Source organism: Manihot esculenta, chromosome 9 (genome assembly GCF_001659605.2).
Source record: "Manihot esculenta cultivar AM560-2 chromosome 9, M.esculenta_v8, whole genome shotgun sequence".
Lineage (NCBI taxonomy): Eukaryota > Viridiplantae > Streptophyta > Magnoliopsida > Malpighiales > Euphorbiaceae > Manihot > Manihot esculenta.
Genome location: NC_035169.2, coordinates 6,565,726 through 6,636,559, shown reverse-complemented (window position 1 = coordinate 6,636,559; position 70,834 = coordinate 6,565,726). Strand labels below are relative to the sequence as shown.

At 35.4% G+C, this 70,834-nt stretch overlaps 7 protein-coding genes and 1 long non-coding RNA gene across 11 annotated transcripts in view; 6 read left to right on the top strand and 2 right to left on the bottom strand.

Moving 5' to 3' along the window:
• LOC110622338 (transcription termination factor MTEF18, mitochondrial) overlaps positions 1-220 on the top strand; it is a 2,511-nt gene extending 2,291 nt beyond the window's left edge. Inside the window, exon 1 of the mRNA XM_021766820.2 lies at positions 1-220. This exon is cut by the window's left edge and continues 2,291 nt beyond it. The gene's annotated coding sequence lies outside the window, so the exon portion shown is untranslated.
• Positions 221-3,272: 3,052 nt separating this feature from the next.
• Positions 3,273-7,546, top strand: LOC110622345 (transcription termination factor MTEF18, mitochondrial-like). Of its 2 annotated transcripts, none has more exons than XM_043960471.1 (2): positions 3,273-6,085; positions 6,910-7,546. In XM_043960471.1, exon 1 carries the CDS (start codon positions 3,500-3,502, stop codon positions 5,249-5,251), a length of 1,752 nt encoding a protein of 583 aa, XP_043816406.1. In that variant the 5' UTR covers positions 3,273-3,499; the 3' UTR covers positions 5,252-6,085; positions 6,910-7,546. The 2 variants fall into 2 exon arrangements, with proteins under 2 accessions (XP_043816406.1, XP_043816407.1); XM_043960472.1 differs by having other exon boundaries at positions 3,273-6,089.
• Positions 7,547-14,589: 7,043 nt separating this feature from the next.
• Positions 14,590-16,245, top strand: LOC110622344. Its single transcript, XM_021766828.2, has 3 exons — positions 14,590-14,948; positions 15,319-15,365; positions 15,706-16,245. Exon 3 carries the CDS (start codon positions 15,760-15,762, stop codon positions 16,174-16,176), a length of 417 nt encoding a protein of 138 aa, XP_021622520.1. The 5' UTR covers positions 14,590-14,948; positions 15,319-15,365; positions 15,706-15,759; the 3' UTR covers positions 16,177-16,245.
• A 10,153-nt stretch (positions 16,246-26,398) lies between these two features.
• On the top strand, positions 26,399-36,484 carry LOC110622340 (squamosa promoter-binding-like protein 9). Of its 2 annotated transcripts, XM_021766824.2 has the most exons (4): positions 26,399-26,840; positions 26,922-27,159; positions 35,196-35,335; positions 35,447-36,484. In XM_021766824.2, exons 1-4 carry the CDS (start codon positions 26,807-26,809, stop codon positions 36,076-36,078), a joined length of 1,044 nt encoding a protein of 347 aa, XP_021622516.1. In that variant the 5' UTR covers positions 26,399-26,806; the 3' UTR covers positions 36,079-36,484. The 2 variants fall into 2 exon arrangements, with proteins under 2 accessions (XP_021622516.1, XP_021622515.1); XM_021766823.2 differs by having other exon boundaries at positions 26,402-27,159.
• A 142-nt stretch (positions 36,485-36,626) lies between these two features.
• Positions 36,627-37,684, top strand: LOC110623812 (LOB domain-containing protein 24). Its single transcript, XM_021768845.2, has 2 exons — positions 36,627-37,004; positions 37,204-37,684. Exons 1-2 carry the CDS (start codon positions 36,852-36,854, stop codon positions 37,399-37,401), a joined length of 351 nt encoding a protein of 116 aa, XP_021624537.1. The 5' UTR covers positions 36,627-36,851; the 3' UTR covers positions 37,402-37,684.
• A 56-nt stretch (positions 37,685-37,740) lies between these two features.
• Positions 37,741-39,012, bottom strand: LOC122724703. Its single transcript, XR_006352155.1, has 2 exons — positions 38,878-39,012; positions 37,741-38,280 (listed from the first exon to the last, which is right to left on the bottom strand). It is a non-coding gene; the product is annotated as an uncharacterized LOC122724703 (long non-coding RNA).
• A 709-nt stretch (positions 39,013-39,721) lies between these two features.
• On the top strand, positions 39,722-46,384 carry LOC110623811 (protein STRUBBELIG-RECEPTOR FAMILY 2). Of its 2 annotated transcripts, none has more exons than XM_043960470.1 (17): positions 39,722-40,002; positions 40,312-40,445; positions 40,970-41,102; positions 41,187-41,258; positions 41,337-41,402; positions 41,510-41,581; positions 41,658-41,729; positions 42,212-42,283; positions 42,377-42,442; positions 42,523-42,588; positions 42,681-42,958; positions 43,456-43,730; positions 43,835-44,100; positions 44,430-44,577; positions 44,903-45,042; positions 45,150-45,306; positions 46,025-46,384. In XM_043960470.1, the coding sequence occupies exons 2-17, from the start codon at positions 40,352-40,354 to the stop codon at positions 46,088-46,090; spliced, it is 2,043 nt and encodes a 680-aa protein (XP_043816405.1). In that variant the 5' UTR covers positions 39,722-40,002; positions 40,312-40,351; the 3' UTR covers positions 46,091-46,384. The 2 variants fall into 2 exon arrangements, with proteins under 2 accessions (XP_043816405.1, XP_021624536.1); XM_021768844.2 differs by lacking the exon at positions 46,025-46,384 and adding an exon at positions 45,410-45,673.
• A 3,453-nt stretch (positions 46,385-49,837) lies between these two features.
• On the bottom strand, positions 49,838-52,304 carry LOC110622718 (F-box/LRR-repeat protein At3g58900). The gene is made up of 4 exons (XM_021767320.2): positions 52,166-52,304; positions 50,902-51,904; positions 50,461-50,631; positions 49,838-50,209 (listed from the first exon to the last, which is right to left on the bottom strand). The coding sequence occupies exons 2-4, from the start codon at positions 51,889-51,891 to the stop codon at positions 49,907-49,909; spliced, it is 1,464 nt and encodes a 487-aa protein (XP_021623012.1). The 5' UTR covers positions 51,892-51,904; positions 52,166-52,304; the 3' UTR covers positions 49,838-49,906.
• Positions 52,305-70,834: the final 18,530 nt, after the last annotated feature.

The following is a 70,834-nucleotide window of genomic DNA, read 5'->3' as shown; positions in this document are numbered from 1 at the left end:
GATGGGTTTTATCATGCTTCTAGCCTTGTATTATCTCATTTCTGCTTTTAATCTTCTTCATTATAGCAGTGACAGTGACACTATGTTTTGTGCCAAATGCAACTGTCGGATTCCCATAGATGGATTGAACTTGATTTTTGACAACATCCAACTTGAAACCTGTCTTCTGTTTGAGATTTATATCGTTCTCTCTTGTCATGCATGACATTTTAACTTGCTATGAAAATTCGTGCAGGACATTAAAGGGGAGTTAATGTGAAACTGTGTCCATTACTGATCATATATGTGGAATTTTATGAATCTTCTGTTAGTTTCAAGTTGAAATGCTTCCCAAAACTTAAGAGAGAGGGAAAGAGAGAATTTCTTTCCGGCTGACAACCAAATGAAAATGACTAGCGCACACAATGAAGGAGACCAATATAATGTATGAAAAATTAGCGGATACTGATCATATTATGTTTCATCCATCTCCTGGGTTGTTGGTGGTGGATACTAGACATGTTGATGTTCTGATATCCGCGGGCTTATATATACCTAGACAAGGGTTCGATCTCACGAGTAAATCAATGTGTTAGGATTGGTAGTTGAGGAGTTAATAGAACTTACTGTTGATTTGGGTAAGTTGAGGTTTTTCGGAGGTAATTTCAATGTGAGGTTCAGTTTTCAGTAAAGTGTTTAGCTAGAGTTAGTTTTGATCGTCCTGATACACTTTTTGTACTATGTCCCGTGAGATTGGACAGAATATTTTTTAGTAGGCGTGTCAGACAACTCATTAATGGTGGGCAATTGGCTAATAAATGCGGATCCGGCTAGCTTATATTTTATCTTTTCATATTCGTCACATCAGTCTGTTCCCTAGTATATGCATTTAAGACCTTGGTAAGAGTTAGTAAAGCCGATCACCTTTATCGAAGGTTTGTAGGTGTTTTTTGCTCGTACAAGATCTTGCCCGTTCTCTTTGGTTGTCAAGAATTGGTCGGACCGTAGACACGTGTTTTGATTGTAGGGAATCTTATATCTCATATATGTTAAATAACCAAACTCAATCCAGGAGCATGGCAAGTCATTGTGGAGTTTGTCCTTTAGGTTTTTGCAAAAAAAAAAAAAAAATGAGAGCATCTTTCTGAATGTATATATATGTATATATATATCATATCTTCCCTTAACAGTTCACTTTCCTCTGTCTCTTTCTTATGATAAACAGAGAAGAGACTTGAGGTTCAAACAAATTAAGTCACTAAAGGTAGTCACTGGCTTGTTTTGAGTTGGTGGAATTAGTAGTATGCTTGATTGAGCACTGTGATTATCCCTTTGTTTAGCGTTATTTATTTTAAGAATTTAAATGAATTATTTTCAAATTATACACGATTTTCATTTTTTTAAAATAAAAGTTATTAGAGTTAAAAAAAATTATATTTTTTTAATTTTAAATAAAAAATTGTTAGAAAAAATTAATTAAATTAAATTTTTATAAAATTTTTAATTTTAAATGGAAAATATAAAAATATGGAGAAATTAAATGCTCCATTAGTCCTTTTGACAAACAGATTCGGTGCATATGTGCATTCTATTTTTTCCTACAATTAGATATGCGCCGGGAGTAGAGCAAGCACGAACTTCTGAAGAATGAGAGTAGATCGATATCAAGTCGTATGAGTCAGCCATGAAATGCAAAGAAGAAAAAGAAAAAGCCTTCGACTACGGTGGAGAAAGGCCCCAAAGGTACCCGTCAATAAGGCCATATAAGAAACCTTGCAATTCTAAGATGAGGAGACCCAAAGCACTAAAGGATGACTTGGAAATCCGGTTATCAGTGTGAACAAATATCATTCAAGCCAAAAGTGATCAAACAGAAGAAACAAACAACGTTAGATCTAAAAGAAAGCCCTCCAGTGAATGTCGATCCATTGCAAAAAAAAATTAAAATTATTTATATACAAGTTCACCTAAGTGGAAAGTGTAAAGCCACTTTCAGGACAAGTGAAAGTAATCTCAACCTGTTTCGTCGGAGCAGAAGGAGCCCAAGGTTTCAAAGGAAAAAGAGTCTTAATAAAAATTACATTTAACTTTAGATTTGTTTTGCCTTTTCTGTTTACAAACCTTATTCACGATACAATGATTGAAGGATAAATCATTATTCGGTACATGTAGCTTGTAAAAATTACTTATTTAGTTTTTTTTTTTAATATATTAAAATTTTATATTTTATTAAATGAAACTCTATTTTATCAGAACAACTATATTTTATAATTTTCATAAGTTAATTAATTAATTTAATTTTTTTTATACCATATAGTCTATTTAATGAACTAAAGTTTGTTTTTAACTTTTACAAAATCTAATACTTCATTCGTTTTATATTTTTTATCTATTTTTTCTCATTGTTTTAAAATTATTATTCCCTTTATTTTTTAGATTATAATTATATATAAATTAATTATTATAATTTTATTTTATTTTCAATATAACCCCTCATTTATTATTATTTTTTTAGATTAGTGTTCAAAACATCTCTTAATATTTAATAAAATTTAATATCTTTTAATATGGATATAATTAAAATATTAAAAAAATTATTTTTTTTAATATATGTGATAAAATAAAATAATAAAAATTATAGATAATAAATAAAAAATTAATTTTATAAAATATAAAAATATTTCAAGTAAATTTAAAAATAATTAATTTTATATTAATTAATTAAAAAATACTCAATATTTATATTATTTTACATTTTAATTCAAATATATAAATTTCAAATAAATTGACTCAAATATAAATATTTGAGTGTAATTTAAATCAATTTTTAAAATAATTTAATTATTAAATATACAGTTAACAATAAATTTTATTTTATAGCACTTATTATGAATATTTTATAATAATATTATTTAATTTAAAATAGGAGTATATATAAAATAATATATTTATTATAAATTTTGTATAATTATTATAATAAAATTAAATTTATCTATTATTAAAAATATAAGCTACATATTTAATAATTAAATTATTATTGTAATTATAATTAATATTCAATTAATTATAATTAACTATGTATTAATACATATTTATACTTAGTATGTTTATTGAATTTTAAAATTTTAATTTTTAAAAATTAATTAAAGTTATACTTAAATGTAAAAATTAAATTAATTTATTTAAAATTTAAGTATTTGAATTAAAATATAAAATGGTGTAAAAGCTATGATTTTAAGAAATTATAAGTGCCTGATAATAATTTAAACATTATATAATTCCTCTAGGTTTTCCGGGAAAAAAAAAAAAAATTCTCTGGCAGAGACAGTCCCTTAGGTCTTCTAATGTCTCTGAGCAAAAGGGGAAGAGACCCTGCAACTGAGTCTCCAAACCTCCATGAGCGGACACTAAACTCAGTTAACCCATCAAAGAATACGAGGTGAGGAACTTTACCAGAGACCTTTTGTATTCATTTCTATCAAGTTTGTATCTTTTCTAGACATACAATATCAGGCTAACCATGAGCCATCTATATAAACTTAGAACAATTCCTATTCTCAAATGGGTTTCTTTGAATTCTACTGATAGCTACAAAATCCTATTTTGGCCTGGAGGGTCGTTATTCTGCAGTAACCCTAGGTTTTATAGGACGAAAAGAGTAGTTCTTTCTGAAAATGGAAATAATTTGGATGAAACTTTGACAGATGATCGCAAAATCTCTGATTACACTAGGAAAAATGCTCAGGCTGCACTGTTAGAATACTTGCATTCCACTAGAAGCTTACAGTTTATGGATGCAGAGCATATAAGTAAAAACTCACCAAATTTTCTTAAAAAGCTATTGCAGAAGGTTGATACTGAGGCAGATGTTGGGCGGTCTGTTACTCGTTTCTTGCGTTATCATCCTATTAATGAATTTGAGCCTTTCTTTGAAAGTTCAGGTTTAAGACCACATGAGTATACGCCTCTTCTTCAGCGTGATTTAATGTTTTTGAGTGATGATGATTTGCTGCTAGAGAATTATCATATTTTGTGTAACTATGGGATTCCTAGAAATAAGATGGGAAAGGTTTATAAGGAAGCAGGAGAAATTTTTCGGTATGATTATGGGGCCTTAGCAATGAAACTTAAAGCTTATGAAGAACTGGGCTTGGACCGGTCTTTTATGGCTAAAATGATTGTTTTTTTCCCGTCTCTTTTGATTGGGGATGTGAATGTAGACTTTATTGAGTCGTTGGAGATATTGAGGAAAGGGGGAATTAAATTACATTGGATTGAGGAGCATTTGTCTGAGAATAGTTCTTATAACTGGAGCCATTTGCATGCTACTCTATACTTATTTAGCAAGACAGGTTACAGTTACGAACAGATAGGTGTGCTGATAAGCCAACATCCGGGGATTATTTTTGAGGGTTCGGGGGATAGGACATTATCACTAGTTGGGTTTCTATTTAAATTTGGTTCCTCAATGCAACAGATAACTTCCTTGTTTCTACAGTTTCCAAAAATGCAAGTTGGGAAGTTTCTTATGAATTTAAGGCAATGCTTTCTGTTCCTGACTGAGGTTGAGATGGAGGTAATGGAGATTGGTAAGATTATGCAGACTCATTCGCTTTTTATGGGTTCATGTAAATTGAAGAAAACCAATAGCTTGCTTTCTGCTCTGAGCGTTGGAAAGAAGAGAATTTGCAATATCATCCTGCAGAACCCTCAAGAAATGAAGAACTGGGTAATGGGATCAAAAGTTGGACCTTTGCCAAAATCAGGGGAGAGGCAAAGATCAAAAATGCTGAAGACTAAGTTCCTGTCCGACTTGGGATTTGTGGAGAACTCGAAGGAAATGGAAAAAGCACTCAAGGTTTTCCGAGGCAGAGGAGCAGAGCTCCAGGAGAGATTTGATTGCATCATGCAAGCTGGTTTGGATAAGAAGGATGTTTGTGAAATGATTAGAATATACCCTCAAATTCTTAATCAGACAAAAGAGGTAATCAAGATGAAGATTGACTTTTTGGTAAATGATTTGGGTTATCCCATATCATCATTAGTCGCATTTCCTGCATTTCTGTGTTATACAATACCGACTCTAAGTCTTAGGTTAGAAATGTACGATTGGCTCAAAGATCAAGGAAAAGTTGACTCCATGCTTTCCTTGAGCACGGTAATTGGGATCTCAGAAAAATTATTTGTCAAGCGGTATGTAGAACTTCATCCTAGAGGCTCTGAAGTATGGCAGGAGTTGAAGAAAAAATTTGGTTCTGAAAATAAGCTCTGACGCCTGACTTGTCCTATTGTGATTTCTGCCTCCGGTGGAGAAGATGTGAAGAACTTTGATTCTGTATCCTCTGCTGGCTGGAAACCTGTTGATAACTTGTATGCTGAAGACAATTTTGCTCTGATTGGCCAACAGAAAATGGAACATTTAAAGCAAGGCAGATTTATAACCACGAAATCTTAGTTCGCTTGTTTTCTGCATTATGTCAGCTTCAGCGCTTACTGTGCAAAATTGTCCATTATACTTTAAGCACTTAGTAACTGCATCAATTAACTGTATTGAAAATATTTAACATAATAGCATATCCATTTAGAATTTACTAGATTCTCGTATCTCATCTTCAATATTTTTCCTTGTGGAGGAGTTTCCATTCTTTTTGGAAAATGTATGTTCTACATACTAAGTGTACAAATTAGTTCTGCTCCCTAGGAAGGCCATTGCTTCCTATTTATCATGGAAGATTTTGTTGATTGCTAAATCAGTGATTGAAGATATGGAATGGTATCGATCTTATTTGCAATTTTGCACTCTACTTTTGATAAATGTTCTTTAAAATTAGCTATTGTTTCCAGGTTGTTGTATATCAAACAATACAGCTGATACAAGAATGAGAAACATGATATGTATAAGATGAGAAGGCATGTTGAAGTAGACTTACTCCTCTTGTGTGGATAAATGATACTCTCTCTATTCCATAATTTTTGTCCATCTTTCTTTTCTTGGTGGTTCTAGAATGCTGCCCTTCTTCTTGGAGCCCAGAGAGGGGGCCTCAGCAGGGGAGAGTGGCCGAGTGGTCAAAAGCGACGGACAGTAAATCTGTTGAAGTTTTTCTACGTAGGTTCAAATCCTGCCTCTCCCACTTTTGTTATGTTGTTTCTCTAAGTGAATATTCAAAGTATCTCTTAATATTTAATAAAAGTTAATGTCTTAAAGATGAATATAATTGGAAGATCAATAAAAAAAAAATGTCTTTTTTAATGTGTAAAAAAGTAAAGTGGACAAAAATTATGGGACGGAGTGAGTATGTTTAATGATGAAACCAGCATGTCCATCGCTTTGAGTTCAGTTGTTTTTACACCTTGACAGGGACATGATCTTGAAGAAATAAATTACCACTGCATATGATTGATTTGAGCATCATTTGTTGATTTGGTTACTGAAGCTAGTTGCTGATCGATTATAAACTAGCTGGACATGATTTGCATCTATGCTTTAGCAAATTTTTTTTCAATTGAAATTGTTAGGATTTTTTTTTAAAATATTCATATGAATATCTAACATGTGAGCAGATAATCTGTTTAATGAGTTCTTTTTTTTTTGCCTCTTTTTGGAAGTGAGTTGTATGATAAGCTGAATATGCATTTATGAGCATAGATGGTTGATATTCATTTTCTCATTTTCAATGTCGAGGTTCAAATTTTGATAGTAATGAATCCTTTTTAAGCTAAATAAAAAAAGTATAAGCAAAATCAGAAACTCATATCCTTTTTAAGCAATGTTTGGATTGCGAGAATTAGAATATATAAAATTGATCTATTGAGATCCATTGCTGTGTTTTGAAAACAATTTGCAGGATGAGAAATACAAGTTTGCTAGAAAATTTAGAGTATTTGGAACTGGATGATCTATCTGTATACATGAATTGTATTCTTTCTCAGGTTCTGGATTCAAACATGACAAAGCCTTGAAAAATTCCTCAACAGAGATTATCTTTTAGTGTAGATTTTCATGAAGTACTATGTGAGAAATGGAAGATTTGTGTTTTCAGTCATCACTGTTGTTTCTGACATCAACTTGCCAACAAGCACACATAAGGTTGCTTCAAGGAGCATAACAGCAAGCTTGCCAACGGAACTCTTGAACTTTGCCTTTTTTCAGCTGCTCTGAAATTTCTCCAAGTACTCATGGACCAGAAGAAGGCTGCATTTTTTGGAGGAAGCCTTCAAGCCAGCAGCAGGTGGTCAATGACAGAGATGAATCATATCTGCCCTCAATTTGTGAGCACATTGCAAAAGAAAAAGACATGAAGAATTGAAAACTGCAAAGTCACTGCGGGTTAACAGGTCAGATTTTACTACAATTACTTGAAATGCGATTAGATAACATCCCTTCTTTCGATTGGGTATGGTTGTCAAGCGAGGAAGTTGAGCCTCTGTCTGATTATTTTGTTTTGAAGGTTTATCATCTATGTTTACAAGTGTTGTTTGATAACAGTTGTATTTTTTAGCCTATACTTATTGACAGTCGTGCTCCTCTTTTATGTATTTTTGCGGGTCAATTACCTTTTAGTCCCTATATTTTTTAAAAGCCAGCTACTTAGTTCATGCAATATTTAAAAAGACCAAAAAATTAATCTCCATGAGAAAAACAGCTATGTTTCCAAAAGAAAGTATTTTAAATTAAAAAAAATTCTTTTATTATTAAAAAAAATATCAATTGAATTGAATTCTTATAAAATCATTGATTCTAAACGGTTTAGTTTATTTATATCCCTTAATTTTATAGTGTTTGTAAGCTTATAAATTGATCAAACTAGCTTATCAACTCTAAAAATTATTGACTTGTACGTTGTAACATTTTAAGAGTTTCGAAGTTGAACTTATAAAATAAAAAATATAAGTGGGATGAAATAGGACTGTGTAGATTCCGTTAAGAGTTTTAATCAATATAATTTAATTAAGATAAAATTTAAAAAATGAAAGCGTAAAAATTTAAATTTCTTATTAAATTTTTAAAAATTAAAAAATATCTCAAACGATCAGAAAAATGGTCAATTATAATAATAAAAACTCTAATACGGAAATTTATAAAAAAAAATTTTAAAAATAATTAAAATATAAAAAAGACCTCCTAAATGATAGAATTTGAGTATTGAATTTCGTGACAAATCTACGACTCTTATCACACTTTTAAAAGTCATCCATCTCGAAATTTTCTTTTCGAAAAGTTATTATGGACCTCTAATAGACGTCGGCAGCAAAAGTTAAAACCGATCCAAGTCTTTATAAAATCTAAAACTAATTGTTTTGCATCATTCCCTTCCATTTGTAAAAAACTCGACATCGAGTTGTTATCAGTATGGTAGTACTGAAACAGATCTGTCATATTAAACGTTTTGGAAATTTTCATATAATCTGGGAGGACAATAACATAAGCATTGTTACTAATCTTCTGAATAATCCGAAATGGACCAATCTTCTTTAGACCAAGCTTTTTCTGTCCTCCACCATGTTGCTTGCGTAAATACACTATAATTTGATCACCAACATTGAAGGACTTGAAACACCTATATTTATCAGTTGCAGTTTTATACTTGTCATTGGCTTTCGTGAGACATTGTTATACTTGTTTGAAAATGTCCACATGCTCATTTGCCAAATTGTTTGCTGCAATATTGTTATGAAAACCTGTAGGAAGGGTAATAAGATCAATTATATGCGCTGAAATTTATCTGTACACAACTGCAAATAGTGACATCTTTGTAAAGCTGTGGACAGACCTGTTGTAAGTAAATTCTGCTTGGGTAAGAGCAATATTCCAAGCAGTTTTCTTATCACTGCAGATGCAACGCAAAAGATTGCTATGAGTGCGATTCGCCACTTTAGTTTAGCCATCAATTTAAGGATGAGCAGCATTACTGTATCGAAGTTTAGTTCCAAAACGCTTCCATAAAGTTACTCAAAAGTGAGCTAGAAACTTCACATCTCTATCAGAAGTAATGATCTTAGGAATGCCATGTAAACGAATAGTCTCCTGGAAAAACAGTTTTGCAATATGAGAAGCATCATTAGTTTTCTTGCAATGAATGAAATGCGTCATTTTGGAGAACCTGTCAACGACAACAAAAATAGAATTAGATCCATATTGAGTACGTGAAAGTCCAAGAATAAAATCCATAAACATGTCCTCCCAAGGATATTTTGGAATAGATAATGGAGTGTATAAGTCTATACTCTGCGAATAATCCTTTTGAGTTTGACAAATTAGACACTTTTGGACTATCCGACCTGTATCATTTTTCAATTGTAGCCAATAAAAATGCTCCTCTAAACCAGCAATAGTCTTATCACGGCCCAAATGACCACTCAAACCTCTTCCATGGACTTCTCAAATCAATTTTTTCCACAGAGAAGAACGAATAATGCATAACTTGTTCTTAAAAAGAAATCTATCATGTATCAAAAACCCTTCAGCAGCTGGTGAGCATGGACCTTCACCTATATATCAGCAAAATCATCATTTGCAGCATACAAATTCTTCAAAAATTCAAAACCCATGACCTCCTGACTAACTGTAATCAATAAAGCAGCCCTCCTACTCAAAGGTCTACTACCTTGTTACTATGGGCTGTCTTATATTTTATTATAAAAACTCCAAAATAAGCTGTCTATCAAACATATGTCTTATTCACATATTTTTTTAATCTTAAAATAAATAAAAAATTGATGATCTGTGTGAATAATGAACTCTCGCCCCATCAGATATTGTTCTCAAGTCTTAAAGGTTTGGAATACTACATATAATTTCTGCTCATAACTAGACTACTTCTTCCTAGTATCATTCAATTTCTCACTAAAGAAGGCAACAGGCCTACTAGATTGTGATAACACACTACCAATCCCAACTCCACAAGTATCACATTCAATCTCAAGCAATTTATCAAAATCAGGTAGAGCAATAATAGGGGCAGAAGTAAGCTTATCTTTAATCTGCTAAAAGCTTTTGTTGGCAGTTTCAGTTCAAGTAAATTTCTACACTCTCTCTTTCTTTAAACAATATGTGATAGGAGCAACGATGCTGCTAAAATTTCTGATAAACCGCCGATAGAAAGTAGCAAGTCCATGAAAGCTGTGAACTTTTGAAATATTTTTGGGAATGGGCCAGTTTCGTATTGCTTCTACCTTCTTCTCATCAACATGTATTCCTTCTATACTAACAAAAAATTCAAGAAACAGAACGCGCTCCGTCATATAAATGCATTTTTTTAAATTAATGACCAGCTCATTTTCTTACAAGGCTATCATGACTTGACAGAGGTGCTGTAAATGCTCTTCTTCACTGCGACTAAAACTTAAGATATCATCAAAATAAACAACCACGAATTTGCGTAAGAAAGAGCGCAAAACCTGGTTCATAAATCACATGAACATGCTAAGTGCATTCGTCAAAACAAATGGCATAACCAGCCACTCATACAAACTTTAGTTTTAAAATTTGTCTTCCATTCATCTCCCTCCTTAATTCAAACTTAGTGGTAGCCACTTTTAAGGTCGATCTTAAAGAAGACTTTATGACCTGATAACTGATCCAGCATGTCATCCAAGCAAGGAATAGGAAATCGATACTGAATCATAATCTTATTGATGGCTTTGCTATCCACGCACATTCTCTAAGTTCTATCTTTCTTTGAAACCAATAAGACAGGGACTCTGCAAGGGCTAATACTCTCCCAAATGTGCCCCTTCTTCAATAACTCTTCAATTTGTTCTTGAAAGATTTCGCTCTCTTTTGGGCTTATCTTGTAATGAGGCAGATTCGGTAATTTAGATCTAGGAATGAGATTAATCCGATGTTGAATATCTCGCAAAGGTGGAAGCTTTGAAGGCTCCTCCACTACCTTAGAAAACTCCTCCAACAGCTCTTTGATGGGTGATGGTAAATATGGTGCATCCTCCACTTCACCTTTTGCTCTCACCAATAAAGCCAATGTGTCTCCAGATTTCTCAACTACACCTGATAGCCTTTGCACTCCCGTAGAAACAGCAATAACAGTTGTTCCTTTCACTTTAGAATGTTTCACAGAACTAGAAAGCAAAATAGTAATCTTCTTCCGATTCCATGTAAACATATACGAAATTCTCTTCCTCCTTATACAAAGCATTAACATCAAACTGCCAAGGACAGCCTAACAAAACTCCATAGCAATCCATATCCACAATATCACAATTAATCGATTCAGTGTAAGATTTATCGATCAAAATAGGCACGCTGCAGATTTTGTTAACTTCAATGGTCGGACCTTTCTTAATCTACCCAACTTTATATGGCGAAAGGTGAGACTGTATAAGCAACTGCAGTTTCTCCACCAATTTCTTAGCTATCAGATTCTCATAACTGCAACTATCTATAATTAGCCTGTAAATCGCTTCTCCCCACCAATTTCTTAGCTATCAGATTCTCATAACTACAACTATCTATAATTAGCCTGTAAATCGCTTCTCCCATTCGACACTTCGCTTGGAAAATCTTCCTCCTTTGCGTCTCATCCTCCTATTTCGTCGAGCATAAAATTTTCTTCACCACATAGGTGATCCCCCCATCTTCAGAACCAATAATAGACCCATCATCTTCGTCTACTTCCTCCTCATATTCAACCACCTCCCTAACCACACTAACCTGTCAACGATCATTATTGACTCCTCTGTGTTCTGGACAATTATTCGATCGATGTCCAGGTTGCCTACAGCGATAACATATGTTTCCGGTTAGTTTCTGATAAGGATTGCTTTTGCCTCCTTTGTTTATTGTACTGATAACTGCCTTTCACTTACTGTCTTTCTTTTCTTCTGCAGTATTCTAATGATCGCTAGAATTTACAACTCTAGAAGGCTGTCCGTTGTAATTGCCTCACTACTGCTGAGTTCTTGTCAAACCAGAATTTCTGTAATTAAAATTTCAATTAGACTACTATCGAGGCTGCCATTCAACATGTTCTTCAGCTCTTTTCTCCATCTCAATACCATCTGCCAAAGTAAAAATCGCAACTACTCCCATCATACAGTGAATTTTGTGATTCAGTCCCATCTGATAATAAGCAACTTGTTGGGCTTCGTTCTCACAGTTTTCACACCTCACCTGCAACCTCAAAAACTATTCTGTATATTCATCCACTCTTTGACTTCCTTGAATATAGTCATGATACCGGTTATACAAAACTTGGGTATGATCGCTAAGGAAGAACCACTATTCAATCATTTGCTTTATCAACAGCCAGTTTCGTATAGGTTCAAGCCTCCTACGATAGCATTCATTTTGAGTTCAAAATTTCACTATGCTGCTGCATCACCCTTTAATTTATAAGTCACAATCGAAACCTTTCGATTCTCTTCCACATTCATAACTTTGAAAAATCGATCAACCTACACTAAGCAATTAAGGACAGATTCTACCTCCAACAAATCAAAAAAGTTTTGAAAGTCTATTTTTATCTTGTAACTTTCGTGATAATCTTGTTAGGGATTTACGACCATAGGATTTGCGACCACAAGATTTGGAACTGGATGTGGGCATTCGGCTGTGGCAGCTTGGTTGTTATCCCATTGTAAGGTTAGATGTCCAATCATCTCCCACAATTCTGCTAAGGATGCCTCAATTATAGCGAGTCGCGCCTTTTGTTTGTCGGCCATGGATGAAGTTCGCTCTGATACCAACTGAAATAGGACTGTTTAGACTCCGCAAAAAATTTTAAGCAATATTGTTTGATCAAGATAAAATTTAGAAAATAAAAGACTAAAAGACGATATTTTTTATTGACTTCTCGAAAATTAAAAAGTCTCTCAAATAGCAAAAAAAATGGCTATTTATAATAACAAAAATTTTAATGCAAAAATTTTTAAAAAAATTCAGAAAAATAATTAAAATACAAAATTGACTTTTTAAACTATAGAATTTGGATTTCAAATTTTTGTGACAAAACATATGGCCTTTGTCACATTTTTTTAAATCGTTTATCTCAAAATTTTCTTTTTGGAAAGCTATTTTTGGGTCTCCAACGAATGTTGTCTGTAAAAATAAAGTATAATCCAAATCTTCCATAAAATTAAAATATAAGACTAATCGCTCCATATCGACCAATTTTTTATTTTAATATTTATAAATTGGTTTGAAAAAATAAGTTACTATATTATTCTTATTTAATTTTAAAAGTTTACTAAATATTTTATTTAAAAAATTAATTTAAATAAAGCTTATTAATATTTTAATTAAATACATAATTACTTAAAATTTTAAAAGGCTTATAACTCTGCACCCCAAAATAATAACTATTACCTATAAGGTACATTTCAATATTTCCTTTAAAAAATATATTTCAAATTACGACATAAATTTTAATAAAAATTTCTTGCATATACCGTAATGTACGTATAAAGGCTAATTATTATCTATAGTTATTAAACTTTGAAATTTATTTTATTTTGATCATTAAACTTTAATTTATTTTAATAATATCATTCCACTTTAATTTTATTTAAAAAAAGTATTTTTAATCTACTATAATAAAATTTCATATTATCAAAATAAGAAATAATTATTTTATATTTTTTTCATATTTCTTTTTTTTAATCCACTCATTTTATATATAAAGATATTATAATTTAACTATTAATAAATTAATTATTTTATCTTAAATTTATTAATATTTTAGTTATTATTAATTTTATATTTCTTTTTATTCATTTTATTATTATTATTATCATTATTTAAATTTTATTAACTTAATTAATTCTTAAGTTAATTCTTATTGAACTTTAATAAAAACTAAATTTCAAGTTTTAATTTATTTTCTCTATATAATAAAAATTTGTTATAAATAAAAAATTTTAAATATCTCAAACATAAAATTACGAAACATTTATTTTACTCATAAAAAGGTTTAATAATGCTTATATTTAAAATATTTAATAATTAATGTTGAAAATATAATTATTTCATTATACTTGTGATAAAATTTTATTTTAAAAATAATACTATTTAATTAATATTGAAAAAAGAACTTGTATTTATATTAAATTATTTATGCAATTAAATAATTAGTTTTAAAAGATTTAACATTACTTATAAAATTCAATAGGCAGCAATGAGAATTTTTATTATTTTTATTTTTATTAAATATTTTAATAATTTATTTTAAAAATTAATTAAATTTTATATTTATATTTTTATATTTTACTATTATCTAATTAATAAATAATATAGTAAAAATATTCTTAATAAACAAATTAATAATTAACCTTAATTATACTTAACAATAAATTTTCTAAAATCTTATTTTGTATAGTAAGGAATTTTTTTTCTTTCAACTTTAAATTTAAATTCAAGTAATTATATTAAAATGCAAGCATATCATATAATATAATCTTAGAATTTAAGAATAAATTTTTATTAAATATAAAATAATTGTATTAATAAATAATTATGGAAATTTAATAATAAAAAATATGTTTTAAAATTGGGTGATATAGATAAAAATTACCCATTATTATTTATTAATTAGAGTTGTAAATTCCGAGTCCATTCTTCCAAGAATAAAACCCTATGAAGTAAAAACGGAAATTTATTTTTATATGCTGCTTTGCCATTTTCCTTCTCAATCACTTTTTCTTGAGTAGTTGTTGTGTCTAGTTCTCTCAGCCTCCACTCCATTTAACCTCCCAAACGTGATACATTCTTTAAAGTCTCAATCTTTTTGCTACTACTTCTCTTCAATCACACCGTTTCTGATCTGGGTTATGTTTAAATTCCCATTTAGATCATTATTTTCGCCATATTTGTTCCTCTTTGCTGCTTTCTTTGGAGAACCAACGAAAACCCATTTGTGTTCTGGAGGGTTTTTGGTCGTTTCTTGATTTGGAAAATTTAATTCTCATAAGTGGTTCCTTTTTCAACGAAGATGCAAGTAATGGATTTATGTTTTGAGGTCTCCTTCTTCTTCTTCTCCTTCTTCTTTCCTCTATATAATATGACGTTTGGTGGATATGCACATGCTTATTAATATTGTGGCTCAATTTTTCTATTTGATTGTGGAAATTAAAGTAGTAAAATGATTAAATATTATGTTTGAATCTTGGGTTTCTCTTTTGATTAGCATATGAGAAGAGAAAAGCTTTCATTTTCTGCAGATAGGATGGAAATATTTGGGGGTTTGTTCTCCTCCGGTTTTTGAAAAACCAAGCATATTTTTTTTTGTCCCTTAATTCTATCTTAAGTGAAGATAGCATGGATTATTTGTTGTCTGGTTCCTTCACACTACATCTCTCGAATATCTCATTGTTTTTTGCTATTTTCAGGAAGGATCTTTGGTGAAGCTTTGATTCTTTTCCTAAGGAAGAAGAAGGTAAGAAAAAGAATCAAATTTAGAATTTTAACAAGTCTGAGCCCTTAAGAATCAAATCCGCCTCTTCTGTAAAAGATTAGTCAAATGAGATTAGAACTAATTCAGTTTCTGCACCTTCTTTTTTGAGTGAGATTGAGGATTTTCCATGTTTATGAAAGGTGTTCATTTAGATTTGTCTCATATGGTGAATTGCTCTCATTATCTGTTGATGTCATTTTGAATTTCTTATCCTTTTTTATTGTGGGAAAGTGGTTTATATTTTGGTTTTATGAGCTTTATAATTTTCTGTCCATTTCTGTTTTGCTTGTTGATTTAGGACTCTGTCTGGTCATTTTTGCAGGAATATTTAGTTGTTTGAGTTTTTGTTTCAAGCAACTGTAGATAACTTCAGACAATGGGAAGGGGGAGAGGGAAAGGGAAGAAGCAGACTGTTATTGCTTCACATGAGGATCCTGCCAGCGGTGAAGAAGAAAAGGTTCCTGCTTATAGAAGAAGAGGAAGGCCAACAAAGCCTTTGAAAGATGATAATGAAGAAGAAGAAGAAATTGTTGAGATAAAAGAAGATGCTAAGGATTCAAAAGATTCCATTTCTTCTAAAGATGTGAAAAATCATGCTGTTGCAGAGAATGGACGCAAAAGGAAGAGGCCTGCACTTATCAAAGAAAATTCAGATTCAGTCAAAGAAACCAATGTTGTTGGAACAAAATTGAGTACTGATAATTCAATAGTGAATATTGGATTTCGACAAAATGGTAGCAGGCGAAAAAACAAGCCCAGAAGGGCTGCAGAAGCTGTTGTTGAGTGCAAGTGAAGTTCATGTTTGTTGTTTTAATGGATTTATATCTTCTTTTCTATGGAAGCAGAGTTTTTTATTGGCTTATATTTGGTTTCAGAAGTTTATTTTTTGTTATATGCTATTTGTTTTTGTAATGTTGATTCAATTTCCTAGGAATAGATAATTTTGATATGGAGGTTAGAACACTAATTTTACTTAATATGGTTCTGCATAAACCTCCCACCATCAGTATTACTTGCGAGTCTTCTGCTATTTGCATTTACTTATATTGATTATATGGCTTGAAATTTGAATATATTTTTTCATGGCTGAATTGTGATTGGACCCGAAAGTTATGAGGTGTGAATAACTGTATTTCTCCTATCTTGTGAAATCTGCAAGATTTTTGGAAATGGGTTTAGGATTTGAGTGCTTCAAGAGATTGTGTCGCACTTTCTTTCATTATAGTAGAACTTTATCTCTGACTTGTCCAAGAATGTGACTTTATAGTTGAATCATGTTAAGTTTCTATGTCTTTTTTTATATATATATATATTGTGATTGACAAGTGCGTGTGTATCTAGCATTGTGTGTTTCTTTTCAACAAGGTATGGCATATGAATAAGGAAAGAAAAGCTTTGTTTCTCTTTTGCTGGCAGTAGATGACTGACTAGTCTTAGCTGCTTGTTATTTTCCTGAAAAAAGTTTATATAACATGAACATATTCTCTTGGGATGATAACACAACCAGTTGAATCAGCTTTCATTATCTTTTTTCATTGTTTGAAATGCAGCTTGCTGCTCTGATGAATTATAGATTTGTTGACGAAAGGTAAAGTCAAGACTCTGAAGGCTTGGTGGTAGAGAAGTGTAAAGTTGCAGAGTAACAATGATGAGCAGAAGCTTGTAATGAAGTTAAGCTTATTGACTGTGGTGTGGTGGAAGGAACTTAAACATGTTCAATGTGTTCAGTTGTGGATGAAACTCTATGCATGGTTGATAGAAAAACTCTCAATCAGAACAATGCTAGAACTTTTAGACATATATGATAATCTAAATTAGGTTTAATTTTGGGAGGCGGATCACCCCACCCGATTAATATTATCGGGATTTATTTAAATCCGTTATAAATTTAATTAAAATTTATTTTAACTATTCAAACTCATTCTAAATTTCATTATGAATCTGTTTAATTTTATATATTTTAATAATTTTTATTTTAAAAAATATTTCAATTTTAATTTTTAAATAAATATATAAAAAATTATAAATATTACTAAAATATATATATATTTTTTTATATAACTGTTTAAAATATATATTATCCAAATTTATTCTATTAAAATTTAATCAAATTGAATGTTAAAAGGTATCCTATGCCCTACTCGTCGCGATCTCTAGGATCAATGGCACATGAATTTTTTCAAATGTTCTCCTTCTCTCTTTGTTTGTTTGTGTTAGGTAAGTCATCTTCTTCAAATAGTTAAATCACTGGCACTGGGGACCATTAAACCATTAATTATATGTTACAATGCTGCAAGGCCATGGAACTAGTTTGCCATGGCCAACCTGTACATGCTTCCTCAAGAGCTCAAACTAAAGCCTATTGATTTTGTCCCAATTAAGACAACATGGGCTCAATTATTCATGAACATATGTTTAATGGGTTACGGTGATAATTGTCAGTAGAGTCGGCTTAAAATTAAATTAAATTAAATAAATTAAAATTTTAAATTTTAATATTTATAAAAATTAAATTAAATTAATTTTAAATAATAATTAAATTGAATTGACATAATTTAATTTACTTCAGTTTTATCAGTACAATTTTTTAATAAATTTTTTTATATTTTATTTTTAATATTTTAAAATTTAATTAAAATATTTTAATTTTAATTATGATTTAATATTTCTATATTAATAAAAATAATATATTATTATCAGTTGAGTTTTATTTTTTATTTTTTTAATAAAATTGAGCTTTTATTTTTTTTAAATAATTAACAAAAACATTTAATGATTATGGAGTACGTGAAATCGAATTTAAATTAAAATTAAAATTTGAAAACAAATGGTTGAAAGCCTAATTTAATTTTTTTTTCTCAAACAAATTTTTAAATTTTATCTCAAACAAATTTTTAAATTTTATTTTAAGTAAGTTTTAATTTAATATAATAATATTTAATTTTAAATTTTTTTTATAAATATTGATTTTTCTTAAAAAAATTATTAGAATTTATACATCCTAGATTTCATTTCTCTATCACAAAAGATAAGGAAAGCGTCTAAATTATTTAATAATTATGATTAAGTCCAATTACTTTCCTTTTCCTTCATTTACAATTAATGATATATATTCTTCATTTCTTTCTTCCATTTATAAATAAACGTAAATTTTAACTAAAAATACAGAATAAATTTTAAATAAAAATATACAATTTCAGGCTACTTCAATATTAAAATTAAACTAAATATTATTAATTCCATCTCATATTGTCATTTAAAATCTATTTATTTAAATCAACAAGATTAATCGATAATCTTATTTGTAAAAAAAATTTATAATAATTTCTGTAAAACACCCTTTTAGATGGTTATATTTTTCTACATATTAGTATTAAATGATTTTTTAAAAAAAAAAATGAGAGAAATATCATTAACTCAAAACCATTAAATAAACTATATAAGGAGGAGGGACATGAACCCAAATTTCTTGACCTGACTTAGAATGAGCCGATGTTACTAGAATATGAGCGACACCATTCGCAGACCTGTGAATAAAACTACATCTTGTTTCTTCATAACTAAATAGAAGCAATTTACAATCTTGAATCAAAAGACCAAAATATTACTTTAAAATTAAATGATTTAAACAATATATGAAAAATGAAAATTAATATTACTTTAAAATTCTCAAATTAATAGATAATTTTAGATTTTTTTTTTAAATGATAGTTATTGTGGGAGAGATAACAACTTGTAATTGAATCAATAGTTGCCTTTCCTAATAATATTGTTTCTTATAAATTGAAACTAAGTTTTTCCCTCAAATAATTTGTACTCTTCGGTGTTATTAAGAATTTTTTTTAACTTTAAAGACAATAATAGCCGATTCTGATGAAAATGAGATCAATGACAGACTAGCTCATGGCTCTGTGGATGCTCCTAGGAAAGATTTGTGACCATGGGGCCTATAGTAAGCAATGTTCTAATAATGTTTGAAGCAATTTTCAAGGGACCCGTCCTTCTCCCCTCCATCCACATTTCTATTTTGATCTTGACAACAACATTGGGTCCTCATTTAGTGGTAGAAATCCTATAGAGATATTGGGTAGGGGCCCCTAAATTTATTTTTGATATGAGTGGGGAAGGTGGACTTGTATTTGTTGGTATGTATTTAAGATAGGTTGGTATATATTTAAGATAGGTAGAAGTAATTCGATTTTTTCGATTTAAATTAAATATTGTTATTTTTAATATTAATTATTTTACTAATTATTATTTATTTTAATAATTAATAATTTTGTATATTAATTAATTAAAAATTATAAAAAAATATCTTTTCATAATCAATTCTTTAAATATTTTTATTGACATAAAATACTGCACAGCAGTTTGAATGGAGACAATAAATACTTGGACCACTGTCAAACACTATCTTTTGTTTTTACCTCAAAAGTTACTTTTATTATTATGCTCTCTTTATCCAATTGATGGTTTTACATTTTTTTGTTTTTTCCTTTTTCTCTCTCTCAATTTCACATATCTTCTTTTGTTGTTGTTGATGATGATGTAATCATTGATGTAATTTATTTTTCCACCAAATTCAATTTTACTTTATTTCTTTTGATAAAGTGTGGAAATCTAGATACATGGTTTTAAAAAAATGGAAATCTACTTTATTAATTAGATAATATAAAATCAATACTATCTTAAAAATAACAATTAATAGTTTAATTTATTTTATTTTTAGAAATTTATTACCCTGTAAAGTGTATAGAAGAATTTTTTTTTTGGAAGATAATACTTTATGGAGTAGATAAATTTATATAAATTATAAAGTTAAGATTAAGAGATTAAGATATTATATAAAATAAAATAAATTTAGTTTAAAAGAAAATTTAATTTAAGGAAAGAACTTAAAGATAATCGATTGACTTGAATTCAAAATATCAAATTCTTAACACGTTGTTTTTCATGCAATCGATTGAACGGAGAAAATTTTAGATGAAGCAACACAAAAGCTAGTGATACCCATCTTCAAAGAGAAATAAATCATTAAAGCTCTCTAAACTCAAACAAAAGATTCTACTAAAGCCACTAATATCTCATATATAATAAAGAAGAAAAGCAAATAAGTTTAGGGTAAAGAAACCTCAAGTCTAATATTTTCAAAAAAAAGAAGAGGTCGGTGTGTTTTTCGTGACTCACTTGTATCTTCCAAATTACCTTTGATACCCAATGAACCATCACTAATATCTCATATTCATAATAAAGGAGAAAAGTAAATAAGTCTAGAGTAGGGAGACTACAAGTCCAATATTTTCAAAAAAGAAAAGAGATGGTGTGTTTTTCGTGACTCACTTGCATCTTCCAAAATACTTTTAATACCCAATGAACCGTCACTAGCTAAGGACATCCTTTGTGCCCTTCATCAGAGCTGGGCAAAGCAAAATCAAGACTTGTGTCTCCCAAAAATACTAGTGACCCCAACAGAAAATAAGTCCCCAAGAAATACGCCAATACTTAAAAATTTTTGCCTCAATTATCAAAAAGCATACTTAATAAATAATTCATTATGTGAAGTCTAGATTTATAATAAAAAAAAAATACATCCACTTGAATTGAGGGAAGGAAGAATCCATAAACTTTAAATGGAATATGAAGAACCATCCCACTCGAAAGGGATAGGGAACGATCGACAAGTAGTAATAATTAGATAATAGAGCCTCTAAATGAATATAAAACAACAATAATTAAAGAATAGAGCCTCTAAATGAATGTAAAACTGAGAGAGAAAAAAATTTTCTCTGTTCAATTGCTTCCAAGTTTTTTTTTTTAATCTCAAAACGATATGCTTTATAGATATGTCTCATTTTAACACATGTTTTTTAAATTTCTCTTTAATTGCTTACGGTCTATTAGATGAATTAGTAAGGCTTTAATGAACAAAGTTCAATTCTCTTATAAATGTATATTTTTAAATTAAAAAAATAATTAAATTTTTTTTTCATATTATAAATTAAATAATAATTTTTCTCAATGAATCTATGTAACACGTTGGAGAAAAGTGTCAGCAGCAAAATTAATGAGTCAAGTATAAATTTGGTCCACTATGAAAAAGAAAGCAGACAACTTTAGTAAGAAAGTGCGACAATGCTGAGTTAAGGCTAAAGCTACGAATAAGGTCACCACTATATAAAGATGAAATTGGTTGCTTTGGAGGTTGGTATTGTGGAAGTCTATTCATTTATTTTTGACGACCATCCTTGGTTTGAAAATATTGATTTCCGTGTGTTGACCTCAAAATAACTAATATTTTTTTATTAAATATTTTAATTTTAATTATATTTTTTATAAATTAAAAAAAAAATTATTTTGAACAGATGCACCACTATCTTTCATGGATTGGGTGCTTCCTAGGAGGGGGCAACCCTGGCTTCTAAGCAGTGTTCATAGGATTTTTACTGTTTACTTTTTAAAATTTCGGAAAGTATATATTTTGATTTAATATATAAATTTTAAAATTTTGGAATTGTATCCTTGAATTTTAATTTTATTGTAAAAAATTCTTTTATCAAAAATTTTCTTAACTATCCTAATTGGGTAATCCGAACCCGTCAAACAATTCATATTAATGAAATGGATCGTTATTTTTTAATAGGGAATGATTTGGAGTTCTTGCGCACGTGCCTCTCTCAATTAAATTAGGATTAAGTCCTCATTTATTTGAAAAAAAAAACAATTTATATTTAAAAAATATTTTTTATAATAAATCTTTTGAATGATTCAAATACTAAAAGATATTAAAAAGTTTTTTTTAAATTATATTAACTGATTTATTAGTTTATAATTTTTTACTATAAATTTAAATTTTATAAATTATTATATATTTTTATATAATATTAATATTAATATAATTTTAAATAAATTTATATTTATAAATATAATTTTAATGGTAAATATATTTAAATAAATTTAATTATAAAAATATAAGATACGGAGAAAAGGCGTACACAGTTAAGAGAAAGCGAGTAATAATGTGGGAACTCGTGTTGAAAAAGGTGTCAACTGTTTCGAGCTTAGATGTTTTAGGATCTTTTGTTATTAAATTTAAAAAAAATTACAATATGCAAATTCAAAATGTTGACCTTTTTAGTTTTAAAATGAGTTTTTTCGCCAGCCCAAATGCTAAAAATTTATAACTCATTTAATAATTTATTAAATATATTAATTAAAAATTAAATTAAATCAATTAAAGTGAATTTTTAAAAATTAAAATCGGATTAAATTAAAATTTTTAATAAATTAATCTAAAATTTTAATTCAGTCCGATTAATTGAAATCGAATTCCGTGCAGCCTTAGTGGGAGCAAATGCAAATATCGAGTGATGTAATAATTATGCGTCACATTTGCCAACACCACTACTCCCCATAACCCAAAAGCGTCACATCTTCTCATGACATTTTTCAAATCAATTTTCTTCTTCCACTTTCCTCGTGGAGTGCCCCTTCTATCAACTTTTTGCCTTTCTCCCTCTCTTTTTTTATTTTTTATTTTTAAGAGAAATTAATTATTTTATGGCATAGAATCAACTAATCAATTGGTATATTTTTTAAAAAATATATATTTTATATTTAATAATTTTTTATTTACTTTACTTTTTATAAATATTAAAAAATATTAATTTTTTAATTATATTCATTTTAAAAATATTAAATTTATTAAATATAATAGTCAACTCCATTAAATAAATACAAATAAATGGTGATATGATAGATTTTGATAACTTATTCTTAAAATTGAAATTAGCACACATTTTACTTGTAAGAGCTTCAGAACAATTATCTTCTATTTGTTTAATTGTTATTTTAATATTTTAAATAATAATTTTTCAACAACAGTATCTTGAATTCTCAATCTTTAAAAAGAACCTTTGAGAGAATTACAAAATGTACTATGCTTTACTATTTAAGTCTTTAATTAATGTAATTAAAATTATATTTATCAATATATGTAAAATTATGAATTTATCATTTAAATAATTAATTGCAACCTTTTTCTTCAATTCAATATACACATTTTTTTAACGCTTCCAATGGATTGAAATATTAACTCTTAATATTAATTATTTGAACTTTTAGTATTAATTTTTGAAAAAATATTAATGTTTTTATTTTATAATATGTTCACATTTTCATAAATTTTAATAAAATTACATTTCAGAAATTAAAATGTTATAAATATTAATTTTAATAAAATTTAAAAATTAAAATATATTATTAATAGAACTGAAACGAAATTATATTACGATCGATAATTATGAAAAAAAAAAGAAAAATAAGGTGGTTGGCATCTGCGTAATCACTCTGATACTTAAATCAGTGAGTTGAAACACTTCGATACTTAAGAAATACTCTGATATTTAAGTAAGTGAGTTGAAAAGAAGAGCGCGTATAATATAATGTTTTGAATTTAACAATAATTGTGTAAGAATTGTATATTTTAATTTTTAGATTTATATATTTTTATACTGTCAAAAGATGGAGTTGTATATTATATCTTCTAAAATTCGATTAGTATCGGCTAGTAGATATACATTCCGATCCGATACTTAAGTAAGTGAGTTGAAAAAAAGAGCACGTATAATGTAACAGCCCGGACGTGATCCTCGACACTGTTACCGCTCACGGCCCAGGGCTATCCCTCGCCTGGCCCTCTCGCCACCTCGGGCTTTCCACTGGCGTCGTGAGCAGCTCTTAACATCCCTTCACCCTCACGGGTTCCAGGCAGGATTTGTCCCCTTGGGTTCTCTTCCAGGCAGGATTTGTCCCCTTGGGTTCTCGTCAAACGCATCCTTCCCCAAGTGGATTTGGCCCAAATTTCCCTTAGAAATTAGGTCGCCTCCCCCACTGCTCGAACCCTTGACCTCCCACTTTAAGGGAATAGTCTGGTGAGAGTGAGTACCAATTGTTCCAACTCACTCTCTCCCCACTGCTCGAACCCTTGACCTCCCACTTTAAGGGAATAGTCTGGTGAGAGTAAGTACCAATTGTTCCAATGGCACAATTGGTACTCACTCTCACCAGACTATTCTCTTAAAGTGGGAGGTTAAGGGTTCGAGCAGTGGGGGAGGCGACCTAATTTCCTAAGGGAAATTTGGGCCAAATCCACTTGGGGAAGGATGCGTTTGACGAGAACCCAAGGGAACAAATCCTGCCTGGAATCCGTGAGGGTGAAGGGATGTTAAGAGCTGCTCACGACGCCAGTGGAAAGCCCGAGGTGGCAAGAGGCCAGGCGAGGGATAGCTCTGGGCCGTGAGCGGTAACAGTGTATTTATATATTTTTATACTATCAAAGAGTTGTATATTATATCTCCTAAAATTCGTTTAGTATCGGCTAGTAGATATACACTCTGATACTTAAGTAAGTGAATTGAAAAAAAGAGCGCGTATAATATAATGTTTTGAATTTAATAATAATTGTGTAAGAATCGTATATCTTAATTTTTATATTTATATATTTTTATACTGTCAAAAGATAGAATTGTATATTATATCTCCTAAAATTCGATTAGTATCGTCTAGTAGATATGTGATCTTATGACTATAAGTGTAATAGAGATTTCGTGAATTACGTTTTTTAACAATAATTTTTTATAGAATATCGCTCTTTAATCAAAAGCACAAGTTTTAATAAAAAAACTAAAATATGAGGCATTTGAATTTTTTTTCAGTGAAATCGAATATTACTTGATCACATGTCTTTATATTTGAATATCAGCATAAAATTTATTTTTAATGATTATTATGTTACATCAATTATATATTAATAAAAACAAAGGACAAATAAACTTTTAATTAAATAAAATTAAAATATACAGAATAAATTATTGAATTTTTAAAATCAAAAGATATATAAATTAATTTTTGACATATTTTAAAAATGTAAAAGTAATTTACTAATTAAAATTAATTTAATTTTCAGTTTATAAATTGCTGGTTATTGATTAAATAGACTTTCAGTTTATTTAATATGTTTTTCAGAATAAAAGTTGGAAAAAAGATAGGAATTGATAATGTGCCCAGCAAATACATAAAATAAACATAAGTTAATTTAATATAACATATGTTTTTCAAAATAAGTGTTAAAATTAAAGAAAATAAAAATTCGTATTTTACATATGACTTGAATTTAAATAAAATAAAATTTTATTTCATTCAAAATTTTCAATAAAATTAATTTTAATTAAAAATTAAGTACAAAATTTTATTGTTTAAATAATGAAATTAATATCATTAATCATTTAATTTAACTTTCTAAGTTAATTTAATATTTTTAGACCTAAACTCTATTAGTTATTTTATAGTCAAAAAGTCAAAATTGCTCTTCAAAATGATTTTATTTAATTATATTTTAGTACATTTAATATTTTAAAAATAATTTAAAGATATTTTTAAATTAAAAAATGAAATTTAATATTTTTATCGTTATTTTATTAAAATTTAAAAATATAACATTTTATTTATTTATTTATTTATTTTATGACATCTATTTGACTATTTATTCCCCGCATCAATTGCCTTTCATTTCCTCTGAAAAAAATTGCCTTTGTTTCCTGCAACTTCTAATTATAGTGAAAATTAAAAAAAAGAACTAGAAAAGGAGATGTTGAAGACATCAATCATCAAATTTCCGAATCAGGACATCTGCGCTTCAATGCTAACCTTCCGCAAATCGATGGCTCACCAACCAAGGAGAACGGAGGAGGAGGAAGAAGAAGAAGAGGGTCCCCAATGGCTCCCCAAATTAAAGAAAATAAAGGGTCTTTGAGACCTTTCACAGGCGCCATTGATATGGCCACCCAGTACAGTGTGAGAGTAGAAATGGGGGTGAAGACAATGAGCAAATGGTCGGCCAGTGTCGACTCAGTCGAGAAGCTAAAACTAAAACGATAAAGCCAAAGAGAATGAACAGAGAAAAGATCTATATAAAATGACATTCGAGTTTAGTTGCTTATGTAACCAGTACATGTAAATTAATTACAAGACAAACTACTTCCTTGAACTTCCCAAAGTAACTCTCTTTCTCTCCTCTTCACTTTCTCAGTCTCTGCTTTTCTCAATTTTCACTGTTATTTTTGATAGAAAGTGAGAGAAAGAGAGAGAAAAAGAGGGGTCTCTCTTGGTCAGTGTACTATACTTCAGCCCTCGCTGGCATGGGCCAGTGTCAGGAGTCTGCTTTTTACTACTTTTTCTTCTGCTCTCTCTTAAAGCTTTAAGACCCAGCTAAACTCATCCCCCTCTCTCTCTTCTCGCTCTTTTTCTAAGTATTTCTTTTTATTTACAATCAATAACACCAACTCCAGCAGAGCAGACCCCTTTCTAGTCTTCCTCAGACCTCAATGACCCATAAAAAGGCCATGAATGTTCTGTAAACACCACTTATGGAAACGGGTTCGGGTTGTTTGACTCAGTCAGGTAACTCCAACGCCTCCTCTCCACCAGCTGAGTCAATAAATGGGTTGAAATTTGGTCAAAAAATCTATTTTGAGAATGCAGGGGCTGGGACTCCGGCCAAGTCTGCACCTGGGTCTTCGTCTTCTGGGTCTGGGGCCCCGGCTAGGAAGGTTCACGGTGGACAGCAGCAGCCACCCAGGTGCCAAGTTGAGGGGTGCAAAGTGGATCTGAGTGATGCTAAGGCTTATTATTCAAGGCACAAAGTTTGTGGCATGCACTCCAAGTCTCCTAAGGTTACTGTTGCTGGTTTGGAGCAAAGGTTTTGCCAGCAGTGTAGTAGGTCAGTGAGTTGCAATATATTTTTCTTTCTTTCTAAATGCCTTGGATTTCTATTTTGTTAAACTTTAATTTTGCTGGACTCTTTAATTTATGCTTTGATGAAAAATGTTCTTCTGCTGCTCTTGTTGTTGGAAACTTTTGGATGTTTTTGGGGGTATTGCTCATTTTGTTTTTCTTGAAGGAAGTGTGCTTTCTGAAGAAAGCACAATAATTTTACTTGAGCTGGTTTGATAATAGGAGTTATATATGTTCAGTTTGTTGTAGTTTTAGATTAAAGTGGAAGTGAGATGTTCATGATTAACCAATAGCTTTCAATGTCTTTTTGGTGAGTTTTGTGGTAGCTTTCTTTGTCATAAATAGACTGTTGCTGTCAGTTTGGGTAGGCTTTTGGAACTTTCTTCTGCTCCCTCTCTATCTTTTTCTGTTTAATAATTGATGGACTTTTGGATTTATTAGGCTACCACATTAATTGAAATTAATATTTATTAGGGAACTAGAAATGGTAGTTTTTTTTTTTGTTGGGTTTGGTTTTGGGTTTTTGTTTGGATTTTATTCTGTGCTTTGTTGCTTTTAATCTCCAATGTGTGGGGTTCATCCTTGTCTCTCAATTTGATTTCACTGGTTCTTATGCGTGAGTTAGCTGATTTTAGACATTTGTGGCAATGAAAACTTCTTTCCTTTCCTTTTCATTTCTTTATTTTTTTGGGGTGATGAAGTTGGTCGAAAGCTACTCAGTTTTTCTTTTCCTGGTCAATTTTATGCTTTATCAGCTCATGCCTTGGAATTGATGTGGGAAACAAGTATTATTTTAGTCTCTTGTTTAGGTAGTTCAGTTTTAGTCATGCATGGTGTTGATGACATGTTTTCCTCCATAAATCAGCACATAGAGCAGGTCATATGGGCTAGCTGTCTCCCTTTAGTTTTCCCCACAAAATCCTAGTGGAAATTGAGACCTCCTAGTGAAAATCTTTTCCATTTGGGATTTGATAAGATTCCCCCTTGAGAGTTTTACCTAAAATTTACCTAATCTTTTTTGGAGATTTCCCATAAATTTACCGGATAAACTTTTCATCCCCATCTGAGTTTGAAAGCTGAACCATCTTAGTTGATAAATATACATGCATTAGAATGTAATATTCTCAACTTCTGTTTCCTCGTGGAGATTTTCGGTTGGAGTGGATAAGGTAACCCACCACTTGTTGTTTTAGGCTAGATATTCAGAATTGCTTTATGTTGAAATTTACCAAAAGGGCATGCTTCTGACACAATGTTCCAAATAAAAATTGATAGTTGTTGGACCTATTTGTTAAGTGTGGGACCTTGGATCTCCTGGTGGCTATAATTGTATCCTCTGGTGTCTATAATCTATGTTAGTTGATTGAGTTTTGAAAGCAAGAAGTTATTCTTCTATTCTGCCTTGTGCTTTGGCTTTTTCTTTGTAAGTTATCTTTTCTGATCTTGCTATGTCACATTTTTAATTGCAAAATATGATCTCTTTATGTTTTTGATCCTAGCCTGATCAGTGGCCTGGTGAAGGTAAAAGGTCAAGTGTTGAAGGTTCAACATGACTCAAAATATCAAATATATGTTATGCAATTAACAATCTTTTATAAATTAATGATAATGAATTAAATTATAGAAAAAACTTTATTAAATTTTATATGTAAATTACTAAGTAATATTAAAAAATTAATTAGATTATATAGTTTTCATGAATAATTTAAACATTTTATTCAAATTAAAATTATTAGTTTTCTTATACAATAAATAGGACTCAATTTTATATATCAAATAAATAGAATTTTAGGGTCCTTTTTTATATAATAATTCAATTTATGTAAAAGCATTCTAGAAGAAATTAGATAAGAATGTAATTATATATATATATATACCCTTTTGAACTGGACCAGGTTACTGGTTCGAGGGGGTCAACTTTATTTTTCTTCTATCATGGGTTTTAACAAAATTTCAAACTGCTAGTCTGCTACTGGCTTGCTTCCTAGTTAAAGTGGTCCAAGACTGACTGGCTGCCTGGCCAATTCTAATAACTAGGGCCCGTATAACTCATTTTCATGATAGTATTGGACTCAGAAGCCATGTTTAGATTTAATTTAGCGTTTCTAGTCCAAGTCTTAGACATATTCTAGTCTCTGTTTGGCATTGTGGTTGGAAGGCCAAAGAGTTGGTTTGGAACTGCATTTTGAAAGATCACCCTTTTGATGAGAAAAGCAGTTACAAAAACTGTTTTGTTGTTTTGAGGTTTGTGTGATTAAATATGTCAAATTTGAATATTCTTAACAAACACTTTCAAAAATTTGCTGTTTTGAACAGAATCTCAAATAGCAATGCCAAACATATCCTCAAGCCTTTTGGGATTTTGGTTTTAGTCAAATTAGTAAATTATAATTGGTCTCAATGTTAGGGTTAGGAAGTAACTCTGTTATCTATATTTGAAAGTTTATGGAGTGCTTGTTCAGATATGTGTACAACCTTCTATTCCACAAGGCATATGATTAGATGCCTCTTCTAGATATGGGCCACTTTTGAAATGGAACATGCTGATGAATGTGTCTGGCTGTGATTTTGCCTTTGCAGGGAAGAGAATCTCCCATTAGGGAATCCTTTTCTTTTTTTTTTTTTGGTTGGAAAAAAGGGGAGGGGGGTTGTAAGATAAGTTCTCTGAATATAGTTTCTTCTTTTCTTATGTGCCCATGCCCCAGAATCTATAAGATGCTGAATTTTTCCCCTTTAGTGTTTTGCCAAACAGTGAGGTAAAAATGGTTAAATACCATTAATTAAAGGAAAATTATAATTTTGTTTCATAAACTTAATTAATGTGTCAAGCATGACTAAGAAAAAAAGAGAGAGAAGTTTAGAGTTTAGACTGCAGTTTTGAGCAAGGGTGAGATACTTGTAGAAAATCAGAACTAACAGAAATTCGAAAATTACAAGTATTGTTGCCTCATTGGCATTGACATGTTCTCTAGGTGCTTCTTTCAAATATAAGGGCTAGGAGTAACAAGGTTTTGCAACCTTTTTTATTTTTGAAGCTTCATGAAATTATCGTTCATTTAGTGAACGAAAGCATGAATTTAAATTCTATATTTAGGCAATATATTTTTAACGGTAACACATCATGGGGTTATTCCTATTTGGAGACTGCCTGTGCTGGGTTTCAGTATGGTTGGATGATTTTATATGAGGTGGTAAGATAGTGCACGCCTCATTTATGGCATCTTCTTCTGTGTTCTAGGCACTGCTTTTTGTGCCAGAGTACTACCCTGTGCATTTGGCATAAAATGTAATTCATGTCTTTAGTAAAATATAAAGAACATCCCAAAGCTTGTGTGGGAACTTTTCATACCAGAATATTCGAATTTAAATTTAGATGAAATGAAATATTAGGTTGATTGTTTTGTTCCATTCATTTACATATTCAATATGGTTGATTTTTCATTTGTAGGTTAGATGTTTCATACCATTTAAATAGTGCATACCAAAATATTCAATCATGTTTATTTTTAGCATTGGTGTTTGTGTGGTCGCATACTTGGTCATGTTCGTCACTCCATTCCATGAGCAAGACATGCTCCAATTCTTGTCGTTTGTGTGGAGAAAGATTTTTAATATGAGGCTCATCTGTGAGTTCTACCAATTAAAATATTCTTTGATGTTAATCTTTGCGTTTAATGTATTAGGATTGTTGAATCCCACATCGGTTGTGGAAATGTGTAATGTGCCCCTTATATGGGTTATAGGCACTCCTCCCTCTTGAGCTAGCTTTTGGGGTGAGTTAGGCCTGACCCAAATTTAACATGGTATCAGAGCCTCCCCATCCGATGTTGGACGCCCTATAAATGTGCCACGCACCAGTAAAAATTCTGGGCGTGAGGGGTGTGTTGAATCCCACATTGGTTGTGGAAAGGGGTAATGTGCTCCTTATATGGGCTATAGACACTCCTCCCTCTTGAGCTAGCTTTTGGGATGAGTTAAGACTGGCCCAAATTTAACAAGGATGTATAGAATATGATATTTGGTAATAAAGATTAGGTGGCCTTTGAGATAAGATGTAAAATATATGATGAAAACTTGTCATTTGGTAGGGTTGGCCATGGTTCGGTTCTAGGGCCAAAGGGACTGAAATCAGATTGAAGGGTCTTCCTCTGTTTTCATCTTGGTTTCGATGCCAGTTTGGTTTAGTTTTTGATAAAAGTCAAATGTTCTTTCTTTTAAGGAAAAATTGATTCGGCTTTGGTCTTGAACTGAACTGGCCGAGTTAGGTTCAAGTCCGGTTTCAGCAAACCTTTTGGGTTTGACCAGTCTAGTTCCGGTTTCAATCCAGACAATGGCCTCCTCTATATTTGGTAAGGCATGCCAAAATGCAAGAGTTCAAGCACAAAAAGATTTTAATTTTTCTCTTTAGGGTCTCTTGTCAAATTAAAATCATTGGGTGCTTACAGGTCTAACTTGACATTCTTTAGGTACTTTCAGCAAGTATGAAATAGGTAAATTGTCATTTCAGTTAAATTTAAAATTAAATTTGTATGGTAGCAACCTGGTAGTGTTGATCAAATTATGTTCTCTTTGTTTATTCCAGTAAAGGACATGGCGACCACCTCAAATTTTTGTTTTCAGTGGCAAAGGAATTGAAAGGTGGATGTTTTCAAGTTCTTTTTTTTTTTTTTGTAAATTGTGTTTGCAAGAACTGTTGGATGGTAGAATTTCAGTCTCCCCTACTCCCACCCCCATATTGTAGTTTCTTTGAGTTATTGTATAGCAACCCAATGAAAGTTATTATAGGTGCTTTGACCGACGGTTTCTACAATAATGGTTTGCTTATTTTAACAAGTTTTTATATATTTGGAGCTTTATGAAACTAGCATAGTTTTGGTGAACCAAGCGTGAGTTTTGTTAAGATTTAGAATGATAGAAAGAGAAGGAGAAAATAACACGAGGAAATTTGCCTAGTTTGGCTACTAAGAGCCTACATCTACAGACATAAAGCCTCGAAAGGTTCCATTTTTTTTTATCCACTTGTGTCTTACATCTTACTTAATGCATGAGCTTCTATATTTATAATGCTTCAAAAGATACATATAGCACGATACCATAAAGGGATTTTCAAATTCAATACTCACCCTTGAATTATGGGATTCTCCTGTATGAGACATCCCATGAATTAAAGTGGAATCTCATCAATCTCAATACTCCTCCTTGATGCTATTTTTCTTGAAGCTAATAAGTTCTGCAATAGCTTACAAATAACATAATCAACAGCTCACAAGGCTACCACAAAGACAAATAGCATGAGCTTGATAATGGTATATTTCCAGCACAAAAAGACCCAAAACAACCCTCAAAACCTGGCAACAGATTCAGCAACTCTCAGGGTCAATATCACCCACACAAAGTCACCAAACAAAACTTGACACAAAATCTTTGGAACAAAAGTAAACACAAGCAGCAGCTTTTAGGCACAGGACTGGAAGAAACCATGTCCGAAAGCACCCATAAGATGCATGGTAGCCTCTTAAGTTCAAACAAAAAGTAACAATGTCGAACTAGATTCTGAAGCACCCATACAAAGGCATCAAATCACAAGCAACTTGCTTGTTCGCACTTCCCTCTCCAAGTGATGCGGTGAGGAAGAATGGAGATGATGTTGGAAGAATAAATTGAAATGCTAATGTCTCTTAGTTATGTATGTATTTATTTAGCAAGTTAAGTGAATCTTACCAAGTATGATGCATATATGTGAATATATGAGTGTATGTTCATTAGTATGGCTAATTAATAGGTTCATGTACTATAGGATTGAAGAGTTGAGTTATAGTATCTACTATTTATATTGGTTGGTGCAAGTTGAAATGTAAAAGAGCAGTAAGACGGTTAAATTTCATTGTTTAATGCTACAAGTGCTTTTGTGTTTACTCTCTCTTCTAAGTAGTTCCTTTTGAGAATTATAGGCTCAATTATTCTAATATTTAGGTATCAAAGCAAAGGTAACAGTCAAAATGTTAGGTGGATCTTCACACAGTAACTTACAGGGCTGTGACATAGTGGCTATTGAAACACGAGCACAAGGTTGCACAAACTAGAGGTCACAAAAACCTAGACAAATAGGGTCCCAACTCCCAAGGCCCAAACACAAAAACACCCACAATCGAAAAAACTAAGTGATCATGTCACAAAGAAGAATTGGTAGAGATAAACTAACATAGCATATTAGTGTCATAGGCTCGGCTTTGAGTCACCCAGAACATCCTTAAAAAAGTCCTTACAGTAGCTAAAAGTCATTCATTGTCACAAGAAGAGGTGCCAAAGCTCATAGTAGCTTCTAGGTATAATACCACCTATCAGGAAGCTCCAAAATACTAAGCATTTGACAAGTTTGCAATGTGTGATACAGCGGTAGAAGCTGGTCGTGTTGCATGCTACCTACTCACTAGTCCTGAAGCGACTGGACTTTGTGGAATACGCTGGTTGGTGGATTAGCTTACCTCCTGACATTGCCACCGAGGGAAAATAGTCAACCTAAATAGTTAACCTAATCATCAGATCAGAGTAGGTTGGACTTTAGGGAATAAGATCGAGAAAGTCAAACAATATGAATATTTCTTTCAGGAAACCAAAAGTCTATGATACCCAGTTAAGCTTTAGAATGATAGAAGGAGAAAATAGCAAGAGAAATTACGTGTTTGGTATGTTCATAGACACAACTTAAAAGTTACATTTTTTTATACATAAGCTTTCATATTTATAATGGCAGACACGTGTATGTGTCATGATACCATAAATTATGGGATAATCAAATTCCATTAATATCCCTTAAATCGTGGGATTCTCCTATGTGAGACATCCCATGAGAATCTTATCAGTTCTAACAAGTTCTAAATGTATCAACATCATGTAAAATGTTTTTCCTTAATGTTCAAACAGAAGGATGGTAACCTAGGTTATTGGTCTTTAGTACTGATGTTGGCTACGCAAAAGATTCTCTAAAAAGTTTCAAGTTTCCTATAGTTTTGTATTTGTTTATTCTTTTATAAAGATTAAGAGAATCCTCCTTTGCTGGGCCTTGTTAAAGAACATATTCTCTTGGGTAGGATCCTCCTTGATGGGCCTCGCAGAAGAACTCACTCGTGGGCTTGATATATCCAACCCAAAACCTTAAGGCAAGAGCTTTATGGGTTCTCGCTTTTATGTCTTTCACTCGTCCATTCTCTTTCCAATGTGGAAATTCTAACACTTATAAATTCCCAGCATTATGATTGCTGTCTTTTTGTCTGTATAGACAGCAGCATGTTTAACATCTTGTTACTTTTCTAGTGTCCTGAATCCTAAACTAAAATTGTTCAACAAAAACTTGTATTCTTTTTGTTTGGATTTCAGAGCTTTGTATTTTTTAATTCCATGTTTGGCAGATTCAAATTTATTTGTTTGACTTGTATGTGCTTGCAATTTGTGTCTACTAATATTTCCAAATGAAATGCTAATCTAGCCCTTCAAGGTTCAAAACTTTTTCGATTACGGAGTACTGAAGTGTATGGCAACTTTTTAATTTCTCAAACATTGTGCATGCATATGTGTTCACCCTTATTCTGTGGATTCTTTTTGTTGTTCGACCTGTTTCTTGTTCAATTATCAAGAGTTTGATCTTTTTCAACCATTGTTAGATAATAATAATCTGACGTGTACTAAAGAGTTTACGATTTGGAAGTGTTTTACCTTAGTTGTGCTGTAACCGCAACATCTTTGCTCCATTTTACTTGAGGCACCTTCCTGATCTTGCAATGGCTTTTCATCCTGATAATGTTGATGGCTTGTATTGTGTTTGTATAGTTCCTCTGTAGGATTGGGATGAAGTGAAGGATCTTGAACTTTCTCGGTCCCAGTTTCCCATGGACTGTAAAAGCCTTGTGTCCCAAATCTTCATCTTTTTGGGTTCATTATTTAGTTATACTCCATACAGAGATGAGTGGTGCTCATGTTCTCCATCACTGTCTACCTCTAACTTGTGTGTTAATCTGTGAATAGATTTCATCAACTTCCTGAATTTGACCAAGGAAAACGAAGCTGCCGCAGACGCCTAGCTGGTCATAATGAGCGGCGGAGGAAGCCACCACCTGGATCAGTGTTGTCATCTCGCCATAGCCGACTCTCTTCAACAATTTTTGGTAAGACTTTAGTAGTGTGAATTATCTAGGTCTCTTAATAGGGAACTTTTTGACTTTGTTTTATGCTTTGAGTTCCTAATATGATTACCTGCTTGGTTCATATGGTAACAGATAACAGCGGCAGAGGCGGAGGCTTTCTTGTGGATTTTAGTGCTTACTCAAGGCTCAATGGGAGGGATGCATGGCCTGCTGCAAGATCCTGCGAGCGGGCACCTGGGAATCAAGCCTCAGCTGCGGGAAGGTCGATTCCTCATCCTGCATGGCAGAATAACTCTCAGAATCCTCCATCCAGCATTTACATGCAAGGTTCAGCAAGTGGGCCTGGTTTTTCAGGTTCTGGAATTCCTTCAGGAGAATGCTTCACTGGAGTCAGCATCGCTAACTCGAGCTGTGCTCTCTCTCTTCTGTCAAATCAACCATGGGGCCCTAGAAACCAAGCTTCAGGGCTTGGGATGAAGGACCTGGTTAATCCCCAAGGGGTACCCATGGCTCAATCAACAGCTCCTCATGGTGCAGCTGTCAATCAATATCCAAACCCTTCTTGGGGTTTCAAAGCCAGTGAAGCTAGCAGCAGTTCACACGACTTGTGCCCTGATCTGGGTTTGGGTCAAATTTCACAGCCTCTGGACAGTCAGTTCTCTGGTGATCTGGAGTTATCTCAACAGAACACAAGGCAGTACATGGAACTTGATCACACCAGGGCATACAACTCTTCTACCCAGCATATGCACTGGTCGCTTTAAGCGATCCTTTTAACCGTCTAGTATGGAAGTCGTCCTAATAGACCGGAACTATGCATTTCAGGAAGGTGATCTTATGTTTTTGTTGGGGCAAACCCATAACTGCTGGTTTGGCTTGTGGCCTTTATTCGCTGAAGTAGTAAGATAATACTGAACTAACTAAGCAAGGTGTTAACTTTGCTCTATCTATCATCATTTTGTAGTTCTCTAGCTAAACTTTTCTGATGTTTAGGTGTTGCTTGAGGACACGGGGTATATCACCGAGGTCTGGAAATTATGCTTGAATTTTTCCTGGAAACAATGGGTGATGGGATTTAGGACTTTCCTTGTAGGAGTCTGTATCCCTCAAGTATGATATGTGTTTCTAAGCAATGGATATTGGTATTTTGCTAGTTTCAAATGTTGTTCATATCTTAGATTTGTCCGTTGCTATGTTTTTTTCTCTTTTTTTTTGGGGTTAAAATGACAAAATAAGTTCATCAGGTCGGCAAAAATTGCTGATATAAGAATTTAAGACAAACATTTTCCGTGTAAAACTACCAATTCATTCCTTTCCAGCATCCTCAATTATCTCCATTTGCATTCTCATTCCATTCTGAGAAAACTAGCCGTTGGAAAATCAAAGCTAATTTGCTTCAATACAAATGCTTTCTCCTATATATCAATACAATATACGGACCTATTGGTTAAAGATAAAGATACAGAAAATCTAGTTCAGAGGATAAATATCTTTGTTGTTGAGATTTCGAATTAGATTATTATTTAGATTCTTGAGAATGATTTATGGACGTTGTGCTGCTTGCAAGTATTTGAGGAGAAGATGCCCTTTAGATTGCATTTTCTCTCCATATTTCCCTTCAAATGATCCTGAAAGATTTTCATGCGTCCACAAAATCTATGGTGCCAGCAATGTCGGAAAGATGCTCCAGGTAATCTTAATCTCATTGGCATGTTTGTCTTCATCTCAAACGAATATATATATATATATATATCCCAAAGTTTATAAACACAAGTCATCAATATATCGTAATTATATATCCAAGAGCAGGATAGAATTTCCCCATATACGGATACACGAATGTTATTTATCATGGTTGCTCACAAAGCTTAATTTGTTGGTTCATCAAGCAACTGCCGGATCATCTTCGAGCTCCAGCAGCAGATTGCTTATGCTATGAAGCACGATGCAGAATTCAAGATCCTGTGTATGGCTGTGTTGGAATAATCTCTCTTCTTGATCAACAAATACAAACTGCAGAAAATCAGCTAGCTGAAACCAAAGCAGAAATTGCTGTCCTTGCTATGCACAACAACTTTCATAAGTAACAATGTGAAGTATAAACCAATTTCAACAATTTCTTGCTTAAAAAAGAAGAAAAAGAAATAATTTTGGCCTCTTCCACTCTGTTTCCAGCTTTTAGGCCCATAAAATTGCATGTAAGAACTAAATTGTTATATGAAACATCATATGCAGATGGCCTAATTTACTTTATAAAAACTATTCAGGTGGAATCCTGAGTCAGGGACTGCAAAATGATGGTTCTCTCTTTATTTCCTAGAATTAAATTTAAATTTAAGTTTCTATGGATATTTGTTTCGCATACCTTACTTAAGATATATGTTAGTTATTATTCCAACTACATATAATATTTAAAGAAGAATACATTTTTGAACCAACATGAAAATTTCTCAACTGTGATTGAGCTACCCATCTGTGGCATGGAGAGCCTATAAGAACAATATGCATGATTTAGCATGGATGTAACTCCCAACAGCAACATGTGGTCTAATATATGAAAATGACTCGTCACCTTCCTGAATTTGTCTTGACATCCTCTACACAAAGCAACAAAGAAGAAAATTCCACCCAGTAAAATACAGAAAATGGACCAAGTTCATCTACCTAACTTACAAATTTGTCATAAAATTGCATCTGGGAGGCCCCTTGGACACGTAAGCCTAGCAGTCATCTTCATCTGTTCCAAGGCAGTTGGAATAGAAGCACTTCCATTGTTTCATACTGAAGCAAACAGCAATCCTGTTCTTTGAAAATTTGCAATTAAAGATGTATGCATTTGTGTCATGTACGAGTCTAATGCTTCACATTCAGTTGGAAGTAAGATATTGATTTGCCTGAAATCCATAAAGCAGGCAAAATCTATATTCATCTCTCAGTTTCATCAACATTTCTTGCAAATCCTGCATCTACAAGTTCATAGTACATTAGGGTATTCACGAAGTAAAAGCTTTTCCACACAATCAAGATAATATGAAAATAATATTAAACAAAAACGCCAACCCATGGGTTGGTTCAAACTGGAGAATCACTAGTAAACTGTAAAAGAACCCACAGAATAACTTTTTTTCCGGGAGTAAGACATAAACCATTAAAGACTGCCTTCAATGCATGTCAATTTCCGAAAGCTGAATCAGAGCTGGGCCTAAAAGCACAAACATCAATGGTACTGGAAGTGAGGTTGAAAACTAGCAAGTTTACTTAGGTCTCTTGGTTTCTAATCTTATGATTACAAAAAAAGGGTTTTCAGAGCAGTTATTTGTGTCATGCTACTTCAAGAATTCTCATAGCAACTATATCTAAAAATCAAGTTTGAAGAAAAAATAGAAGCATCCAAAATGGTTTTCAACTGGGCTACTTATGCTGGAGGTTCTCTTCATTTGCCACCAGTCACCATCATGGATATCAGGTCAACAAGAACAATAGAACATTACTATAGATTTCACATGTAATCTCCATGTCGTCTTTAACGTGCATTTATGGACCTCATTCTGCACTTCTTTTACCTTATTGATCTGAATGTAGGACACTGGTGCAATTGACAATCGCCTTCTTCCTCCTTTTTTTGGTCTCTACAATATCTGTGTCCTCCAATTGGTCAAAAGCTGCTTTTGCTTTTCTGAAATTTACCACAACTCTGCTTTTTTGCTTTTTGCCTAGGTCTAAACTGTGCCATCAAAACCTCTTCCTTCCTTCTCTTCCTTTTCTCCTTATGTGGATCCTCCCTTCAGATCCCAACTCATGCCTGCCAAATCTCAATTCCCACTGGCTTGGCTCTTACTGATTCCTCTTACAAGGGGTATAACCCATTTGCTTTAACAGCTTAAACCCAATGTTAGATTGTGGAACTGGAGCCCCTATTTTTTTGTTAAGGTTCGCCCATCCTCTTCTTGTTGGCTCTTCTCTCTTTCGAATCTCCGCTGTTCTTGCCAGCTCAGGGTTTTGGTTGACTTCTTGCATAATTCAGCATTTGAGGTCTTGTTACTTGAAACCTGCTCGAATGATGATGATCACTCTGGGACTAAGTTGCTAAAAAACATATAAACGTAGATTTATTCACCTTAATCACAAATAGAGTAATTAAATGTTCTCGAGGATTGTTACAGAATCACACGCTGACCATTTTCGCAGAGAGTGCAGAAAAGTTGTAGGCTACAGGAGGAAGGAATTGAGAGAGGTCTCCATCTAACCTTCTTCATCATCATCATCATCATCATCATCATCATCATCATCATCGTCATCATTTTGTTCTTGTTTCCAATCATTTCCTGTCGGGTTCCTCGCTGATTCAGCCATTACTGAGACCTCGCTGGGAGATGGAATAAGCGGAAGAAACCACGAGGAATTCGTATATGGGCCATTACTGGGCCAAGGATGGTTCACTAGCCCAAGCCCAGTCCTTGAAAGAGCTATCGATCTGGCACGTGCCGTCAACGACCATAACGTTTTTCTGCTGACGTGGAAGCTAACTGATGCGGTTATACATATTAAATCACGTGATCGCCGTCAAGATCAGTCTTTTCCCTCCCTGCAGTCCGTAGTGTAACCAGAAAAAAGGAACAAAAAGTTCCGAATCTTCTTCTTCTTATGCAAATCAAGTCCAGGAAAAAAAGAGAATAGCTTCTTCAAAGGTACTTCAAAAACCCTACTTTTCTTCCATTTTCCTTTTCACTTCTCCGTTTGGTTTCTGAGAATACACTGGGAAAGCGAAAGGGCATTTTGGTTTTTGAAACTCGGCCGAACTTTGTCTTCGTACTTCGTACTAGCACAAAACTGTGACGCTTTCCATTTTCTTTATTTTTCTTTTGTTTGTTTTTCCCCCTTGCTTCATTTTCTCGGCAACCGAACAGGGACATTTCAAGATACTTCTTCTAATATGCAGTATCTTGTTATTCAAAACTAGTCTTAAAGGACTTGCAATGTTTTGTTCTTTTGTTTAGAAAATAGGATCTGAGGTCAAGTTTCGTTCTCGAGATAATAATGGTCGAAGAGAAACTACAGTGGTTTTTAACTGTAATAATCTTCTTGGCGATTCTGGATTCCGGCGCTTTGGCATTGACGGATACGAATGATGGTAAAATCTGTGACATATTTCTTCTGTTCATGTTTTTCTTGTGATATTCGGGGTTTGCTTGCTTAACCTCTCAGAAGGATTTGCGCGTTTTTGGTGAAAAGGTTAACAATCTAGTTTTCTTTTTTTATTTTTTCTCAGCAACCACGCAGAAAGAAGGCCACCCCCTAGGGATAAAGTAATCCTGTTGCATAGGGACTAATTTGTTGGTTTTCTAAAATTATAGGGACTAATTTGTTGGTTTTCTAAAATTATAGGGACTAATTTTATGGTTTTCTAAAATTATAGGGACTATCAATGGACTAAATGGTAATTTGACTTAAGAATAATAAGGTATTTTTAATGGGAACTAAAAGCAAATTGTAAATGTTTTTGACGGAAAGAGCTGTAAGTTAGTGAAATCAAATTTCAACAAATATTCATATAATGTTTAGAATATAGCTTGTGAATAATGCAGTACAACTACATAAACTGTAATTTCCTAGTTTTTACATATAATAATGATATTGCCCTTCAAACTCTTGCAGTCACGGCGCTTCAAAGTCTGTATATAGCTCTGAATAAGCCCCCACATCTGAAGGGATGGAAACTGGGTGAAGGGGATCCATGTCAGGAGTCATGGACTGGAGTGTCTTGTTTCGGGTCGTCCGTAATCTACCTGTAGTGCACGTAGCCTTATGTCAGTCAGCAACTTACACTTTTTAGACTACAAATACACTTAATATATTCTTTCATGTTCTGCAGTAAGCTTCAAGGACTAAACCTGAGTGGGTACCTCGGAACCCAGCTTCACAATCTTCCTAACTTGAAGCATCTGTAAGTGATATTTCTGTCTAGATTTTGCTACCAACCTCTGCTTGCTGTTCTATTATTTAATCTGGCTTCTTATCTTAGGGATGTTAGCTCCAATAACATTATGGGTGAAATTCCATATGAACTACCCCCTAATGCCACTCGCATGTAAGTGGCTTCTTCTCTGTATTCTGGTAGTATATATGTAATTCTGAGTTAGTACCTTTCCATCTAGTTAAATGGGTATTCATCTGTGTTCATTTTTGTTAATGCAGCAATTTAGCATGCAACATGTTGAGTCAAAATTTACCCAATTCTTTATCAAGTCTCCAGGAACTCCGACATTTGTAAGTTGCTCTACAGTACCTATTTTTATGGTTTCTTGCTAAAGAATGTTCAATCATGAATATTTTTCTTCTCCAGGAACCTAAGCAACAACTCATTATATGGAACTATTGGTAACGTGTTCAGTGGCTTGAAGAGTCTAAAAGAGATGTATGTTTCTGCACCTTTTCTGGTTTGGCATTTATAATTAAGAAAAACGGTCTAAGAAATAATAGGTTAAATGCCCTGGAATTTAAAGAGTCATCCCTTCAAAATAATATGGTATTGTGTTACATGAAACCAACGCATTATTCTAAACTTCCTTTAATAGTATGGTTATCCATTAGCATCTCTTTTATTAATTAGATCACAAACACAAATAAATATTTTGAAAGTGAATGGCTCACAATACGTATAAACATCCTTGTTGTCGTCTCTCGTCAACAATTCAACAGTTATCTGAATGGTTATCAAACATCATGTGTGTTGCGATGGTATATTAAATATTTAGAATGTCATGCATTTTAAATTTTGACTCCTTTTCATTGCCTCCTTTTTTCTGAAGTTGTTACCTGTTCCAACACTTTCTTTGTGGAAATTTTGGAAGTGATGGTTACTTTGTTTCCTCACCAATACTCAATATGCTGTTGCAGGGATCTTTCATACAATTACTTCTCTGGAGATTTACCTACTTCTATAGGATCTCTGACAAATCTTACTAGATTGTGAGTTCAATGCAACTACCCCCTAAACTGACCTTGGTATGTGTATCTCCTTTCACATGTCACGTGATTCATATTTTTGCTTCGGCTAAGCAGGTTCTTGCAGAACAACCAATTCACTGGATCAGTTATCTACCTGGCTGATCTTCACCTAACCGAGCTGTAGGTTCCTCCATGCTTTTGTTAGCATATTGCAATTTAAGCTAATATGACCTTTTGATCCTTTCTCTTTCTGTTGTCAGAAACATCCAATCTAATCACTTTAGTGGTGTTATTCCAACTCAATTTCAATCAATACCAAATCTGTGGTAAGTAACCAACAGGTTCTAACTGTTGTTAGGTAAGATTGCCTGCCCTGACTACCAATTCTTTGGTCCATTCTGGTTTTACCTCTTGCTAGGATTGATGGGAATAAGTTCCATATGGGAGTCAACTACCCACTCTGGAATTTTCCTCTGGAAAATGTGTCCATAGAGCAAAATTTTAATGGACCCCCAACAACAGAATCAAGTGTCATTGAGAACTATTTCAATCCTGAGGCAGCTGAGCACAAGAAGAAAGGGTTAGGTCCTGGAGGAATAGCTTGTACTGTGGGTGCAGCAACTCTCGTAGTGACCTGTGCAGCAATTTATGTTGCAATCCGTCTTAGGCGATCCCATATTTTTCCCGTCACCAGAGGTAGTCTTCTGAACCTGCACTAGAACTGTTAGCTACGAGTATTATTGATGTGAGACATAACTGTAAACTCTTTCTTGCAAGTGTTTGCCGATTAGTTTTAACTGAAAATGGAACTTTAGTGTTTTTTCTGTGTGGTGGTGATAAAAAAGTTTTCATATATATATTTCATTGTAATGATTCCTGATGTCAGTGCTTCGTGATTCACCTTCTGAGCCTATTTAGCATCTACCCTATGTTATTGTTACCTTGGAGTTTCTTTTCTGTTGTATGTCTTTTTGACTATTTGGAACCTAGGATTAATATTCTAGACCATGTTTGAATTCCCTATTTATCATAAAATGCATTTGTTTCCAGTCCGCTATTCATGCAGCATGTAGCTTCTTCTGCAACCTTACTAATACTAAGAAAGGTGCTTATTGAGTAAGGCTGACTCTAGAGCCCATCAAATGTTCGTGTGACTATTATTTTCCCCATTTATTCTCTTTTTATGTTTATAGACACTTCTCCAACTGCATGTGAAGCAAGCCCACAACTCTTGCCAGTAAAATCTCCACCTACAGTTGGCCCAAGCCATATAAATCCGGCTTCCCGTACAAAAACTGAGAAAATTTCCAGAAGAAGAAGCTTAGCTAAGAAATTCAAAGCTCCAGCAAGTGCTAAAATTTACACTGTGGCAGAGCTTCTTTCTGCGACAAACAATTTCAGTGAAGATAATTTACTAGGGGAGGGATCTCTTGGTTCTGTTTACAAAGCCAAGTTCCCTGATGGGCATGTAATCATTTGAACTTACTGATTGCTTGTAAATTGCAGCTACTTTTGAAATTGAATTTAAGTTGTGAGAAGTCTCTGACCACCCCCACTGTGTTCCTTTCCCAGATAGTGGTGGTCAAAAACATCAGTGTGGTATCGCTATCTTTCCAAGAAGAAGAACAATTCTTAGAGGTGATTTGGACTGCATCGCGACTGAGGCACCCACACATTGTAACACTTCTTGGTTACTGTGTAGAAAATGGATATCATCTTCTTGTGTATGAGTATATAAAAAAATTAAATCTCCATGATGTTCTTCATGGTGGAGCGTACAAACCACTGCCATGGACCATTCGTGTTGCTATTGCACTAGGAATTGCTCGGGCTCTGCAGTAAGTATTCTAAATGATTATTTTCTTTAACATGTTCATATCTTCTAGTCTAACTCGCATGACTGTAGGAATGGATCTATAGTACCATGCACCCTATGAGGTGAATCGTTCACATAATATAACATAAAATAACTCTTGAATGTAGTAGATTTGCAAGTGCCAAAGACAGCACTAATTTTTTTTTAATTGGAATTATGCCATTATCACTCCAGAATCCTACAAAACTAGTAGAGAAATAAAGCTTAGTGCATGCCTCATTGCCAATGAAGATTAAGTAGGTCGCCTGTTTTTTCTTTTAATTATTTTCCCCGTTCAAAATTATGATTCAGCTACTTGCATTCTACTTTCTCTCCTCCTATTGCTCACGGCAACATAAAGGCTGCCAATGTCTTGCTTGATGAAGAACTTAAACCTCGTCTTTGTGACTGTGGAATTGCAATTTTGAGGCCGCTGGCAAGCAATAGTGTTAAAATTAAGGTAAGCATTTGGTTAATCTTCTTGACCTTTTCCTTGGATGACAATTTAGCCAACTACTGCTACAAGTGACTAACAGTAGGAAAAAGAGTTGCTGTATAAATCTTATGAGGAGATGCCCACTTTAGATAATTCTATAAATAGCACATTAGGAGGGTTGGTATATGAATTTCATAAGCTTTGAGTTTATTTATATGGGTCTTTCATGCGTATGCTGCTAACTTCTCATTCAACCAGGACTAAGTGCATCTCCAATGAATTTTGTCAAATAGTAAGAGATAGGAGATGTCAATTTATTTATCTATTGTTGTTGACATATTGTAAATAGGCTGCCGAATTTGCTGTTGGTGACACTGGCTATATTGCACCTGAGCATGGGGAACCAGGAAAAGATGGCACGAAAAGTGACATCTATGCCTTTGGGGTCTTGCTTTTGGAGCTTTTGACAGGGAGGAAACCTTTTGATAGGCATGACTCGAGTCTTGTGATTCTTTTCATTTCTTTTAACCCATTCTAATGGCTTGTATATTAGAATTATTTCCTTGATTATGAATAGTTCAAGTCTTCTAAAACAGGTCAAGGCCAATAGAAGAGCAATCATTGGTGAAATGGGCCTCATCTCGGCTTCATGATGCTGCACATTTGACACAAATGGTTGATCCAGATATCAGAAGAACACTCACTCCCAAGGCTGCCTCCCGATTTGCAGATGTCATCTCTCTCTGTATTCAGGTATACATTTAAATATATATATTGTGTAATATTAGATAAATAAAGGTTTAAAAATTTTTGAAATCTTTGTATTTTAGTCAATCTTAATTGCTTTCCTGAACAGCCTGAGAAGTTATTCCGTCCACCAATGTCTGAAATTGCGGAATCACTGACATCCTTGCTGCTAAAATTCTCCTTTGCAAAAAGCAATACTTTAGATGGTCCCGGAGGTGACACCCTTGACAGATCTTTCCATACAACCCGCTCTCGCTTCATAAGCTCTCCCACTACGAGCCATCACTCCACCTAATCTTTCCAGCAATCAACTCAAAGCATTGTCATCATAAGCACTTCTTTTCTTTTTTTTTTTTTCCATTTTTGTCCGAGGCCATCACAGTAATTTTCTAGTCATTTCATGTTCCTGCAATCTTTAATTTTCTTCTTATGCGGTGAAAAGAATGGATGCTACAATAGTACGGTGATCTTAGGTTCTGTATTTCCGAATTACCGATGCTCCTTGTACTTCCTTCCATAGCTCCTCAATTTAGCTTGATTTCCGAGAAAATTTTCTTATGTATCCTTGATAATGCAGCAAATTTTCCTAGCATCTTATATATCTCCAGTCTACTGAGTTAATTTTCTATATATAGCATTGGAAATCCTGAGGCAAACGATCGATAGAACACTAAATCAGCAGTAGAAGCCATCCTCTAATCATGTAGCTCTCTATTGATCACAGATGGAAAGGGAGATGAATAAACGATCCTGCGTTAAAAGTAGAGCTTTGCTCTTGCATATCAAATGAAGGATCCTGCTTTAGATTGATATCCATCCCACCTCAGATAAACAAGGTTTGGTGCAAAGATTTTCATTGACTTGCCATTAATGAGATTTTCATTCCAAGATAAAGTCGCTTAGCATTTCTACTGATGTGCTTGAAATAGACTCTTTTTATAGGATGAACCAATAAAAGAACTCTCTGCGTCCACTTTTTAATCCTGTAATAATACCGAAAACACTCTAGGTTTTTGTTCAATGATTAAAGAAGCAATTTAATCACATAAATTATAAATAAATACTTCTTAATTTAATTAAATTACTGCGTGTTGTACTTATAATTATATTTAGCATGTTTAAACATACTTTTATAGGAATTAAGAATCATTTCATATATTTTTATTTACAATTTTATGTTTAATTAGCATATTTTGAAGTTTCTTATTATTTTTGTTTTTCATTATTTTGACTAGGTGCCTGAAGAAGGCAAATTGATGCATCTATAGTGAATTTGAAAATCATTTTAAAATGTTTGGATACCTTAAAAAGGATCTAACTTTAATTTTTAAATTTATTTTATGGGTTCATGCACCTCATGTCATAAATAGTTTTTTTTTTCTCATAATTTCATTAGTTTTACCTAATTTTTCTGAGTCATGGCAGTTCTGATATATAGCTTACACTCAAATAACTTTTAAAAGTTAATCCAAATAAATTATTTAGTAGTTTTTAAACTATTTATATAAATCCCTCCAATCTTTTATTTTCCGGGAATGTGGAATGTTCCGCTTAGCAACCACAACAATCATTCTTCGCAATAAGGGAGAAAATTTGTGCTCAAGGACGTAGCCGTTTCAAGAGATTGAACTCACCTTCCTCCACTAGAGTTTTGTTTTCTCCATTAGTATATTTTGTAATGAAATTAGTTGTAGGATTTGCGTTGTTAGGGATTTAAAACTTTATGTGCACTTAACTTTTAATTTAGGACATTTGATTAGCTTTAACTCTTATTATTTATTTTTACTTATATTAATTTTTCTTTTTATTAGAAATATTTATTAGTATACTTAATACTTTAAACTTCTTTTGTGATACTTGAATAATTTGATTTGTAGCTAATATTGAGAGAAAATATTGTGAATCAAAATAATTAATAAGCATCTTAATATTTTAATTTGAGCCAAAGCAATAGGGTTAAATCGTTTTGGGATTTGAAATTATGAACTTTGTTTAATAAAATAATTAAAGTTTGTCGTCATTGAGAAATAGAAAACTATTTGGTCAGTGAGGCAAACATGTATGTTTTTTTTTTGGGTAAACTGTAATTTAGTCCCTCTGCTTTAGTAAAATGTAACTTTTCGTCCCTCTGTTTTAAAAAACCTTCAATTTAGTCACTGTGATTTTTAAAAACTATGCCATTAGTTCCTCCCGTTAGATTTTCAGTTAAATCACCGTTAATTTTAGTTAAAAAGACTAAAACACCCATTCTCTCTCCTTCTCCTTCCCCTTCCTCTTCTTCTTCTTCTTCTCCTTCCCGATCTCCTTCTTCTGCTTATTTTTCTTCTTCTCTTTTCCGATCTTCTTCTTCTTCTTCACTTGTTCCTTTGCCTTTCTTTCCTCTCTTCTTCAACATGTTAATGGTCTCATGCTCAACACAAGCACCGTACTTCTTCTCCAGAAACAATGCAGCCTTGGTAACAAGACAATTAGAAAATGGAGATTTGTCATTGTTCATGACTATTGGCAAAGCTGCTTGGCGTTCTTCTTGAACCGTGTTTCTAGTTTGTTGAGTCTCATGGAATCGTAGCTTTAACCATTGGATAATAGACTCTTTCAGTTCTCTTTCCATTTGGTCATTATCTCCCAACCAACCAATAAGCTCTTCAAACTCTTAATCAGTTTCATATGAAACCCATGGTGAGCATGTAGGAATACTATCATTTGGATTAAACATGAATGGAAAACAAGCTCTTGACCCTTCCGAATCCAAAAAAGTGTTCATGCCAAGTGAAGCAGAATGCTTGAAAATTGAAACATTGTCTGATAGGCCCTTATGATCTGATATTTTCCTGAGCCGCAAAGTCAAACTCCCATCAGCAACAACCCGAGCATGCCCAGCAAGTGTAGCAGAAGCCCAATACAAACGACCTATAGAATCACTGCCCAGAAACTCCCTCCGCGTAGCTTGCTTTAGAAGTTGTGATTCTATGCTGGTAATCAGATTCTGCAGATGAAGAATGTCATCCTTAATGGTGCTCAACTCAGGACAATATGCTTGTGACTCTTTCAAAGCAACAGAAGGCACATTCTCCACATCCTGAATATTCATGTCTGATGAGAGAGAAGGTCCTAGATGATCTAAAGGAGTTGAAGAGTTTTTCCCAACATGTTCTTGCATGTTATTATGGTGGCAAATTTCACCCGTGTGCTCAGTTACTTGTTGCAGCCAGAAATTCTTCCCTAGACTTAAGATTTTTCAATTCCACTGATAATGATCGCAATTTCTGCTGCAATTCAGTTGTAGTTTCCACGCACTGCTCAAGGTGCTGACGAACAAGAGCAGAGTTGAGTAATTCATCACAAAGGAACTTAAGAAGAAAGGAGATCGGAAAAGAGAAGAAGAAGGAGATCGGAAAAGAGAAGAAGAAGAAGAAGAAGAAGAAGAAGAAGAAGAAGAAGAAGCAAAAGAAGGAGATCGGGAAGGAGAAGAAGAAGAAGAAGAAGAGGAAGAAGAAGAAGGAGATCGGAAAAGAGAAGAAGAAGAAGAAGAAGGAGAAGAAGAAGAAGAAGCAGAAGAAGGAGATCGGGAAGGAGAAGAAGAAGAGGAGGAGGAAGAGGAAGAAGAAGGAGAGAGAATGGGTATTTTAGTCTTTTTAACTAAAATTAACGGTGATTTAACTGAAAATCTAACGGGAGGGACTAATGGCATAGTTTTTAAAAATCACAATGACTAAATTGAAGGTTTTTTAAAACAGAGGGACGAAAGGTTACATTTCACTAAACCAGAGGGACTAAATTATAGTTTACCTTTTTTTTTTTTATATTTTAACTAAAATTAAAATAACGATTTGTATTTAATTTAAGCACAATAAATAAACAATTTAAAATTTTAAATAAATTATAAGGACAAAATTGAGAAATTTAGTGAATACCAGAGGCAAAATTGATAAATTTTAACTGAGCAATATTAAAATAATTTAATTATATGCACAGGATTCCAAAGAATAAATGATAAGTGACCCATTGGAACAAAAGAAGTCATTTTATTCTTGATTCTTTTATGCTTTTTGTCTCTTGAATTAAAATTTTCGTTTTAAATTCATTTTCAATTTATACTCTTTACGTTTAATAATTTAGTGGAGCATAATTTCAAAACACAAAACTACTACTTGTATTAAATCTATATTTAATTAATTTTAAAATTAAAATATATATTATTTTCTTCATCTCATAATTTTTATTTATTATTTTTAATTATTTTAAAATTATTATTTATTTTTTAAAAATTATAATAATATATAAATTAACTATTATAACTCTATTTAATCATTTTATTTTCAATCTCTAAAATATCTCTTAATATTTAATAGAAGTTAACGTATTTAAAATTAGTATAATTAAAAAGTTAATAAAAAAATTATATTTTTTAATATATATAAAAAAAGCAGAATGAATAAAAATTATTGGGCATGAGGAATATCTATTTAAATGTTGAATTTAAATTAAATAAAAAATTATCAATAAAATCAAATTAAAAAAAAAAAAGTTTCTACTTGTTGAAGGCGTCACAGCCTTAAAGTCTTGTCAAAAAGATATGAAGCAAAAAATATCCTAGCTCTTGAACCTACTGATAATAATTTTCCATATTGCAGAGAGGCGATGGAAAGTACACTATTTCTGCAGTAGAAGCCTTCCCGTCATCACCTACCAATCTAAGGATAGGTGGGGAAAAGAAAGTTGAATAAAAGATAGTCATCTTCTTCAAAGACTTAGCATGCTTGAGAAAGAACTTTGCGAGCTCCAAATCATTATCCCCTCTGTGAAAAAGCTGTATCGTTGCTTCCTCCAGTTGATGAACAAAAGCTAGCTTTTCAGATTCCCAATAACGTATGGTAAACACATGCATCGTTGATTGTGAATATTTTACCTGAAAGAATAAGGGAAATATTCAGATCAAGAAGATAAAAAAGATTTAAGGGTGATATAATTAGGAACAGAGTTTTGCTTGTAAATGAGAATAGCAATAGAGTGAATATGAAATTGTGAAACTAAAGACAATAAAATATTTATTGCTTAACTATATCAAAGCATGCAAAATAACTATAAGCATTGAATGAGCAATTTAATATGAATAGTGTGTGCACAGGCGTATGAGAGAGGAGAGAGATGCAAGCATACTCGTTTTGCAGGTATGTTGTATCTTTTTATGTGAAGGCTCTTCAGCTTAGGTGTTCCTTTGAGAAGGCAAGCTAGAGCAGGCACCCAATCATCATTTAAATCGTTGGCGTGTAATGATAAGCAACTCAAATTATGGAAGGGATATGGTAGAAAACCCTTCTTAAACAAATTCTGCAACATTAACAATAATGTCAGCACAAGTAGTGACCAAACAATCAGCAAACATGTCATGAGAAATGCTATGGGCAGCCACTTCACTTTTCAAAGTGGTTGTTCAACATTCTCCATCCTATTTGTGGAAAAGTATAATAATTAATGATTAATTAAGGAGAAAGAAAAGACAATAAATACTTTCCAACCAATAGGGCAGACAGTGTTGGATAACCACTTAAAAAAGTGATTGTCCTTAGCATTTCAGCACGTCAGAGTATATTGTTTTACCTTAATGCCTTCATTGGTTAAAAATAGAGCTCCACTCATGCAAATGCTATTAAGTAGCATTGATAAGTTCTGATTGGTAGACCTCTCATACCAAGGACATGAAGGATTAATTGATAGATTGATTGCACTTCGTTTTAGATGCTTCAGCTTCTCCAAGCAGTGTAAATTCACAAGATGTCCATCCCACCTCAGATTAACAAGGTTTGGTGCAAAGATTTTCAATGAACTGCCATTCCAAATACAAGCTTTCCAATCCAAGATAAAATCACTTAGCATTTCTGCTGATATGCTAATACTGCGCAGATAATTAGAGCAACAAGTTTCAATGACCAAAGATCCAAGAGTGGAGCTACTGATGTTAATATTCGCTACCCCGTGAATTTGCCGAAGTGTTAATTTCTCAAGATGCTTGCAGAAAGATGAAATCCACTCTCCAAAATCCTCATTACTAAGTTTAAGATCGTTTAAAGATAAGGATTTGAGATTGCAAAATCCACCAGAGGGGGGAAATTTATCAAGAATGCCTCCATTCAAGTTTACTTTTAATTCCTTCAATGATTCACAATGAAAGACAAGAAGCGGCAACGAGAATACTTCATTTCCTTTGAGGATGAATTCGAGATCAAGCAATTGAACTTCACATGCTATTGCATTATACAGCCATGTAAAAACTCGGAATTTCTCATCAGTTTTGACAGCGGAAAAAGGCCAGCAAATGGATAAGCATCGGGTCTGCTTTCCTTTTCGGAGAGCAAGGAATCTGTCCACAGAATTTATGAACCGTAACCTTTTATATCTGTTTCTCCAACGCATGCCATCAAAAGTCAAGAAGGGAACTGACATGCATAATTCTCTTAGCATTTTCGACGTAAGAGACAATTTTGCCAGTTCTAGCACATTGAGGAAGGAAGCGATGTGATGAACAATATGGTCCGGAAGATTGCTGATTCTGTCTACATCACTCATTGGAGAAATCATAATAGTACCCATTAAACTGAATCACCTGTAGCAATCACAAAATTGAGAAAAAAGAAAAAAAAAAAAAAAACTTTCATGGCCTTGATTTTAAATGATGAGTATTCAGCCACAAGCAGAAAAGCAGAACCCTAAGTTATTCTAGAATTCTATAAACCATGATTCTGAATTATTCTAGAGGAACTTCAGTTTAACACTGCAGAATAAGCATATTGTTCATGGAAATCTTAAATATAAACCTTAGCACAAATAGAAACAAAAACAATGAGTAAAAGGATCATATGCTTACTTGGCTCAAGGTCTCGAAAGTCTGTTAAATCCTTCGCTGCTCTGAGTTACGATCTTCAATGAATTATGAATCCCTAAATAATTTAAATGAACAGAAAAGTCTTGTTACTGGATAAATAGCGTCCATGCAAGGCATCTGAAATATAAAACCCTAGAAAAGATTTAAATAACAACAATATGCATATCAATTAGGAAGAAAGATAGAAGAAGTCTCAGCGTTAGAGGCTTACTTGACTTGGAAGTCTCAGCGTTAGAGGCTGGCTTACTTGGCTTGGAAGTCTCAGCGTTAATTAATTTTTATATTAATTTTAATGATTAATTATTTTATTATTTAATTTATATAATTTAAAAAGATTTAAAAAGATTTATTAGATAGTTTTCCATATTTATAAAAAAAATTTACTAATTAATTTTTTTGTATTTAGAGAGTTTTATATTTTTTTATAATAATTAACAGTTAATATTAATAAAAAAATTAATTTTTAAATTTTTTAAAACATTAAAAATATTTTAAATTTTTGCTAAGGTATATCTCATATTAATAACAAAAAAGGTTATTATTTTTGTACGATATTTTGGGGAAAAAAAAAAAAGATTACCATAATTCAATAATTGATAATCACAATCTCATATATAGGATATACTTATTATAATAAAAATAATATTTTTAGCTTTTACATGTTTCTATCATTAAAAAAAAAATTAGTATAATTAGATGAATGTAAATTAGCCTTTTAAGTTTTTCTTTCTTTTAATAGAAAATTTAATATTTTGTAAATAAGTAATAAACAGTAAAAAAATCATAATATAATATATATAAATCCACTTTAAGATTTTAATTTTTTTAATATTAAAAAATTATTATTTAGTCGTTGTAGTACAAAAAAATTTACTAATTAATTTTTTTATTTTAAAAATTACATCAAACTATCTTTAATATTTTAAAAATTTTACTATTTAATTCTTCATTAATTTTAGTGGTGAGAAAAGTTTAAAATGCTTTTAATTTGATTGACTAATTAATTTATATTTTTATAAATTTAAAAAATTAATTAATAAAATTTTTTATATTATAGAAATTAAATAATAAAATACTTTATAATTAAAGTTAATAAATGAATGATTATTAAAAATTTTTAATATTTTATAAATATTATAATTTATTTTTTAAAATTAAAAGATTGATGAATAAATTTTTAGTTATATTATATAAATAATATAACGTAACTAAAAAATAAAAATTTATACTATTTTTGAAAATACTCAAAGTAACAGAGCGAGAACTTGAGAGCGAGAGAGAAGCCATCTGTCATAGGCTTCGATCTAGGCTATGGGTATGGGTATGGGTGTTCGTTCATTTCCATATAAATATTGTTATAAAATTAATTTAGATTTTAAAAAATTTTATGATCATTAAAAATTGTATTGTGATTATGTTATCGTTAAAGATTTTATAATCATTAAAGATTTAATGATTGTTGAAAATTTTATGATCGTTCAAGATTTTATAATCATTAAAGATTTTATGTCGTTGAACATTTTATGGTTATTAAAGATTTATTTATGAGATTTAAATATAATATTAAATTTGACCGTTATGATTTTATTATATTATTTCAAGACTTTTATAACTGTTTATAACGGTCATTTTTTTTCACTATACATAGTATCCATTTTTATAAAGATAGACACTTCTATTTTTTTACTTTATTTTTTATTTTCTCTGTATTTTCTACTCAGTTATAAATTAGAGATAAATTTTTGTTATCCTGATTCTGGAAATTAAATTCCAGAAGAATCTGTTTAATCCTGGAGGATTACAAAATAAATCTTTAAGGACATTATTCAACACGACTCAAATTTCATTATTTTATCATATTTTTACAACAATTTTAAGGATTTAGTCTTTGCAAATTTAAATAAATGGAACCAAATGTTGTCATTGCCTCTGCTTCTGCACTGCCTGCTTTCAATGATATTATCATTGTCTCTGCTTTTGCTGTTCTTCCTACTGCCATGCTTCTTACTGCTGCAAATGGTGGGTCTCTTCTGCCTGTTGTTCCATACGCCAAACCTTTTCCTGACATCTCGAAGATTAAGGTTTTTTCAGGTCAGAATTTTAAAAGATGGCAAGTGAGAATTTTTTTCCAATACTTGATATGCACGGCGTTGCTTCAGCACCCACAGAATCAAGACCTGTACCTGCTGTTGATCCAAAGTTGCATGAAATCTGGGTCTATTTTAATAAGATATGTAGGCATACAATTATTAGTACTCTTTCTAACGATCTCTTTGATGTCTATTGTACCTACAAGGAAGCCAAGGAAATATGGAATTCAATAAATTTGAAATATACTGCTGAGGATGTTGAAAACAAAAATTTATAATTGGCAATTTTTATAAATGGGAAATGATTGAAGAAAAAGACATCAAAATGCAAATTAATGAGTACCATAAACTTCTAGATCTTAGAGCAGAAAACATCACTCTACAAGATCAATTTGTGGCTGGACTGCTGATAGAAAAATTACCAAATTCCTGGAGTGACTACAAGCAACAATTGAAATACAAGCACAAACAGTTGACACTGTTAAATCTTATCACCCATATCATCATTGAAGATACAAATAGGAGGGAACTTGAAACTGCAAAAGGTAAAGAGCTTACTACAATAGCAAATCTTGTACAAGAAAAAGTGTACAAATCAAATAACAGGTACGAAAATAAGAAATATGCTTACAAACCTAAGTTTAATAATCCCATCTTTAAAAAGGAAGGACATTGTTTTGTATGTGGTAAGCCAGGTCATCATGCAGCTCAGTGCAGAAAAAGAGTGATAAATAACAATTCTCCTAAATTAAAAGTGAATTTAGTTGAAGGAGATGACATTATTGCTGCGGTCATTTCTCAAACTTTTCTTATAGCTAATGTGCAAGAATGGGTAGTAGACTCTAGTATTACTAGGCATATCTGTGCAAACAGAAATGCATTTACCTCTTACACTACAGTGGGGGAAGGAGAAGAACATATATATTTGGGTGATTCTAGGACTGCAAGTGTTCTTGGTAAAGGGAAAGTTCTTCTCAAACTTACATCTAGCAAGACATTGGCACTTAATGAAATACTTCATATACCTAATATAAGAGTTAATTTAATTTCTGTAACTCTATTAGAAAAGGCTGGGATTAAGGTGTCTTTTAAGTCAGACAAAATTGTACTGACTAAAAATGACATTTTTATTAGAAAAGATTATTGTAATCAGGGACTCTTTCTTCTCAATATTTCTGTAATAACAAATTCTCATTACTAAATCCACTATGGAGTCAGAATTTTTTATTGCTCTAGAATTAGCTAGAATTGAAACTGAGTGGCTAAGAAACTTCTTAGTAAATATTCCGCTAGGAATAAAACCAACATCATCTATATCAATGCGTTGTGATTGCCAAGCGGCAATAACCATTGCAAAGAATAAAACTTTCAATGATAAAAATAGATATATTCGTCTGAGACATAATTGTAACGACCCGGAAACCGATACCCCTCTGTAACGGCCCGAACCGCCACCGGCGCTAGGATCCAGATCGGCTTAAGGCCGCCGGGACCCGTAGCAAGCCAAACATACATACTATTACCTGGTCAAATCCCATACATGATTAAAACTTAAACATAAAACGTGAAACTGAACATACACCAAGCTTGACCTGCATGCTACCTCATAACTGAAAACATAAACTTCCCCATGCTAGAGCCCTCATCAAATGCTCTAGCTGGGTCAACATTACATACATCAAGCCTGGTTCTCAACTTAACATAAAAAAAAAACATAAACATAACCATGCGATAGCAGGGATTAACCAGACTATAGGGCCAAGCACAACTAATCCATAAACATAAACTTTACTTAACATTACATTACATCTCATTAACTTATAATACATGTCCACTCTAACGTACTAAACATAAACATAAACTAAGCTATTACATGCATACATCACTTAGCCTTGACTTTACCCTGAAAACTTCTGAACTCAACTTCAGACCTGCAAAACTGGGGTTAGGGGAAAGGGGTGAGCTAAAAAGCCCAGTGAGTAGAAACAGAGAAAACAGTTCATTAATTATGATTTCATTTTACTAAAAACATTTGCTTTAATTCCTCCATTTTTAGGTATGTTATTATTCATTTAACTTCTTCTTTCTTTTTCTTGTTCATGCTTTCATGAGATGCGTCATAACACAGAGAAATCACATAATCTTGTCCGTCTCGGGGCTTATGCAAGATTTATTCCCCACGGACCCTGGTTTCTGAGAGTCTGACTTTTTGCATGCATCTTTCCTCTCAGAGGATGGACATGACATCAAAAATCCCTCTGTCGGTGCCCGGCTCCCCCATAGGAGCTCACAAAGGCCTGTAACATACATGACATGGTGTCTGGTCCACTGAGAGCTCACATGGACTTTCCTACAGGTACTTGTCCGGCTCTCAAAGGACTAAGACAAGACTCGTGACAGATATGGGCTATTGAAGTCGCCTCGGTCCACCCTACCTCAACATCAACATGAAATAATGCAATGCAACATATTCGTGAACTAGTGCAATCAACCTACTATACATAATCATGATGCATGCTCATGCTTTAGGCATTAGATTTTGTGCATAAAAGATTAAGTTTAGTTCTACTCACCTCTGGCCGACGCTGACTGACTCGGCAACTGCTAGCACTACTGGCCTCCTCGGTCCCTCGGGTCCGATCCTACACAGGTGGACTCGAATGAGGTGCCAAACATACTCTAACAACTCATAAACATACCCCCAAAAACCCCTCTAAACATCACTTAAACATGCATGGAAAACACCCAAGAAACGGCTGGACAGGGCACTTTCGGCGGCACCTTCGGCGGCCGAAAGTCCCTTCCAGAGACGAAACTCGGGTAGGTTCGGCGGCAGGTTCGGCGGCCGAAACCCTAGGACAGAAACGAAAGTCCCTCCTTCGGGGGCACATTCGGCAGCCTAAAGACTGCCTCCCATGCAGGTTCGGCGGCCGAAACTCCTTTCGGCGGCCGAACCTGGTCCCCTCTGGACGACAGGTCCGATTCTGCCAAGCCAAAAACCAAACTCAAAACACCCAAATCCTTACATACTCTCTCCCAATCATGCATACTCACTCCCACATGCATAAAGGGGCATAAACTAACTTAAAACCCCAACAAAACATCATTTAATCATACTTATAACATACATTAGCACAAAAACCCACATAATCCTTAAACATCAAACTCTATAAAACTTACTTAAAACTTCATTAAACATAAGGAAAAACAAGGATCTACACTAACCTCTTGGAGATCGAGGGTGGTGTGACCCCTAACTCGGAGGTGTGGAGAATCCAAGCTCCAAAAGCTCCAAGCTCCCAAAACTCCTTTTAAGCTTTAAATCTTCAAACACCAGGGTAGAAATCATGAAAAACTTGAGAGATGGGTAGAGAAAACACGAAAACGACCAAAGGAAGGCATAAACTCACCTGAGCTCGAGAATGGGGAGAAAACTCATCCATTTCCGATCTGAGGGCCCTTTATAGGTGGCCTGGTCGAAGACCTTCGGCAGCCTAACGTGCCCCCTAAACTCATGCATGTTCGGCGGCCGAACTTGACTTTCGGCGGCCGAACCTTGGCTCGTTCAAACAAGACTTTCGGAGGCCAAAGGCGCTCCCGAAGCCTTCCCATGTTCGGCGGCCGAACTTCACTTTCGGCGGCCGAACCTGGCAATTGCCTCCTTGGTCTTTTTCCTTTCAAAACTCAAGTCTCTTTCAATTAAAACCATTGAAATCATTATAAAAACATTTTAGAAAATACATTTTACCCCTTCTAGAGAGATCCAACACCCTAGATTCCGCCGGAGGGCAGGAATCCCGATGCCGGATTCTAGCCGGGTATTACATTCTTCCCCCCTTTAAGAACATTCGTCCCCGAATGTTCCTCAACTACTCATGCATAAAAACATAACATAAGAACATATCATCGTACATACACATCAAGCAAGCAATCAAGCAAGCAAGACCTCTAAACTTTCTCCTAAAAGAGACACGGCATTGCCGGAGTCAAAACTCCTGGTTCTCCTAAGAACACTCCTCAAGCTGGGGTGATTCTACAGGACCTCTCCATCTGAATCTCCTTGTTCCAAAGCTAACTAACTGATGTGTCCATGATCCACAATAGCTGCTCAACTCAGGTGAGATCCCTTGGGACCTCCACCTCTAGTTCCTCAAGAACCCTACTTGGATCTGACACGAACTTTCATAAAGTGGAACGTGGAAATCTGAATGGATTCTCTCCCTCATGAATCACCCTTCGCAAAGGAGACACCTCAAGCAATACCTCAACCTCCTCCTGAAACTCCTCCTGCTTCCACTGCGCTACTCTGATCTTCTCTTCTGATCCGCAAGGATCCATCCTTCTTTTCCACAAAAACCGGCACTAGAACACCCCACGGAGAGTGACTAGGTCGGATGAAACTCTCATCTACTAACTCCTGCAGTTGCTCCTCCAACTCAAAACTCTGCAGGTGCCAACCTGTAGGGAAGGATAGAAATGGTTCTGGGTCCAGACACCACTCCTATTCCAAGCTCTAACTCCCTAACAGATGGTAAACCTGACAGCTCGCCTGGGAATACATCCACGACTTCTCTCGAACAACTGGCACTGAGGCTGGTTCCCCGACCTGACTGTTGAACTCTCAACAAGAGCTAGGACCCTCTGACAACCCCTCCTACGCACCCTACGAACCTTACAGGCTGGCATCAAACCTCTAGGCATCCTTACTGTGTCCCCCCAGAAGAAAATCTTTGACCCATCCTGTCCTCTGAACCAGACTACCTTGTCTTTGCAGGCCAAGATAGCACCACGAGTAGAAAAACCAAATCCATCCCTCGATTGACGTCCAGACAATCAAGTCTAGGACCTCAAAGTCGAGTGGAAGGCATCTACTCCCAACTGACACAGAACTGGACCGGCAGACTGACTCTGCCACAGATGAATCACACGAGAGTCTACTGACCAAAGAGAACACTCTAGCCCAGAAGCTATCAACTCAACCTCTCGACGGTTCCTAGAGCAACTAAAGAAAGAGAAAAACACTAGGGTTCACAAAACATACACATCAGAACATTCAAAAGTGAGCATACCTGGCACCACCATGTTCGATGTGTCTGCCTCTTGCTGAGCTTGGGTGAAGATCCGAGCTGAAGCTGACGGACCTTCTCCATGGGAACCTGAAGAATGAGGGACTGACCCTCTTCCTCTGCCTCGACCACTAACCTGAACTATGGCTGGAGCTACTGGCTGAGCTGATCTACCTGAAACTGCTTGCTGGGACAGAGCCAACCTGGGCGCAGTAGGACACTCACGTGCTATGTGCCCCTCCTGTCTGCACCTGAAACAAGCTGTAGTCCCCGCCAGACAGACTCCCTTGTGCGGCCTTCCGCACCTCAAGCATCTTGAACTGCCTGAGCCAGAGCTTGAGCCACCAAAACTCAAACTAGCCTTCAAATTCTGCCAAAACTTCTTCTGCGACTTCCTGAGACCTCTCTTCCATTTCTTACCTCTCGTGGCAGCTGTACTTAGAGTGGAGGGATCAATCCCTCCTGAACCTGAAATCCTAGAATCCTGAGTCTGAGCATCCTCCTGAGAATCTCCCATACCTTCTTCAGGTACTCTGACTCCCATACTGACATCCCTTCTCTGAACATCCATCTCTACTTCCCTCATACTAGCTGACATTCTTCTTGGAGCCATTCCTTCTCTGCTTGCATCAAAAGACCTTCCAGGGTCCCTTGATGTTCCCCATCTGCTGACTCCCCACGACTGCGCTCTTGGCAGAGCAGGGGGAAAGGTGTCCAAACCTCCCCTCTCAGATGGAACTCCAGTCGATTCCACAGATCGACGAGCACCTCGCATTCTGGCTCCTCTGAAGAACAACACACAATCATACAATCAACATCAGCATCATACGGTCCATGTGGAAACACATGAACCTACATCATACATACATAGCATACATAACATGTCATACATCATAGCATTTATGCACATGCATGAAATCATGGCATATCACATCATCATAGCAAGACAGGACTCGACATCCTATCCTAGTGGACATGATTCTTCCTATTGTGCTTGCCCTTCTATGACATCTAAACCAACCTCTTTCCGATGTGGGATATCTCAAATCCCTGAGCACATCGCTCAACACATCGTACTCTTGAGGCCCTAAGCTCTGATACCATTCTGTAACGACCCGGAAACCGATACCCCTCTGTAACGGCCCGAACCGCCACCGGCGCTAGGATCCAGATCGGCTTAAGGCCGCCGGGACCCGTAGCAAGCCAAACATACATACTATTACCTGGTCAAATCCCATACATGATTAAAACTTAAACATAAAACGTGAAACTGAACATACACCAAGCTTGACCTGCATGCTACCTCATAACTGAAAACATAAACTTCCCCATGCTAGAGCCCTCATCAAATGCTCTAGCTGGGTCAACATTACATACATCAAGCCTGGTTCTCAACTTAACATAAAAAAAAAACATAAACATAACCATGCGATAGCAGGGATTAACCAGACTATAGGGCCAAGCACAACTAATCCATAAACATAAACTTTACTTAACATTACATTACATCTCATTAACTTATAATACATGTCCACTCTAACGTACTAAACATAAACATAAACTAAGCTATTACATGCATACATCACTTAGCCTTGACTTTACCCTGAAAACTTCTGAACTCAACTTCAGACCTGCAAAACTGGGGTTAGGGGAAAGGGGTGAGCTAAAAAGCCCAGTGAGTAGAAACAGAGAAAACAGTTCATTAATTATGATTTCATTTTACTAAAAACATTTGCTTTAATTCCTCCATTTTTAGGTATGTTATTATTCATTTAACTTCTTCTTTCTTTTTCTTGTTCATGCTTTCATGAGATGCGTCATAACACAGAGAAATCACATAATCTTGTCCGTCTCGGGGCTTATGCAAGATTTATTCCCCACGGACCCTGGTTTCTGAGAGTCTGACTTTTTGCATGCATCTTTCCTCTCAGAGGATGGACATGACATCAAAAATCCCTCTGTCGGTGCCCGGCTCCCCCATAGGAGCTCACAAAGGCCTGTAACATACATGACATGGTGTCTGGTCCACTGAGAGCTCACATGGACTTTCCTACAGGTACTTGTCCGGCTCTCAAAGGACTAAGACAAGACTCGTGACAGATATGGGCTATTGAAGTCGCCTCGGTCCACCCTACCTCAACATCAACATGAAATAATGCAATGCAACATATTCGTGAACTAGTGCAATCAACCTACTATACATAATCATGATGCATGCTCATGCTTTAGGCATTAGATTTTGTGCATAAAAGATTAAGTTTAGTTCTACTCACCTCTGGCCGACGCTGACTGACTCGGCAACTGCTAGCACTACTGGCCTCCTCGGTCCCTCGGGTCCGATCCTACACAGGTGGACTCGAATGAGGTGCCAAACATACTCTAACAACTCATAAACATACCCCCAAAAACCCCTCTAAACATCACTTAAACATGCATGGAAAACACCCAAGAAACGGCTGGACAGGGCACTTTCGGCGGCACCTTCGGCGGCCGAAAGTCCCTTCCAGAGACGAAACTCGGGTAGGTTCGGCGGCAGGTTCGGCGGCCGAAACCCTAGGACAGAAACGAAAGTCCCTCCTTCGGGGGCACATTCGGCAGCCTAAAGACTGCCTCCCATGCAGGTTCGGCGGCCGAAACTCCTTTCGGCGGCCGAACCTGGTCCCCTCTGGACGACAGGTCCGATTCTGCCAAGCCAAAAACCAAACTCAAAACACCCAAATCCTTACATACTCTCTCCCAATCATGCATACTCACTCCCACATGCATAAAGGGGCATAAACTAACTTAAAACCCCAACAAAACATCATTTAATCATACTTATAACATACATTAGCACAAAAACCCACATAATCCTTAAACATCAAACTCTATAAAACTTACTTAAAACTTCATTAAACATAAGGAAAACAAGGATCTACACTAACCTCTTGGAGATCGAGGGTGGTGTGACCCCTAACTCGGAGGTGTGGAGAATCCAAGCTCCAAAAGCTCCAAGCTCCCAAAACTCCTTTTAAGCTTTAAATCTTCAAACACCAGGGTAGAAATCATGAAAAACTTGAGAGATGGGTAGAGAAAACACGAAAACGACCAAAGGAAGGCATAAACTCACCTGAGCTCGAGAATGGGGAGAAAACTCATCCATTTCCGATCTGAGGGCCCTTTATAGGTGGCCTGGTCGAAGACCTTCGGCAGCCTAACGTGCCCCCTAAACTCATGCATGTTCGGCGGCCGAACTTGACTTTCGGCGGCCGAACCTTGGCTCGTTCAAACAAGACTTTCGGAGGCCAAAGGCGCTCCCGAAGCCTTCCCATGTTCGGCGGCCGAACTTCACTTTCGGCGGCCGAACCTGGCAATTGCCTCCTTGGTCTTTTTCCTTTCAAAACTCAAGTCTCTTTCAATTAAAACCATTGAAATCATTATAAAAACATTTTAGAAAATACATTTTACCCCTTCTAGAGAGATCCAACACCCTAGATTCCGCCGGAGGGCAGGAATCCCGATGCCGGATTCTAGCCGGGTATTACAATAATGTTGTTAAGCAGCTGCTGAAAGATGAAACTATTTTCATTGATGATGTGAAGTCAAAAGTGAATTTAGCTGATTCTCTGACTAAACCTTTAGGGAGAAAACTAATAGATGAAACATCGAGGGGAATGAGACTTGAGCTAATTTGAAATTAATAGTTGATGACCGCTGGATTCCTTCACCCCGGACCAGGGGCTTGACCACAGCCCAAGGCCCATGACGTAGAGGCCCACACACCTGATATACAGAACAAGCCTGGCTCACCCGACTCTCAAGGCCGGGCTCGACCCATTTTCTTCACTCAAGCCGGCTTGGCCCACACGAAGCAGGCCCTCTCCACCCAGGCTTAGCGTCTGACCCAACTCTCGGCCCAGTCCTGGATCCAGAGAAGTATTCGCCAGACAGCCTGGCAGATCCACTTGAACGTACGCACGAGGAGAATCAGAGGCCGTTACGCATGGAGCAGGCGGCTGATACCCTAGTACCTCCGAATCCGCATGACAGAGACGCGTGGCCCAATCCGGGAGAGACCTTTACACGTCACCAGCAAGCAAGACAATGTATAAAAGAGGAGTCCCCTCCTCAGGAAACTCAAGCCTTATTCAGTAACACAAAACCCTTGTAAAACCTTATTCCATTGGATCTCGGATCATCAATTGGCGCCGTCTGTGGGAAACGAAGGAGATCTTTTCATCACCGGAGTTTTCACTTTCAAAACCCACTGAGATCCACGATGGCAAACCACCAAGACAGTAACCTTAATATTCCAAATGACCTGAGCTCTGCCCAAGATGGGCAGCAGTTCTCTTTTTCTAGCCCTACAATGTTGAATAACCAAACACCTATTTCTCTTAATCCCTCGCCAAGCCTGGCAGGGAATACTCCCACCATTGTAACGCCCTGAAAATCCGGACCGCTACCGGCGCTAGGATCCGGGTCGACTTAAGGCCGCCGGGACCCGTAGCAAGCCTGACATATAACCTGTAAACCTGTATAATCCCATACATGATCAACAACATGCATAAAAATTAAAACTTTTCTTTCCATTGAACATCAACCAAACTCAACCTGTGCATAACATTAACATAACTTTGATCCCTCTGTGGGATCTCATCAAGCCTTAAAGGCAAAACAACATGTGTTGAGTTAGTTTACATAAACATTATAACATAAGATCATGTATATACAAAAGGGATTAACAATATATTATGGTCAAGCACAACTCTATCCTCAATGACCTCATTACATAACATCCTGAATATTTTTACATTTCATCATAATACAATTGTCATGTCCACAAGCTAACTATTACATACATATGACTTTTTCTCTTCTTGCCTTCTCTATCTATCCCGTACCTGCAAACCTGGGGGTTAGGGGAGAGGGGTGAGCTAGATGCCCAGTGAGTAGAACTATATAAAAAGATATTTAAAACATGCTATCATGAAATGCGTCACTGCACAAACAAATCACACCACGGATGGACTGATTCAAAAATCCCTCAACTCCATGCCCGGCCCTATTATGGGCACCACAGGACTTCGTATTGCCCGGCCCTATTATGGGCACCACAGGACTTCGTACTCGGAGTTATTGCCCGGCCCTATTATGGGCACCACAGGACTTCGTATTGCCCGGCCCTATTATGGGCACCACAGGTCTTCGTATATAGAAGGCTAATGAATCATCCTAATGTCCATCCACTATCATCTATCACAACAATACAATGCGGCATAGTCGTGAATTCTAATACAAACAACCTATAATATGATCATGATGCATGAAGCATGATAAAAGCATTTCATTTCTTAATTTAAAAGGTTAAGCTTAGTTCCACTCACCTCTGGCTGACTCTGACAACTCTGTAGCAGCTGGCTCACTGCTGGGGTCTTTGGTTCCTCGGGTCCGAACCTACACAGGTGGACTCCAATGAGAGACCAAACATACATAAACATAACTCTAATACATTCCCCCAAAAACCCCCTAAAACATCCTGAAAATATCACATAGAGATATGCATGAAGTGGCCGAACAGGGCACTTTCGGCGGCACCTTCGGCGGCCGAAAGTCCTGGACAGAGACGAAACTCAGGTAGGTTCGGCGGCACCTTCGGCGGCCGAAAGTGCGAGACAGAGACGAAAGTCTCTTTTCGGGGGCAACTTTGGCAGCCGAAAGGCCTGCCTCCCCAGCCATGTTCGGCGGCCGAAAGTGCCTTCGGCTGCCGAACCTGGTTTCTGCCAAAGGGCAGAAACTTGGCTCCTTTGTGCATTTTCGCCTCCAAACTCACCAATCATGCATATATCTCAACCAAAACAAGCATACAAGTTCCTAGGGGCCTCAAAACAACAAATACCCTAACTACAACACTTCAAACATACTCAAGCAAGCCACATTGTTCAAAACGTCAATATTAACCCATAAACTCAACATATACCCTAACATGCATTTCTACCCATAGATCTTGCATAAAACTTATTTAAAACACATAAGGAGCTTAAGATCGGCTCTTACCTCTTGAAGATCGAGAGGGAGACGACCTAAACTTGGAGATCCACGAAAATGAGCTCCTGAGTTCCCAAAGCTCCAAAACTTGATTTAAATGCTCAAAACCTTCAATGCAAGCTTAAAACTCAAGAAAAAATGGTAGAGATTTGGAGGAAGAACACAAGAGTTGAAAAAGGAAGGTCGGAAGCTTGCTGTGGCCGAAAATGGGAGAAAGCTCGCCCATTTCGGCTAAGTGCCCCTTTTATAGGTGGCTGGCCAGGCCACGTTCGGGGGCCGAATGTGCCTCCGCATCCATGCAATGTTCGGCGGCCGAACTTGACTTTCGGCGGCCGAACCTGGACTTCCCTAACTCATGCTTTCGGGGGCCTAACGTGCCTCCAAAACGCATGCATGTTCGGCGGCCGAACTTGACTTTCGGCGGCCGAACCTGGGTTTTCCTCCAATGCTATTTTCATGCAAAAACTCATTTAGTTTCATACTTTAAAACCATTAAAAACATGAAAACATTTTTATAAAACATGATTCTACCCCTTCTAGAGGTCTCCGACATCCGAGATTCCACCGGACGGTAGGAATTCCGGTACCGGAGTCTAGCCGGGTATTACATTCTCCCCCCCTTAAGAACATTCGTCCCCGAATGTTCCTCAACTAGCACACATAGCATGGCATAAAACATAACATACATACATAGCACATAGACACAAAGAGGATACAAACCTCTAAAAGAGATGGGGATATTGCTGGAGCATGGACTCCCGTGTCTCCCAAGTGCATTCTTCCAAGTTGTGGTGGTTCCACAGGACTTTCACCATCGGGATTTCCTTGTTTCTTAACTTTCTGATCTGGGTGTCTGTGATCCGCACTGGCTGTTCAACATAGGTGAGATCCTCTTGGACCTCCACATCAGGTTCACTAAGAACCTTGCTTGGATCTGACCCAAACTTCCTTAACATTGAAACATGGAAAACCGGATGGATTCTTTCCATCGAAGCAGGTAAATCCAGCTTGTACGACACATTCCCAATCTTTTGCAAGATTTCAAAGGGTCCGATGTATCGTGGGGCTAGTTTACCTTTCTTCCCGAAGCGAACCACTCCCTTCATTGGAGACACCTTGAGTAATACCAGATCCCCCTCCTGAAACTCTAACTGTCTTCTGCGGACGTCTGCATAGCTCTTCTGTCTGCTTGCAGCAGTCTTGATTCTTTCTCTGATTATGGGTACCACCCTGCTGGTGATCTCTACTAACTCAGGCCCTGCCAAGGCCTTTTCTCCAACTTCCTCCCAGCAAACAGGTGATCTGCACTTCCTTCCATACAAAGCTTCATATGGAGCCATCCCGATGCTAGCATGATGGCTGTTGTTGTAGGCAAACTCCACCAAAGGTAGATGTTGCCTCCAAGAACCGCCAAAGTCCAGCACACACATTCTGAGCATATCCTCGATAGTCTGGATGGTCCTTTCTGACTGTCCATCAGTCTGGGGGTGGAAGGCAGTACTGAAATCCAACCTAGTACCCATGGCATTCTGCAGACTCCGCCAAAATCTGGAGGTGAACTGGGGCCCTCTATCTGACACTATAGAAACAGGAACCCCATGCAGCCTGACGATCTCATCCACATATATCTGCGCCAACTTGTCCACAGAGTAGCCACTCCTGACAGGAATGAAGTGAGCAGATTTGGTGAGTCTGTCCACAATCACCCATATGGAGTCCACTCTGTTGGACGCCGCCGGTAACCCCACTACGAAATCCATAGCTATATTCTCCCATTTCCACTCTGGAATAGGTAGCGGGTTAAGCATTCCAGCCGGCTTCTGATGTTCCAGCTTCACCCTCTGACATACTTCGCAGGCTGACACGAACTGTGCCACTTCTTTCTTCATTGCTGGCCACCAATAAACCTTCTTTAGATCTTGATACATCTTGGTGGCTCCGGGGTGAACGCTGTATCTTGCATTATGAGCCTCTCTCATAATGTCTCCTTTTAGCCCAATGTCATCTGGTACACATAGTCTGCTCCCATAGCGGAGGATCCCCTTACTGTCGAATCTGAACTCACTATCATTGCCCGACTGAACAGTCCTGGCAATTTTCACTAACTCCGGGTCCTCATGCTGTTTCTGAGCCACCTGTTCCAGAAACACGGGTGCCACTCTCATCTGGGCCACCAAGGCACCTGTACCAGACAACTCCATCTGTAGACCTTCCTCAATAAGCTTGTAGAACTCCTTCACCACTGGCCTCTTCTCTGCCGATATGTGGGATAAACTGCCTAGTGACTTCCGGCTTAGGGCGTCTGCCACGACATTCGCCTTACCCGGATGATACTGAATCTTGCAATCGTAGTCACTCAGCAGCTCTACCCATCTCCTCTGTCTCAAATTCAAATCTCTTTGACTCAGGATGTACTGCAAGCTTTTATGATCTGTGAAGATCTCACATTTTACCCCATAGAGGTAATGCCTCCACATCTTGAGTGCAAAGATTACTGCTGCCATCTCAAGGTCATGTGTGGGGTAATTCAACTCATGCTTCTTTAGCTGCCTAGAAGCATAAGCAATCACCCTCTCATTCTGCATAAGCACACAACCCAGTCCCACACGGGACGCATCACAAAAGACTGTAAAGTCCTCTCCACTAGATGGCAGAGCTAAAACTGGTGCTGAAGTCAACCTCTTCTTAAGCTCTTCAAAACTCTCCTCGCACTGGTCGGTCCACACAAACTTCTGATTCTTCCTGGTCAGTCTGGTCAGAGGAGCTGCTATCTTTGAGAAGTCCTGAACGAACCTCCTGTAGTAACCTGCCAAACCCAAGAAACTTCTAATCTCTGTCACTGAAGTGGGTCTAGGCCAGTTAGCCACAGTTTCTGTCTTCTTGGGATCTACCTCAATACCATTCTCTGACACTACATGCCCCAAGAACGAAATGCTCCTCAGCCAGAACTCACATTTAGAGAACTTGGCATACAAGCCATGTTCCCTCAAAGTCTGTAAGACCAACCGCAGATGATGGGCATGCTCCTCTGTATTCCTGGAATACACTAAGATATCATCTATGAAGACAATAACGAAGTGATCCAGGTACTGGCTAAACACTCTGTTCATGAGATCCATGAATGCTGCAGGGGCGTTAGTTAACCCGAACGGCATCACAAGGAACTCAAAATGCCCATATCTGGTCCTGAAAGCCGTCTTTGGCACATCCTCATCCCTTATCCTTAGCTGATGGTACCCCGATCTTAGATCTATTTTGGAGAAACAACCTGCTCCGGCTAGCTGGTCGAATAGATCATCGATCCTAGGCAATGGGTACCTATTCTTGGTAGTGACTTTGTTCAACTGCCTGTAGTCGATACAAAGTCTAAGGGATCCATCCTTCTTCCTCACAAACAAGACCGGAGCTCCCCAAGGTGAGGTACTCTGTCGGATGAAACCCTTTTCTACCAGCTCTTGCAACTGCTCTTTCAACTCCTTTAACTCGGCTGGAGCCATCCTGTAGGGAGGGATAGAGATCGGTCTAGTTCCAGGCATCAACTCTATCTCGAACTCTATCTCCCTAGCAGGTGGTAAACCTGGAAGCTCATCAGGAAAGACATCCTGAAACTCTCTGACAACTGGCACCGAGGCCGGCTCCCTGACCTGACTGTCTAGCTCTCTCACATGAGCTAAGTACCCCTGACATCCCTTCCTAAGCAACCTACGAGCCTGAAGAGCTGATATCAGACCTCTAGGTGTACCCCTTTTGTCTCCTCTGAAGACTACCTCTGACCCGTTCTGATCTCTGAACCTGACTACCTTGTCCCTGCAGTCCAAGGTAGCACCATGGGTAGATAGCCAATCCATCCCTAGAATGACATCAAAGTCTGTCAAATCTAGAACCACAAGGTCGGCGGAGAGGCATCTTCCCTCAATAAAAACTGGACTGTACTGGCAGACTGACACTGCCGCTGACGGGTCACACTTGGGTCCACTGACCCATAGGGGACACTCTAACCCAGAGACTATCAGACCTAACCTCTCAACGGCTCTCGGAGCAATAAATGAATGAGATGCACCTGGGTCCATTAATGCATACACATCAGAACACCCAATGATGAGATTACCTGACACCACGGTGTTGGATGTGTTAGCCTCCTGCTGAGTCATGGTGAAGATCCTGGCTGGAGCTGATGGACCTTCACCTCGGGAACCAGAAGAAGAGGCTGCCCCTCTCCCTCTACCTCTGCCACTGCCCTGAGTTGTGGCTGGAACTGCTGGCTGTGCCACACTACCAGAAGCTGTCTGCTGGGGCTGGCCCATAAAAGGCGCTCTAGGACAATCCCGAGCTATGTGTCCCTCCTGTCCACATCTGAAACATGCATTAGTCCCAGCTCGACACACTCCCCTGTGTGGTCTTCCATATCTCTGGCATTCTGTACCATCTGAGCCTGAGCTCGAGCCACCGCCAAATCCCAGACCGGATTTCAACTTGTTCCAAAACTTATTCTTCTTCGGCTTCTTGGTGGTGCTATCCCACCTCTTCTTACCTGAGCTCTGAGAAGAGAAACCTGGTCCTCCTCTGCTTGGAGTCTTAACCCCTGAAGACTGGGTCACTGACTGCCTCACTGACCCCTCAACTATAGCACTTGCCTCCATTCTTCGAGCCATATCCACCACAGTGTGGAAACTTTCTCTCTCAGCTGACTGAACCAACGAGGAGTACCTGGAATGCAGCTTCATAACATATTTCTTGGCTTTCTTCGTATCTGAATCTAGAGCTTGCCCTGAAAAAGGCAATAGCTCCAAGAATTTATCCGTGAACTCCTCTACACTCATGTGCTCTGACTGCCTCAGTTGCTCAAACTCAATCATTTTCAGTTCTCTAGAACTGTCTGGAAAAGCCCATCCAGCGAACTCATTCGCAAATTCTTCCCATGTCATCCCGTCTAGTCTCGGGTCCACATAACACTTGAACCATTCCCGCGCCTTCTTGCACTTTAAAGTGAACCCTGCCATCTGAATGGCCCTGCTGTCACTTGCCCCTAGCTCATCAGTTATTGTCTTCACTACTCTCAGATACTCAAAGGGGTCATCCCCTGACTTGTATTTGGGAGCATCCAGCTTGAGGTAATCTGTCATCTTTACCTTGCTCCCATCGACTGAGCTAGGTCTAGGAGGTTGAGTAACTGGGGCTGCTGGTTCTGTAGGTGGTGGAGGTGGAGGTGCAGCATTCCCCGAGGTGGGGTTTGCCGGGTTTGGATAGAAGGGTGAGGGTGGATAAGCTGGGTACTGTGCGTAAGGTGGATAGAAAGGTGGATAGGGCATGTAGGTAGGGTAGGGGTGAAAGCTGGAGTAATCTGATGTACCTCCCATCGGATACCCTGAACCCTGTGGAAAGGGTGGATAATGGGGTGGAAAACCATACCCCGAGGCCTGAACGCCTCCCTGAGACTCCCCTGTCCCTTCTTCCTGCATGCTCACATC

Bases quoted from the DNA above. Each gene is read 5' to 3' on its own strand.
- LOC110622344 (XM_021766828.2), top strand. From the start codon at position 15,760: ATGGGAAGGGGGAGAGGGAAAGGGAAGAAGCAGACTGTTATTGCTTCA.
- LOC110622340 (XM_021766823.2), top strand. From the start codon at position 26,807: ATGGAAACGGGTTCGGGTTGTTTGACTCAGTCAGGTAACTCCAACGCC. The intron at 27,160-35,195 runs GTCAGTGAGTTG...ATCTGTGAATAG, and splicing joins TTTTGCCAGCAGTGTAGTAG to ATTTCATCAACTTCCTGAAT. The intron at 35,336-35,446 runs GTAAGACTTTAG...ATATGGTAACAG, and splicing joins ACTCTCTTCAACAATTTTTG to ATAACAGCGGCAGAGGCGGA.
- LOC110622345 (XM_043960471.1), top strand. From the start codon at position 3,500: ATGAGCCATCTATATAAACTTAGAACAATTCCTATTCTCAAATGGGTT.
- LOC110623812 (XM_021768845.2), top strand. From the start codon at position 36,852: ATGATTTATGGACGTTGTGCTGCTTGCAAGTATTTGAGGAGAAGATGC. The intron at 37,005-37,203 runs GTAATCTTAATC...TGGTTCATCAAG, and splicing joins ATGTCGGAAAGATGCTCCAG to CAACTGCCGGATCATCTTCG.
- LOC110623811 (XM_021768844.2), top strand. From the start codon at position 40,352: ATGGTCGAAGAGAAACTACAGTGGTTTTTAACTGTAATAATCTTCTTG. The intron at 41,103-41,186 runs GTAGTGCACGTA...CATGTTCTGCAG, and splicing joins GGGTCGTCCGTAATCTACCT to TAAGCTTCAAGGACTAAACC. The intron at 45,307-45,409 runs GTATACATTTAA...TTTCCTGAACAG, and splicing joins TCATCTCTCTCTGTATTCAG to CCTGAGAAGTTATTCCGTCC.
- LOC110622718 (XM_021767320.2), bottom strand. From the start codon at position 51,891: ATGGGTACTATTATGATTTCTCCAATGAGTGATGTAGACAGAATCAGC. The intron at 50,632-50,901 runs GTAAAACAATAT...TTAATGTTGCAG, and splicing joins TAACCAATGAAGGCATTAAG to AATTTGTTTAAGAAGGGTTT. The intron at 50,210-50,460 runs GTATGCTTGCAT...TTATTCTTTCAG, and splicing joins ACAACATACCTGCAAAACGA to GTAAAATATTCACAATCAAC.